This window comes from Sprattus sprattus, assembly GCF_963457725.1.
Source record: "Sprattus sprattus genome assembly, chromosome: 1".
NCBI classification, from domain to species: Eukaryota; Metazoa; Chordata; class Actinopteri; order Clupeiformes; family Clupeidae; genus Sprattus; species Sprattus sprattus.
This window is the reverse complement of record NC_137920.1, coordinates 12,269,127-12,341,215: the sequence shown is the minus strand read 5'-3', so window position 1 is coordinate 12,341,215 and position 72,089 is coordinate 12,269,127. Positions and strand designations below refer to the sequence as shown.

The following is a 72,089-nucleotide window of genomic DNA, read 5'->3' as shown; positions in this document are numbered from 1 at the left end:
CAGGCATAGACGCATGCACGCACACACAGAGGTACACACGCAGGCAGGCATGCACAGACACAGGCAAGCACACACAGATGCACGCATGCATACACAGATGCACTCATGCACACACAGACGTACGCACGCAGGCACGCACAGACGTAGGCAGGCACACACAGACGCACGCACGCACACACACGCAGAGAGGTACACAGGCAGGCAGGCACACACAGAAGCACGCACGCAGGCAGGCAAGCAGGCAGGCACGCGCGGGCAGACGTAGGCGGGCCGGCACGTACAGACATACGCACTCACAGATGCACGCACGCACACACACACTCACAGACGTACGCACCAGGCAGGCAGGGACACACAGACGCATGCACACACGCACAGACGTACGCACGCAGGCACGCACACACAGTGCTTTAAGTAGATACTCGTACTTCTACTCAGAAGAAGTGCTGTGCGTGCAGGCATTAGTGTGTGTGTCCTAGCGTGTGTGTCCACATGTGTTTTCTGCGCGACATGTTGTGCAACCCACACATGATGACTGGAGAGAGCTGAGGGGAGATAGGAGGGAGAATAGGCCTCACACACACACACCACAGGGAGATACTCCTATCTAAACACACACACACCATCTCACAGCATACACACACATTCACACAGACACAGAGGTTGTACTCACACTCTGTTCCCTCAGCTTGTCATACAGCAGCTCCTGGCGTTTATTGGCGACATCCAGCTTTCTCTTGGTTTGCTGAAACAGAGGGAGGAGATGAGAGCAGGAAGGAGGTCAGATACTCAACTGAACAGCCACCAAACACTCTCTTCTGTGTGTGCGTGTGTCCTGGCGTGTTTGTGAGTGTAAGTGTATGTGTGCGTGCGTGCGTGCGTCTGTGTGTTCTTTCACATTCTGTGAGCCTGGGCAGAAGAAGTGGTGTGTGTGTGTGTGTGTGTGTGTGTGTGTGTGTGTGTGTGTGTGTGTGTGTGTGTGTGTGTGTGTGTGTGTGTGTGTGTGTGTGTGTGTGTGAGAGAGAGAGCAAGATGGGAGAAGGAAGAGAGGGGGGCAGGAGAGGTGTTGCATAGATCAAAGACTGAGGGGAAATTACATAACATTTGATTAACACTGTAGACAGACTTCAGTTGATTGTTTGAAAGTCTACTGTGGTTCTAGTATAGTATTTACAACGTTATTTGTACATTATATGTAGCCTATGTTATATTGTATATTGTAAAAGAGAGCTCGTATCAATCCCTTAGTAGTCCAGCTGTTAGTTGGTGCAATGCATTAAGCCAATAGCTCTTACCAAGCCAGTGATTCTGACGAGTTATCAACACATTACAAGTCAAATCCATGGTGTAAGGATGAGTTAACATCACAACATGAAAACCGTGCACATAAATATAAAATACAATCATGTTCATTCATTATTACGTTATTTAAACACAAGCCTGTAGCGTCAATCTCTTAGCAAGCTAGCAATGCTGAGGTATAGGTAGCTAACTCATCAACACAACATTACAACCCTGTCAGAAACGAACTGACAAGACTATTTAACGTCACGACATGAAAGCTGGACACATGACTATATAAAACGATCATGTCCATTCATTATTTGACGTGTCATTTCACCACAAGTCTACATCATTACCTAGCTAGCGATGCTAGCCAATTGGTGACACTAAATGAGTGTCAGTACCGTCCTTACAATATAAGATCATGTAACAACAGGAATACCATACACAATACCAATGATTGTTGTTATGTTCATTCATTATTTAACACATGATTACTCCAAACTTGTCTAATGTGAGAGAGAAAATCCTGTCATCAACCAAACGAATTAGCAGCGAACACTAATGTTACCACAAAGCAGGACATATATGGCGTTATAACTAAAATGAATCCTGTATTTTTACATTCCCCCCAAACAACGTAGCTTACCTTAAATGCATGCACATTAGCGTGAATAAAAGTAGCGAATCTCTGGTGACTTGTCCCGTCTCCTGTCAGAAGTTTGCCTGAAGTAAAATTTCAAAGACGGCGCGTCTTTAAAAAACCTCGGAACAGCGCCAAAAAGTCGTTGTGGCCAAAATAATATTACAGCCACACTTTTTAGCAGTAACATTGGAAATGCATGGGACAGCATTTAGGTCCTTTTAGCTAAATTATCCACGGCGGCCCCGCGGGGGCTTCCTCCATGAGATAACTTTAACCCTTCCAACACTAAGGTGCCCCGTGGGGCACTTGGTGGTATTTTTATTAATAGGATTAAAAATCTCCGCAAGTTTTTGTTCTACAAACATAAAACTAACACCCACAGCAACCTTGAACCCTTTACCTTTTAAATATATCCAGTTTGAAACTAAAGTGTAAATAATCACTTTGTAAGGAGAGTATAACTTATCCTTTGCACATTTCAGCCTCTGAGTGAGGTTTTGACCCTCCCATTAGCAAATGACAACTATTCATATGATAAGGGCATGGTAATTCAGCGTAATCACCATTGGTTCATGATGTGTCAAGAAAACCTGTAGGGGGTAGAGGGCCACAAAGACATTCCAGGGCCATTACGTCATTGCCATTGTCTTTGACCAAGGCGTCCCAGTATGTTCACACCTTTCTCATCAATATGCATAGTGGTCTAAGTGAAGAAAAGTGTCACTTTCTATATAACTTATAATTACTTTTGAAACCACACACACTTTCTGAATGCTGAACTGACCTGTGTGGAGCAAACACCTATGTTAACAAGGTTCAGAGTAAAAAAGAAAACTTCCAAAATATTAACAATCTGTTTTTGTACAAAGTCTGAGCACCTCTAAAACTAGATTTAATTGTAGTGTCTATAGATTTCATTTTAATAAAAAACTTGTTTTACTACATTCCTTTTACCCTCTTTTTTTTTTGCTGAGGTGTTCTAGAATATAATCATAAATGCCACTTTGGCCTCATGGTTTTTAGTTAGGTGAAATATACAAAAATATCAGGCATGGCAGAATACTTAACAGAGTCAAAAAAGGCCTTAGTGTTGGAAGTGGAGGGAGGTTTTGCAAGACATTTTTGCCAAGAGAGGGGTGGGGGGCTTTTTCACATCCACCAAGTGATATAGTACACAGTTGTTATCATAAACCGGTGTGATTCTAATCTGTCAATAAACACGTGTTCATTTTTTCACCTAACCACCAATAATAATGCAGTACCTAGCAAATATAAGGAAAGCTTAAAACTGTACTTATTGTATTGCCTATAATAAACACTACTGCATATGCCTTTGACGTAACCAGCTAATTATTTCAAAATCATAAACATATTATAGGCTACATTCTGAGCTGTTTTGTGGCTGGAAATACACAGGAAAACGGTTCCAGAATATACAAACTGTTGGCGAATGGTTCGCAGATATGGCTTGACTCATTGTACCAGAGACAAATCAGAACTGAGACGGTTCACGTGAGCACACATTATTATTGATTTGTTTGGCCCATAGTCACTGCAGAGAATACTGGACCCATTTTTCACAAGCCACATATCTTCCTAACATTCTAACACTAAAATGGATTTTACAGACATAACAGGAGAAAACACAGTCTCACGACACAGATACTGCATCTCTACACTCTTTTGCTGACCATTGATGCTGAGCTGAAACAGACGGTTCAAATATAAAGGTGCTCGCCCCTAAAAAAATGAGCTTTAAAATAAGGCTTGAATTTAAAAATTGCACCGTAGCTGTCATCTTTAGATTAAAAAAAAAAAATATCTTTGTTCAGCAATAGGCTGCAATAACAGGAACCTATCTGTCTATTTTTACCCAGAGGTTACAGCCTGTTAAGAAATAAATGAGCTGTTGGTATTAGCTACACATCCACAACCTGTACCAATAACAATATGCAACGCACAACCAATCTGCTTGCATCTTTCCAGAAGAGAGGTGACCACGCCCTCTTAGAACCTCTACTTTCTGATATTGACTGGCAGACATAACACCGGTAATATGTAAAAGTGTGAAACTTTTCAAAATAGTTAGATATATTTTTATATACTTTCCTTGTACTCACTTAATTTACAAGGTCAAAAGTTTTTGACTCTTTACATTAGTGGAAACATGCCAGATTTCATATTTCAAAGGAAGTTAACTTTATTCCCTTCAAATACACCAAGGCATCTCTACTTCTAGGCTGTTTAGGCTGTCTTCTTCATAACCACTGTTGGGAGGCTATCTATCCATCCAGCTGCAGCCCTCGAAAACTCCAGCCAGAGGCCCAGGCTATCTAGATAATCAATTAATGATACTCCTTAAGGCTGCTTTTCCTCTCACAAATATAACTAACTTCGAAACAGTAGTTCATTGAACCCATGACAACACATATTACAGTTACCCAAAGTTAACAAAAGAATGGCTAAACAAAGGGGCTTCTCTTCTCTTGCATTGAAGTGAACAGAATTGCATGACCTTTGTAATGTTCCTGTTCCTGGCCAATAAGACACTGCCACCTACTGGATGATTGTGTGAGAACAGCCACAGCTTACAGTTTCTTGAAAGCAAGTGTAGTTGCAGATCACGAGACACACTTTTTCATTTTTGAAAGCTGCCAAAAATCACGTGATAAGATTACACTCATGAGCTTTCACAGCAAAAGTTACAAATGAAAATCCTGTGGTTTTGCATGTATGAAGTGACTATTGCAATTCGGTCTTAACAGTTAAAAACTCCAAAATCAAGGTGGGAATAACAAATGTATTACGTCTTTGTTTTTAAGATAATTCTACCTTCATAAGCATGGATTGCGTACTATCACCTCTTATTTAAGAGGTAAACAGACATAAACACACACACACAAACACGCACAGAGACACTCACACACACAAATAGAGAGAGGGAAAGTAGAATTTCATTGTAAAAATGTAATGATTTTAACAGTTGCTCATGAAAAAAAATACATCTCCCCAGAATTCTGACAGCTGGCCCAGCCTGACCCCAAGCATCCAGTTTGTATCCAGTTTGACTAATAATATGGATCCCACAATGATCGCATCCCTGAAGGAAGTGCTAAGGAACACTGTGGACAACCTCACGGAGGAGGATTTCAAGAGGTTCAAGCACCTCCTTCGGGACCAGGGCCAAATCCCATGGGGAAAGCTGGAGAAGGCCGACAGAGTCGACACTGTGGAATTGATGGTGCAGGTGTACAACACGGGAGCTGGGGACATCATGTTGTCTATCTTGATGAAGATGAATCACAACCAGTTGGCCATGGACTTGGAGAGAGATCTGAATAAGGGTGATTGTGCAAAAGGCAATTGTTTGCGTATGTGGGAAGAATTGTATACATTCATACTTTCTGTTTCTCCTAACACTATCTCTCTCTCATTCTCTCTTTCACTTTCTCTCTGCTTACTAATTTTCATTTTATCTCTTTTATCTCCATCTTCTCTTTCTCTCTTCATCATTCCTTCTTTTTGTCTCTTCCCTCTGTGTCCTTTTTTCAATCAATTTATTTTCTATTCCCTCTCTCTTTCTTTAATCTCTCTTCCTCTCTCTCTCTGACCACCCTGTCTCTATATATCTCACTCACTTTCTATCTCTTTTTTTCTGCTCTTTCTCTCTCCCTATCTCTCTCCAATTTTGTCTTTGTTCTCAGTTGGCGTCACTTCTCACTCTGGAGGGAAGGCTGATGCCCCTGCTTTGAGTGAAGGAAGGCCCATGTCACAGCAAGGAGGGGGTAATGACCAACTGTCATACATTTCAAATTTGGATCCAATGACATATTAACTGCAAAACACACATGAATATTAAATAAACCTTAGTGAATTTATGGTATTGAGTATTTCACCGTCATTTCCTGACTGTTAAGTTTATACCTGTTTATGTAAATTGCTGCTGTCCTGCGGTCAATATCCGTGTGCACCCTATACATGGATGTTTCTTTCCCCACATGTTAGTTAGTAATGTACACATGGTAACTCTTCCAGGTAAAGCGTGAATAGGTCTCTCCCTCTCTCCCTCTTTCACATACGAATCCCATTAATGTATCAGATAAAAGGACATGGGAAAGATAATACATTTTTATTCATACTCAGTCAGAAAGGTAGGGAGCATCAGAACCATGGCAGATTCATTCATACATGTATCAAGACAAGCACGCTAGCATACATGTGGCAAATATACATGATCCATATAAACATAAAGATGGTTTATACATGATGCATACAAAATTAAAAGTGGATCAAATGGGGAGAGAGTGTTCAAGTATTGTGGAACAGATTATTGGGTATACAGCGTGCTCATGAGGTTACTTTTACAAAGGTCAGTAGTAATACGACAGAAAGCTATGGCGATGGTGACAATTATTAAAATTACAGGTAAATAGGCTAGCAAAGAGTATGATGTATCATGAGTTTGGTCAAATAAGTGCATGACATTGTGGTGGGGGTGGGTAGGTGTAGACCGAGGGATTCTGAAGTAGATCAGGTGGAGATACTACAGCAGCATGAGTGGACAGAGCTCAGTTGCCTATTATGCGTGTATGTACTTAATGGTTATGGTGGAACAATATTCTCATAGCCATTTTAATTTGTTTTGTTGAGTCATGTTTAGTTATGGTTGGCTGACATAGTGCATGTTAGTTATAGAAGGACAGCAAAGGTGGCAGGATACAACAATAGGGCACTGGCTGGCGACAGCTACAACTGCACCACACATTCTCTGATGAGGCACTTATTTGTGTATGTAGGAAGAATCATATGAATGAATCGTTTATGTTTCTCCCTAACATCATTTCTCTCTCTTGCTCTCTCTTTCTCTCTGCTTACTTTCTCCCTCCAGGTCGGGACTTCTTCTCCAAACACAAAGCAGCGCTGGAGACGCGTCTTGGACTCCTGGCACCCATCCTCTCTGATCTTGAAAAATGTGGAGTTCTCAGCTCTCAGGAGAGACAGGATGTGGAGAGCGAGGGATCAAAAGCCAAGCAGAAGCGTGCTCTGCTGCTCATGCTGGAGGAGAAAGGAGATGATGCCCAGGAGGATTTCTACAAGGTTCTCTTAAAATGTGATCCGTACCTGGTGAAAAACCTTGAGAAATCTCACAGCTAAAGTACATCTGCTTGAGTGTTTTTTCTTGACGCTGGCTTCCTTAGCTAAACAGTAGTAGGCCTACGCAGAGACACTGCTACTGTATATCAAAACGATAATGTTGGCTTGACCTAAACCCCAAAACAGGGCTCTCAATGCAATCTATTGCTCCCGGTAGGGCTCGCCCCACCGTGCTTTCGTCATACATATCTGCGTGGTGGGACGTCATACGACTTTGATCAAGTCACATTCTGTCAAGATGGCTAAGGTTCAGTGCAACACATCTTTGAAAGAAACTTCTTTTTATTCGGCGTACTAATGAAGATAAATTGACCACAAAACAATTACAATCTAATAAGAAGAGGTACGAAAGAAAATCGTGGCTAGCAGGCGATGATATGTATTTCTATACCACTGTCTCTCAGGTTTCACATTGTGAATGTTCCCTTCTTGCACTAATACTAAGTTATTTTCTATGTGATTTCTTATTTTGCTTTTGTAAGCCAATACTTTCAAGATCAGCCAATAAATATTGTTATGACTTATTTGTTACACCCTTCTTTATGTTGTTTGTTACTGGACATATCATGTGTATGTATCAAGCTATTTTACATCATACATCATTTGATTAATGTGAAGAATGTAATGTGTTTTGCCTGCCAAAGACACACCTGTATGATTTCCTGTTACACATGATCAAAAACACGGTGCCAGCTTTGGAAAGGACAGATACAGCTTCCATTGGGTAGAATGCTGACTATGACAGGATTGTTTCATTTATGTTCTGGTTTTGAGAGATCCGTTCCAGTTTGACATCTAACATTATAGTTGTCTTCTAAGGCATTCATTCACCAGGTATCTGTCTTACCAGTAGTTTCATATAAAAACTATAATTTTAAGCAGATTAATAAACCCTTGTTTGTAGGTTTATGGAACCTAAGTCAATATTCATTCAATATTCTCTTTTCTGCAGTTGTTCAGATTTTGTGTTTTTGCCTCGTCTTATACAGCATCTCAGGTATGGGAACAACATGGACTTTGCAACACTTTGGGTTTTCTCATAATCAAATGAAGCTAGTCTAAGTAAAGACACTTTCACTCCTGCAGTCACCCACACTGTTCCTGCTTTGGCATCTGTTGTCCCTCACCAGTTTAACAATGGAACTGCATCAGGCAGGTTATGACAAACAGTGGAACTGCATCAGGCAGGTTATGACAAACAGTGTAACTGCATCAGGCAAGCTATGACGAACAGCAACATCCATATTATGGAATCATCACCCTCCTACCTATCCAGCCTATCTAGGTTTCTAAAATGTTTTAAAATATTTTTTAAATGATATGAAAGGTATTTTAAACGTTCCAATGCAGTTTTAGTGATACGATTTGTGATTAGGCCCTCCGACTTTGAATAGTTTTGACTAGTCTGAGTCCATTTTCACATAATAGGCCTGATATTTAAACACTGCTTTCTCAAGCCGTATATCCGGTGATGAGAGAGAGACAGATGAAAAAGTCAAGCTGGTGGAGGCCTGCAGATCCACATGTGGGGGATGTCAAAAGGATGCTAAAGATGATCAAAGCTTTTACAAAGGGACTATGAGAAAATATAAAGCAATGAGAATAAGAACAATAACATATTTTGTCATGTAAATGTTATAGTAATAAACAGTTGCATAAGGAATTTCACTTCACACAGCAGGACTAATTGTCTCAATATATAAATTGCGATGAGGTAAGTCTGAATGGCAGAAGGTACAAACGACAATAATTAAAGTAACTGTGTTTGAAGGAGTAGATAGAGGCTATACTCGTCTGATATGTCTTATAGCTCATATGGAGATTGATTATACCAGTTATCAGTCCCTATATACGGAGAAGTTTTGTCTTTCTATGCTAAATCCGTTTTTTAAAAGGAGTTTCTAATTCTGATTAGCTGAATGAGGGTGTCACATCCAGGAAAACAGGAGGAGTCAAATCTCTATGAAAGAGGTTTTAAACTCCTCATAGGTGTGCTTTTCCAGATTTAAATGAGATGCTCTGATAGGATTACTCTGAAATAAAGTATGAGCTCCACCTCCTGAAATTATTTGGGAATATGGTTTTCTTCTCCACAAAAATCTAATAAAATGTTTTGGAGGCATGATAAAGGCATGTATTGTGCATATTATACATTGGACACTGCAATTTATCACAAGGTAGCTGAGGACATCTAGTGGCGGTTATCAGAATTTGCCAGTTCATGCAACTGCAGTCAGGCCTATGTTTTCACCTGCCATTTCAAGTAGCACTATGCAACACTTTGACACTTTTTGCGGTATGGTTTTATAGGCATTTAGTTTTGGGACCGTCCTCAAATTCATTTTGATAGGCTATAGTCATGTGAATGACAGAACAAACAACGTTTGTCTTTCCCACTATAGCCATCCAGGATATGTAGTTCAGTGTTCTGGGCTGGAACACCCTTGCAGCTCAGCCTGTTTCATTCGCGTTAAGTGTCGCCTGACTTTGACCTTACTTTTGCTTACCAGTAAGATGAGCCTACACTTTAAAGCTTTGATCTAAAGCTGATTTTGTTATTTAGTGTTGTCCCAGTGTGCAGCTGATGGGGTCTTCTGGTAGCAGGTTTGGTGATTTTTCAGCGGATGTATCTCTCTCCATAACTTTTATCTTCTGCAGAGACAGATTAATATCGTCATTACTCTCCTGATGTTGGATGTACTATCAATAATCAAACAACGCCCAGGCAGCACAACAATCTCGGTGCATGCGCAATGGGCACGGTTGCTCGCAAGTGAAAGTAAAACGGTCGCGGTTTCCGAGAAGTCAGGTCGCTTAATGTAATATTTTGAGGTCTGGACTACATCCAAAGGCGTCCTGCCTATTATATCCTAAACGGGGGTGGAGGTTTCGCACTGACTGAGTGTTCTGCTGGGTTGTCCGTGTCGTTTGTTGCTCAGGCTGTATCAAAGAGGTAAGTTAAGGCAACTAAATTGTGTAGTTAACCTACAGCTTTAGGTCTATATGGCCATGGGGTAGACGTTCTATTATGAAAAAGGAGAGAATGGTTCCTTATATATTAAGATCGTTCGTGATTGTGTATCGCCACTTTCTATGTTAGAAATGTGTGCGTTGACAGTAACGATGCGTTTTCTTTAAGGGTTTGCACTGATCTGAACATACTTCGACGACTTCACAGCAGTAGTCTGAATCTTCTGTCAGCAAGTTCTTCATCATAAGTAGGTTGCAATTGTATTAACACATAGGTCAAAATGTTTTCAACCTGTTCATTTTTTGCCGTCGTGGTTGCATGCTTGGGCTTGTGTAAACAGTTCTCAAGGATTCAACAAAGTGAGTAACCTACACAACTATTCTGGTTAATTTGTTTAATGTTTCCATTATGTAACAATTACAATAATCGGCCCCTAAATTAGAGAATGCTCAAACTTGGAGAAAAAATAAGCCATGACACCTAGCATAAGCTGTAGACTGGTGATGTGATTCAGATTTAAAACAAGATAGTAGATCACCAGAACATAAATATTACTGGCATAATATCCTGGTGAAAAAAACCCTGTTCAGTTGAGACTGCGTCTTCTGCTTACATAAGTTACGTAAACATACAGTTAGGTAGCAGGCTAGTTTAGCTGGTGACTAGCAGTAAAACATTAACCAGAAACTTTTAGAACTCGTCCAGTTTAATCCACACGTGAATACAGTCGATCCAGTTTAATGTCATGCCATAAAGCCTTGGCTGTGTCACACTCTATTTTGCACTTTACCTCCTCTTAAAGCTGCTTCCAGCGGTAAATCCACAAATTAGTACTAATGAAATAGTTAACTGACACTGACACATCCCACTGCGTTCGTCGGTGCATTGTACTTTCCAGCGGTGTAGATGGTAGTTTACTCAGCAGCGACACCCATCGTTTAGGAGCTCACATGCACACCAAGCACGGGTAGGTTTTGTGCATGAGACCTTACAATCAGACATGTGGTGTACTCTGAACACATTTATTACAGGAAGAAATGTTCACAGATGTAGTCCTCTGTGTTATTTCCCCCCTAAAGAAACCCTGCCTAACCCCTAAACTCTGTCGGTGAAAAAAACAATAAATAAAATGATGGAAAAATTTAATTGAATTAAGATTTGTTTGTGGTGCTAGTTTTGTAGGTTGTCCTGCCAACTTCCAAGCAGCCATGTCTGGAGGTCCACCCCGCATGCCAGCACCTGTGTGCCTGATTGAGAATGCAGAGGGGGAACTGCGGACGGTGGAATCAGCCCTGGACATCCTCAGGGGGATCCAGCAGCCTGTGGTGGTGGTGGCTGTGGTGGGGTTGTATCGCACTGGCAAGTCTTACCTCATGAATCGACTAGCTGGGCAACAGTCAGGTAAAACACGCACGTACACTTATAGTCCAGGCAAAATAGCGTTTTATAATTGTAAATGTGTTTTTCAGCATATGTCATAAGGTGTCCAGAGTCCTAAGAAATCCTAGTTGAGGAAATATGTTAAATTCTCATCAATCTGACATGTGTGCTGATAATGCATGGTAAAAATACACCTCAAAAATGTATTTATTTTCATTATGTAAAGTGTTTTATTTTTTTATTTTTTGATAGGAGTAAAGGACAAAAAAAAAAAAATTGAGGTGTATTTTTGCCATGCTAGGCACATAGGCTACAAGCTTACACACACACACACACACACACACACACACACACACACACACACACACACAGACACACACACACACACACACACACTTATATGCATGCAAACATTTCCTCCGTGATCTGTACATAGTGCCTCCACATTCCAGTAATTATTTCAAAATAATCCATCGGTTTTGTGGGCCCTTCTTCTTCTTCCTCTTCTTCTTCTTCTTCTTCTTCTTCTTCTTCTTCTTCTTCTTCTTCTTCTTCTTCTTCTTCTTCTTCTTCTTCTTCTCACTCCATAGTGGAGCATAGGCCATCAATGTGGGTGCAATGATCCATAAATAAAATCAAACACACTATCACAGTAGGGCCAAGCACCTTTGTTGCTATGACAACATTGTTAATATTTGGTAATGTTTTTCAATATAAGTTGTTTATTTCAGGCTTTGCTCTGGGCAGCACCATTGAGTCCAAGACCAAAGGCATCTGGATGTGGTGTGTGCCTCACCCCTCTAAACCAGGTGAGAAAATCTATTTATAAATACATTTGTTTGTTTGTATGGTGTGCATTGGTAATTCATTTTTTGGACTTTTCTCAAATGTAAATTGCACTAAAAACTCTGTGACGGTCCTGATACATGCCAGCGAATGCTCACCTCGCTTTGAGCGGGCATGTCGTGGCGTCTGGAAACAGTGTAACAGACTGGGCAATTAAGCTAGATAGCGAGCTAATCAGTTAGAAGGCTAACCAGTCACTTGTCATTCTGTTGAAGTAAGCACAGGGTTCAATATCTAACGTACCAGGAACAGAAACAGCAAGAGCAACAAGGCCCTCCAAGGTTTTCTTTTTTTGCAAATCAAACTACCTAGCGACGCCAGAGTCTTGCAATATTCAAACAGTCAGAGACAACACCCATCAATCTGATTGGCCGCTGTTAGCGAATTCGCTCCACATTTCCGTAGGAATTACAACCTTTTTTTCACTTGCTTCGCCCAATTCACTCACTATAGGTCAAAATCGCCTGTCTTCAACAGAAATTAATAGAATACAGAACTTCGCTTCGCTGGCTTGTGTCAATACTGTGACTGTTCTTGTGCGTCTCAAGGAGGAGTGTCGTAACCATGGTTAATAGAGCACTCTAGAATATTTAGTGGTTAGCCACTGTGTGTAACAGTATAGTTACTGTTGTTACTATGGTGACGGTGTGTAACACAGGAAGTGAAGGCTGTGTCGGTGACAATGGGATGACCTCTGTTTCAGGACATACGCTGTTGCTGCTAGACACTGAAGGACTGGGTGATGTCGACAAGGTGAGGACACCAACCTTGCACTATTTACACGCTGTTATACTCATACGCTGTTTACTGCAGTAGTAGGAAGAAGTTCAACTGAATCCTGACTGGTTTAAAATATAAGTCCAGAGAATATTTGGTTCACACTCCAGTGTATGTTTCAATCATATATATTATGGCAATGACCTTATGGCTCATTGTCATGTATGGAAGCAGAGAGAAAGACATTTCAGAATGTCCTCGGCAACATTATGTGCGCAAATACTGTAAAAAGCAGACATCAATGTGGATTTTCTCCCTGTATAACTAAATGAATGTACAACCAGCTGAATGCTCCTCATTAAAATTACATAAAATCTCATCGTAGGGCGACTCGACGAACGATGCCTGGATCTTCTGTCTGGGCGTGCTGCTCAGTAGCACCCTGGTGTACAACAGCAGAGGCACCATCGACAACCAGGCTCTAGAGAAACTCCAGTATCCTCTCTCTCTCTCTCACAAACACACACACACACACACACACACACACACACACACACACACACAAACACACACACACACTTTCCCTTTCCCTCGTAGCACATAAACAGTGACATCATCAACGGAAAGAATCTTATTACTGAACTATTGACTAACTTCCAATAATTCAAAATAATAATATGTTTGCGAAAGCCGGACATTAATTCTTCAACTAAATTACTCATAAGATTGACAGCAGTTTTGCCGAGCTTTTCATGTTTCTTAGGCTATGAGTCTCAGCTGACCGTTGTACAGACGGGTACGGGTACGTTTGGGTCTGATCTGTGTCTTCATGTTAGGTAGGGTGATCATTTTCACGTGAAATGCATTTCTTAAATAATAATAAATACCTCCCAGCATTTCTCCTTTAGCCTGAATAAACCAGACTTGTAAATAAATCTGACAACGTTCATGCTTGGTTTTGCTCCAGTAACCTAAGAGCTAGTAACTGTTGTGTCCGAAATACCACTCTCACTATGAAGTCACTCTTGACTTATAAACAAGAGTCTGGAGGCTGGATGTGTAGATCTGAAGTTTATTGCTGTTGTCCTTTCCAGCAATGGAGGTGGCTCATGAAGCATCTTGGTGTGTGTGTGTGCTGTGGTTGTTTACAGTACCTTGCATATTCACCCCCTTGGATGTTTTACCCTTTTATTGCTTTTATAAATCATTTATGGTCAATATATTATTGGCTTTTTGGACAAAAAAAAATCACAAAAACGAATTAATGTCACAGTTTGTCAGTGGATGAGCATGAATGAGTGCTGAGCTTAGGGAAGAAAAGCTACGCCCCTATCGGTGTCGTTCCTGTAGGATAGAAAATTACATGTAAAATCCCACTGATTAAAAAACAAATGTATTGGCTTCTAAATGAAAACCTTTGTTTAGGCTAAATCATTATTTAAACAACATTATGTCGCTATGCTAATTGTTTTAAAAAACTGTTATACTTTTCTGATTAAAATGAGGAGATGAGAGTTATCATTATCAGATTTTTAAATCATCAAATATTAAAATCGGTAAAAGTCTTAAAATCCTATATTAGTAAGGCTCTAATGACTATATGGCAAACACACACACATTTTATTTTATAGGAATAAGATTTTAAACTTTAAACGTAAAGAGCAGTACTGTAGTCTCTTTTCCTTATCCAATCTCAGCTATGTGACTGAGCTGACTGAACACATTAGAATAAAGTCAGCAGAGCCCTGTGATGATGATGGGGAGGATGACGATGAGGAGGACAGTAAGTTCTGTCGCTTCTTCCCCGGCTTCATCTGGGCCGTTCGGGACTTCACTCTGGAGAGGAAGATCGATGGTCGTGATGTGAGCGAGGACGAGTACCTGGACTTTGCCCTGCAGCTGAAAAAGGGTTAGTCTCAATGTTTTGGTATATGTTTTTTTTACAAAAGGGAAATAGCATATTCCATTGTTATTGTTGTTTTTATTATTATTATTATTATTATTAATATTATTATTACTATTATTATCATCAGTATTATTAATAAGTCAGTAGTTGTGGTAGTTATAATAAATAAAATAATACATTTAAGAACACACTATTGAAATGTAAAGTTAAGACAAGGTTGAGGCTAATTAGCTTCAGTTTAAGAGATTATTTGTATTTGCATTCACAGGTCTGTCTAAAAAATTGGTGACCTACAACCTCCCGAGACAGTGCATCCGGAACTTCTTCCCGACCCGGAAGTGCTTCACTTTCCCGTTCCCAACGTCGGCGAAAAACATGACGAACCTGGACTCCATGGCTGAGGCTGACCTTTGCCCAGACTTCCTGAGTGTCGCTGACCGCTTCTGCAGTCACGTCTTTGGAGAGAGCCGTGTGAAGACTGTACAGGGTGGCCACAAGGTCACCGGCAGCCGTGAGTCACAGAGCTCTTTTTGTATCGTTGTTGTGTTCAAAAAGGAAGGAAGAACTGAATAGATAGAATAGAACTGGATACACTTAAGAGAGAAAAAAAGGGAATTGATCGTATGGATGGATGGGTGGATGGATGGATGGATGTATGATAGGATGGATGGTGGCCCTGACCTGATCTCAGTAACTGGTATCTTTGCATAGTCACACAGCCCAGAAATATATTTTGGTTACATTTCATTTTAAGTAGCTTCTGCTGCAATGTATGTACAAATGTTGAGTTATTAAAGTTTTTAATACAAAACAATTGAATACACACACTACATAATTTTAACATAGAATATTATTAACCCTACTCATTCTATTCATTAAGAACATCTAATAAACTGCATTTGTACTGGAACTGATCATATACAGTACTGTGCAAAAGTTTTAGGCAGATGTGAAAAAATGCTGTAAACTAAGAATGCTTTCAAAAATGGAAGTGTTAACAGTTTATATTTTCATCAATTCTTCATAAATTAACAAAATGCAGTGAAGGAACAGAAGAAAATTCTAAATTAAATCAATATTTGGTGTAACCACCCTTTGCCTTCAAAATAGCATAAATTCTTCCAGATACACTTGCGCAGTTTTTGAAGGAACACGGCTGGTAAATTGTTCCAAACATCTTAGAGAACTAACCACAGATCTTCTGTGGATGTAGGCTTCCTAAAATTCTTCTGTCTCTTCATGTAAACCCAGACAGACTCGATGATGTAGAGATTAGGGCTCTGTGGGGGTCATACCATCACTTGCAGGACTTTCTGTTCTTCTTTAAGCTGAAGATAGTTGTTAATGACATTGGCTGTATGTTTGGGGTTATGTTCCTGCTGCAGAATACATTTGGTGCCAATCATACGCCTCCCTGATGGTATTGCATGATGGATTAGTATCTGCCTGTATTTCTCAGCATTGAGGACACCATTCATCCTTACCAAATCTCCAACTCCGCTTGCAGAAATGCAGCCCCAAACTGGAAAGGAACCTCTACCATGCTTCACTGTTGCCTGCAGACTCTCATTATTGTACCTCTCTCCAGCCTCCAGCGAACAAACTGCCTTCTTCTACAGCCAAATATTTCTAATTTTGACTCATCAGTCCAGAGCACCTTCTGCCATGTTTCTGCACCCTAGTTTCTATGTTTACGTGCTTAGTTCAGTCACTTGGCCTTGTTTCCTTGTCGGGGTAGAGCTTTTTGGCTGCAACTCTTCCATGAAGACCACTTCTGGCCAGACTTCCCCGGACAGTAAATGTCTGCACCTGGGTACCACTGGTTTCTGCCAGTTCTGAGCTGATGCCACTGCTTGAAATCTTCCGATTTCGAAGGTAAATAAGCTTGATGTGTTTTTCATCAGCTGCATTAAGTTTCCTTGGCTGAACACTGCGTCTACGATCCTCAACGTCTTCTTCAAAAGAGCTGGAACTGCACATTTTGAAACCCCTGTCTGCTTTGAAATCTTTGTCTGGGAGAGACCCTGCTGATGCAGTATAACTACGTTGTGTCTTGTTGCTGTGCTCAGTCTTACAATGTAAATGGATAAAAAAATAAACATTTATTGTTTACATTTTTCAAAGCATTCTTAGTTCATAGCATTTTTTCACACCTGCCTAAAACTTTTGCACAGTACTGTACATTTTAAGTGTAAATACCTTAAAAACATTCCACATAAAGCTTGAAATGTTAATACTGTACTAGTGCGTTTTGGAATTTCAAATAATGAAAAAGCAATTTTTTGTTTTGTTTTACTAGTACTCTGATTTCATACCCATGATTTGAGATCTAGATTGAGTGACCACAAACATATTACCCCTTGTCTTTCACTCATTGTCTCTAGGGTTCAGCCATCTTGTGAAGATCTATGTGGACACCATCAACAGCGGCAGCGTTCCCTGTCTGGAGAATGCTGTGGTTGCCATGGCAGAGATTGAAAACCAGTCGGCAGTGACTGAGTGCTTCCGGCTTTATGAGCAGGGCATGGGGGATTTTAGTAAGATCTTTCCCACAGATCTTGGAACTGTCTCGGCAGAACATCAACGCCTCGATGGCCTGGCAATGCAGGAATTCCAGAAACGTTCCTTCAAGGATGAGGGGGGGAAATACATGACACAGCTGGCGGTGAGTTTGGAAGAGTTTTCAGACCTACAGTGATGATGAATGGTTGACATTAAAGTTCCTCCATTAACCTGTATTCATATATTAATTCATAGATACATTGTATCCAAAGAATTCTATGATACCTGAGTTGCCGAGTTGTGATGATGGAAGGGCTGTAGTGTTCAACACGATTAGTACCTGAACTTGATTCTCCAGTTTCTTGTAAATTCCGAGCATGACGTACCTACTCTTTCTTGTCCATTTGGAACTCTTCTCCAGGAACTCATAGTTGTATTTGTAGTTCATGTTGCTTTGGCTAAAATGTGTGCTGTGGTGTCCCCTCCGACAGGAGAAGGTGTCTCAGCTCTATGAGCAGCTGATCACTCAGAACATGGAGGCCTCGGAGAAGCTGTGCCGCGAGCTTCTCTCGAAACTGTATGGACCGATGGCCGCCAACATTCAGCAGGGCAGCTATGCCAAGCCAGGCGGATATGAGATCTACTGCCGTGACCGAGACACTATGGTGGCTGAGTACCGACAACATGACAAGAAGGGCACGAAGGTGAATGCCAGGGCAGTGTGTGTGTGTGTGTGTGTGTGTGTGTGTGTGTGTGTGTGTGTGTGTGTGTGTGTGTGTGTGTGTGTGTGTGTGTGTGTGTGTGTGTGTGTGTGCTTGTGTCTGTCTGTATTTATGTCTGTGAGTGTGTGTGTGTGTGTGTCCTCCTTATGTCTTAATCCCTGTGTTTTCTTTCTTGTACTCAGGGGGAAGACGTGTTGGAGAAGTTTCTCCAGGAGAAGAACGCTGAGGCCAACTCCATCCTGAAGGCTGACGAGAAACTCACAGAGGCCGACAAGAAGATGGCCGGTAAGACACTACCACCATGTGGTTTCAGCGAATCAGAGCAAAGCAGGGATTTTCAGCCAATCAGAATGAACCTACTAACTTGTTCCTTTCTTTAGTTGCATACCAGTGTAAGTGCATCCCCAGCTCTGAGCCTAACCCTTATCACGGCATCATTTTGGGGGAAGGGTGGGTAAAGAGTTTACTGGACTGAGAGTCTTTGAATATCATGATATAGAGAAGTCCCAAACGCTTTACTCATCATCGTCATCATCAGTCATATCACGTACTGTAGTTCACAACTCAAAATAACATATTTTAGGGAGCACCTACACAGTCAGGTGATGTTAGATGGTACTAACACATGGTCGGATCCTACAGGCCTTCGTGTGGCCTATGGCCTATTCTGCCCAGGCGAGTAGTCTTTTACTCTATGATAAATGTAATATTCCGCAATGGTGTAGATTTTGGACATATTCTTCTTTGACAGGGAAATCTGCATGTGCAAAACAAAAAGTATTACTGCCCAATTCTGATCTATTTATCAAGCAAGTACAACATAAATATCACATTTCTTTCATTAGAAGAGTAGCCCAATAGGCCAACTTGTATATTAGCCAGGAAGCAGGAGCACATGTTAAGGGTTAAGGCAATTCATCCATCTTAGATATCTTCGATATCTTCGAAGTAAACAGATGTCCTGTCTGGCTTTATAAACAGAATAAAACATTTGTTTTAAAAGGTTAAAGACTTGTAGCCTGAGTGCCATCCGTTTTGTATGCGCTCCATTGATTGCTGCCTTCTCGCTGAAAAAAACGGTCTGGGATTGCTCCACCCGGTTTGGTCTGGTTATGACGATATTCGGTCAGAATATGGCCAAGCGTGCTGATTGGTCTCTTCCATATCCCTTTCGCCCTGCTACCAACTGGTTTGGGAAAGGGTTTAATTCATCAACTTGTGCCTCTCGTATGCAAGAAACTTGCCGGCAGTTCTGTGTTGGTTCAGCTCATTACGTGACGTCATAACCAGACCAAACCGGGTGGAGCGATCCCAGACCGTTTGTTCAGCGAGAAGGCAGCAATCAGTGGAGCGCGTACAATACGGATGGCACCCAGGCTAAAATACTTGAGCATCTGTAAAAAGGTAGTCTACCTAGCAGCAGTAAACACTTAAGACCATATATTTGGCATCTGCACACTGTATGTATCCTTGGGAGAGGTGTGATTTTCATCTCTTCAAACTTTGTACTTCCATAGAAAATAGCTTTGACCTCTCCTGCTCCCACCACTAGCACCGCAACAAGTGCCAGAATGGCTGCATAAACATTTAACGTTTAGACAAAGATAGGAGCTCCTTATCAACCTCCACAGTTGCGTTCTCTTAGATTAGATTATTATATTGAATGTGTGTCACACAAGATAAAAATTCCAAAATGGACATGTTTAGGACCTTTATGGGCTCTATCAGTCTAGACAAAAAGAGCTCGTCATGGAATCCAGGTGAGCTACAAGCCCGCCTTGGACATTTGCAGTTATCAACAAATTGAAATGCTTTGAACAACAGGAGAAGCACTTTGGCTTATTCCTTGAAAGGCTCTCTTGGCAAGCACTGTCCAGAACCTGCAGCAATATTGCCTTCTTACATTGTATTCTGCTCTGACACATTCATCTGGAAGGGATTATTCAGCAATGCTATTGGTTGGCTTTAACCAAACCTTTGTTTAATTAATTTCAGCCTAGCTCTGCCTAGTAAGTGCATTTCACCACACCTTTCTGCGCCATTTACCTTTATGCCATACATATATGCACAGACACATATCTCACATACATACATACATACATACATACATACATACATACATACATACATACATACATACATACATATGTAGATGCAAACTGTACATGCATATGTTTATACATACATAGATACATACATAGAAACAGTCATAGATAGATACATGCACAAACCATTGCATATTTAAATACTCATCCATATCACTTATGATCACAATTGACCAAAAGGGCTTTAATTGACCCCTCTCATGCGACCCTTTCCTTTCTCCTACCCTCTCCCTCTTCCTACCCTCCCTCTACCTACCCTCCCTCTTAATTTTCTGGACCTGATCGATGCGACTCCACACATATCACCTCCCGTGATGGGGATGTGCACTGACCCCCAAACCAAACTCGTCTGACTCGAAACCAAACTGGCAACCCCCCCCCCAGAGGCCCATGAGCAGGCGAGGGTGCAGGAGCAGAAGGCCAAGGCCGAGGAGCAGCGGTCTCAGGACCTGCAGCGTGCCATGGAGGACGAGCGTCACAGCCAGGAGGAGCGTGTGAGGCGACTGGAGGAGAAGATGGAGGAGGAGAAGAGGCTCCAGCAGGAGGAGTTGGAGCGAGCCCTGGAGAGCAAACTGAAGGAGCAGAGGGAGATGCTGGAACAGGGCTTCAAGAACAAAGCTGAGGTCATAGCACAAGAGATCGAGCAACTCAAGAAGGAGAAGCAGCAGAATCAAGAGGATAAGCCAGGGTTATTGGAGAAAGTATTAATTCCTTTAGCTGGGATCGGCACTAATGTCCTCTCCTCTGTCCTGCAGTACAAAGGCATGCGTAAAATGTATAAGAAATAGGTGGTCTAGTGCCAATGGATGGTAATTGAAGATAAAGATTTCCATAAATACCATAAACTGTAAGGCTGTTATTTTAAAAGGTATTCCTTTCTTCCGTTATACATATATATAAATATTTAAAGTTAGTTGTTCGTTGTCTATACAAAGGTCAAATGTAATGGGTGCCAATGCTTCCCAGTTCTGTTATGATAGGGATTAACAATGACTGTAGAATGTTCCCTTGAATTTTTTTTCTGAATCCGTCAGAAAAAAAACTCACCCACTGCGGTAGGTTGGTTAAACAAAAAAACCTACGTTCTGAAAGGTTAAGGAAGTCATCATGCCTTTAGCCAAGATCGGCCTGTAGCACAAATGTATGCATCTTATGTCTAGGTAATGGGTGGCCTAGTGCCAATGCTGCCCAGTCCTGCTATGATAGGGTGGCAGAAGGGCAGGCTTATCTGCAGAGGATCACTATGCCAGTAGAATGGGTAGAATGCCAGTAGAATGGGTAGAATGCCAGTAGAATGGGCAGAATGCCACTAGAATGGGTAGAATGCCAGTAGAATGGGTAGAATGCCAGGTATGTTCTCATTAGGAAGTGATGCCATTGGATGTAGTGTAGCTTCTGATTAACATATTGTTTTTCTAGTGTGCCTTGTTATAAAACAGTGAAAGTAAAGTAAAGTATTTGATTTGCCATTACTATGTATGTTTTTGTTGTTCCAAATAAAGCAGTTTAATTTGATTTGATTTGATTGTTTTATTGATATTACATTTTGTTATTGAAATGTTCCGTTCCATCTCTCTGTTTGTGGTGTCATGGGAACCAAAGCAATTAGACGAAAGGATTCATATCTGAATTTACCTCCTGGCATTTATTCAGACACTTTTCTCACAAGTGACTCTCAACTGAGGTACAACAATGAAATGCAGTAAGTTAGGGAGATCAGTTGAGAGTACAAACGCAACTCATTTAGAAGAGAGGGTGATCAGAGCAAAGATCATTTGTTGTTCTCAATACAAATAATATTACTGTAGGGCCCTGATCATTTACAACAGTTTGTGTAAATAGTGGTATGATTATGTGTGCTGGAGCTGATATTATCTGACTCTACAAAATATGTCTGACTTTATACATAAATAACTATAGATACACACACACACACACACACACACACACATATATGTATATTATGCACACATACATACATACCTGATTCTATAACTGGTCAGTGTCAGGACCTGGCTTGCTCTTGTGCTATCTGGTACATTCAGATAAAACTCTCACTCTAGGAAGCTCTAGGGGACGCCGAAATCACAACCTCAATATTTGATTGGATAAGATGACACATCCTTTCCTACAGCAATACTTGATTGGCTTATATGACATCCTTTCCTACAGCAATATTTTATTGGCTTATATGACATACTTACCTACAGCAATATTTGATTGGCTTATATGACATACTTACCTACAGCAATATTTGATTGGCTTATATGACATACTTACCTACAGCAATATTTAATTGGCTTATATGACATATCCTTTCTTACAGCAATATTTGATTAGCATATGAGATACTTTCCTAAAACAATATTTGATTTGCTTATATGACACATCCTTTCTTACAGCAATACTTGATTGGCTTATATGACACATCCTTTCCTACAGCAGTATTTGATTGGCTTGTATGACACATCATGTCCTACAGCAATAGTTGTGTTTCTGTGGTTAACTGGACCAATAGGATTGGATGCTAACTGATCCATACTGGGCTGGAAGCAGGTATTTCAGTATGGGAGATGCATATGCACAATCTTGTATGTGTGCACATTTGTAACTGTACGTGTCTAAACGTTATATGTTTGTATGGTGCGCTTCAAGTCATGTATCAATAAACACGTTGAACCTCAATTTGGATTTCATTTCAACAAGAAAACAAAGGCTTTTGAAAAGACACTAATTTAATTTCTTATTGGTGCAGAGCAGATGTAGTTCATTTAACGCGGCTGTCATTGGACTTCCCTGCCAGAGAAGATGCAAAGCAATATAACTGAATTAGAAGGCTGTGATAGGCCCAGAGGAGAGGCAAAGAGCTTTAAAACGGGGAGAAATAGAGGTTTGTGATTGGCTCTGACTAAAAGTTAAGTCATTCTGATTGGCTCTGAGAAGTTAGGAGCTGGGATGCGTTACATCTGTCTCTAACTCTCCCCATAGTTGTAATTTGATCAAAAAGGGGAGGACCATAATACAGGAATATATCACAATAAATATGACTTAATAATATACGTATAATATAGTAACATGGAAGGCTGTGATTGGGTCAGGGTGAAAAGGAAGTGGCTCTGATTGGCTATAAGGTTGTGTTGTTTGTCACCTCCCCAGAGGAGGCGCAGAAGATGGAGCTGCTGGAGCAGGCTACCAGGGCGGAGGAGGAGAAGTACCGACAGCTGGAGAGCCTCCAACAGGAGGAGAGGAGGAACCATGAGGAGAACATCCGTCGTCTGGAGGTGTGTGTGTGTGTGTGCGTGTGTGTGTGTGTGCGTGTGTTTGTGTGTGTGTGTGCGTGTGTGCGTGCGTGCGCGTGCGCCTGTGTGTGTGTGTGTGTGTGTATGTGTATGTGTGAGAGTATTTGTGTTTGTGTCACAAGGTGAACACCTGCCATCTGAAAGGTAGTTTGTCTCTTAATATTAATCTTCGCACCTTTTGTAATGTTTTTGTTTGAAATGTTCTTGAAGAACCTAGGTTATGGAGAAAATATATACATTCACTTTTATTTCCCCCTTTTCACAAGTAATGTCACTCCCCTCTCATCCTCAGGAGAAGCAGAAGCAGGAGTGTGCACTGCTGACAGACGAGCTGAAGAGGGCGCTGGAGAGCAAGATGGCCGAGCAGCGGCTCCTGCTCACACAGGGCTTCCACCAGCAGGAGAAGGAGCTGCAGCAGCAGATAAAGCAGCTGAGAGAGGAGCAGGCCCTGAGGGAGGAACAGGAGGCGCGCCTACGCAAGGAGACGCAGGAGCGCAGCGCCAGGGAGGCCATGCAGGTAGGAGGAGCAACACCAGGGAGGTGATACTGATAGGTGGAGCAATACCAGGGAGGTGATGCTGATAGGAGGGGCAACACCAGGGAGGTGATACTGATAGGAGGGGCAACACCAGGGAGGTGAAACTGGTAGGAGGAGCAATACAAGGGAGATGATGCTGATAGGAGGAGCAATACAAGGGAGATGATGCTGATAGGAGGAGCCACACCAGGGAGGTGATGCTGATAGGAGGGGCAACACCAGGGAGGTGATACTGATAGGTGGAGCCACACCAGGGAGGTGATACTGATAGGAGGGGCAACACCAGGGAGGTGATGCTGATAGGAGGGGCAACACCAGGGAGGTGATGCTGGTAGGAGGGGCAACACCAGGGAGGTGCTGCTGATAGGAGGAGCAATACAAGGGAGATGATGCTGATAGGAGGAGCAATACAAGGGAGATGATGCTGATAGGAGGAGCCACACCAGGGAGGTGATACTGATAGGAGGGGCAACACCAGGGAGGTGATACTGATAGGAGGAGCCACACCAGGGAGGTGGTGCTGATAGGAGGAGCCACACCAGGGAGGTGCTGCTGGTAGGAGGAGCCACACTAGGGAGGTGAGGCTGGTAGGAGGAGCCACACCAGGGAGGTGCTGCTGGTAGGAGGAGCCACACCAGGGAGGTGCTGCTGGTAGGAGGAGCCACACTAGGGAGGTGAGGCTGGTAGGAGGAGCCACACCAGGAAAGTGAAGCTGGTAGGAGGAGCCACACAAGGGAGGTGAGGCTGATAGGAGGGGCAACACCAGGGAGGTGCTGCTGGTAGGAGGAGCCACACCAGGGAGGTGCTGCTGATAGGAGGGGCAACACCAGGGAGGTGATACTGGTAGGAGGGTGATACCAGGGAGGTGATGCTAGTAGGAGGAGAAATACCAGGGAGATAACAGGTGGAAGTTGAAAGAGGAGAGGAGGCTGGCCAAGACCACTTTCAGTCAGAAAAGTGAGCATGTGAATCTGTCAGGAAGTTGTGGAGGGTATAAGTGATCGTGACCAGGCTTAGGGTGTGACAGAGCTGAGGGTATAAGTGACAGGGCTGAGTGAAAAGGTGTGTTATGTGTACCCACTCAAGATGTTCGACTCCTGTGTTATGTCTGTTGCCACTCCAGATGTTTTACTAATGTGTTCCCACTCCAGATGTTTGAATGTGTTCCCACTGCAGATGTTTGACTAATGTGTTGTATGTGTTCCCACTCCAGATGTTTGAATGTGTTCCCACTGCAGATGTTTGACTAATGTGTTGTATGTGTTCCCACTCCAGATGGTTGGCAACACCCTGGATCTGTACTACAACTACAAGCAGAAGAAAGAGGATCGACGCATGACACAGCTTACAGCACAGAAGGAAAAATACGCCTACCGGAACAACAAGATGAAGGCTCTCAAAGCAGCACAAGGGGTCATGGTGGGGCCAAAGGTCGGGAACGTGCCAAAGGTCGGGGAGGTGCCAAAGGTCGGGGAGGTGCCAAAGGTCGGGCAAACCCCAAAGGTAGGGGAGGCGCCAAAGGTTGCAGGAGGTCTTCCAGCTGGACAGAAAACACTAGAAGATTTTGGTTTGAAAAAGAAGCCTAATTTGTGATACAAATTTGTAGTAGTAGTAGTAGTAGTAATTATTTATCCATAGCAGATCGCCCTAAAGATGGGCTTTTGGGTTTGGATGCAAACAATGAAACACAGGAAATTGAAAACATGTAGAATATCCAGTTGTAGTTGAATGTAGTTTTTTATGAAAACTGACATATACTATACTGTTAACTTGTTAACTGTTAATTTTGTATTTGTAATCGCTACTTTGGGCGTTGGTTACTGTTGTGTGTGGCAGATGGCTATTTGAGCTAAATTAAAGTTTGTCTTGTTTTTATTTGTTAATCCTTGGTTATGTTAGGGTTCATCTCTGTCACAATAAATATAAAAAAAGTCATATTTTTGTGACATCTTGATATACTTCTCTACCTTATCAGTCATGCTTCATTCGATTTTGCCGTTGCCTTTGCCGGTTCCACATCCTTCAGCTTGTCAACAAATACATGTACACCTGTGCACTGTCCACTAGGGGGTCTTGAAGCGCGATTTGTATTTACGACAGTGGTGTAAAAGTGATATGTATTTACAACAGTGGTGTAAAAGTGATGTATTTACGACAGTGGTATAAAAGTGATATGTATTTACGACAGTGGTATAAAAGTGATGTGTTTACGACAGTGGTGTAACAGTAAGCTACACGCCACAACTTCAGGAGGAGCTCAGTAACAACAAATACCTATTCTCTCTTAATAGTGCTTTAATACTCACAAAAACATTTCCCCATCGGTGGGAAAGGGTCCCCACCAGGCGCCATGGGAAACACAACCACTGAGTTCATAAAAGGAGTTATATTAGATAGATCATTCTGATTGGCCTTGGAGAACAGTCAACCACAAGAGAGTGAGAGGAACTAGGAACTAGTCTGACCAGACGTTAATACAATGAGATCGAACTATGGACCCATGGACCATCTCCTTTTTGTGGCTTAATGTCTACAATAAACCTCAGATCAACACGTGGCCTTTTGACTATTGATTCTGGAATTGCAAGAGAGGGGCTGGTTTTCGCCGCACATATGCATTGAGTAGGGTCACTTGTTTTGGAGAGGAACAGGTCACTCTGAAATTATAAATACGTAGTGAAGGAACCGGAATTAAGATATTTAGTTTAATAAGTATGTGCCATAGTCATTAATAAAATCTTTCTTATACTTTTTTGGGATTTAACTAGTACAGTACAGTGCCTTGCATAAGTATTCACCCCCTTGGATGTTTTTTCCCTTTTATTGCTTTTATAAATTAATAATTTATGACACAAAAATCTTCAATGTCAAAGTGAAAACCGATTTCTACACAGTTATGTCAATTAAATAAAAATATGTAATGAAAAATAAGAAATTGCACAAGTGTTCACCCCCTTTTAAGTGACCAGTGGTGTATAAAGTACCCAAAAGCCATACTTGAGTAAAAGTACAGATACCTAACTGGAAAATTACTCAAGTAAAAGTAAAAGTCACCTTTTAAAATACTACTTGAGTAAAAGTATTAAAGTATCTGGGGCCGTATTCACAAAGCCTTTTATCTTACCACTAGGAGTGCTCCTAACTCGCGCTAAAACCTTTTACGTAGGAGTAATTTCTTAAAAGTGATTCACAACGGCTCTGAGACCTACTCATACTAAGGATAATACCAACTCCTAAGCTTAAGATAAAAACTCTGTTGCTATGGATGACGACGATTCTCATGCACGAGTTTAGAAGGGGTGAGGACGGTGATTGGTTGTTGACAGGCTCTCTCATTAAAAACTCATTCGTGACGTCCCTCTAACAATCCCACTATATCAACTGAAAATAAGAGAATAACCTAGGCTTCAAATTAAGTCATATTAAATAGTTATGGACAGTGCAGTTAGCAGAATGCACACGCATGATGACAAGTTTGTGCATCCAACGGGAATGACAATTTGCACGATAAGGTAAATAGAAAGCGATCAATATATAATATGGCAATTGCATGTAATCAAGGCAGTAATAATTAAAGCACCCAGCAAACTGTTAGGCTATTATATTTCCAGCCCTTGACCACTTCAAATATCAGCACATACGGCCCTTCAAGCCCTCCAATCTTAATTGATCAAAGCGAAACGAACGTGAACCGTAGCCTAGGCGAAAGCCTACTGGTCCCAATAGCCACTGTCACCCCAGCGGCATCCAGCTGGTAAGTTCTCAAAAACCTGCGACCGCTCTCCGTTGAAATGCACCAGTCATCGGTACATCCAGGCCACGGTGGACGAATTATTGTAATGTGTGTCCCGTCACTGGACATTCCTGCGATCGCCATGGAATTTACTTTGATATTGTGTAATAGGCGATTGTCTGGATAAACTGTTGGATGATGTGGGGTCTACAGTGCGTTGATAGTTTGATGAATTAAACGGCTGACTGATGATTCCCAGTGTCGTCAGTTGCGTTTTCCGCGAAGCCAAACAAAAATCTTTATGTTTCCAAACATTTCACTTCAGGACACATCGTTGTTTAAAGGCGTCATTGCATCCCGCGCTAATTCTACGACAATATTAATACCTTCACGGTTTAAGCAATGTCTTTTATCAATTCCAAGTCGGCTGCAGCCATCTTACGATTTTTTGTGAATAGGTCTTAGTGATTTAGGAGTCCTCATGAGGAGTTTTAAGCTGTCCTAGACTTAGGTGCTACTTTTAGGGATAAAATATTTTGTGAATTGCTCTTAGTAAAAAAAATTAGGAGTCCTACATTTAAGACTGACACGCCCATTATTTTTAGGAGTTTCTCCTAAATTCGCCACTTATGACCTACTTTTAGCCCTAAGATTCTTTGTGAATACGGCCCCTGATCTTTACTGTACTTAAGTATCAAAAGTATTTTTCTGAAATTAAATGTACTTAAGTATTGAAAGTAAAAGTACAAGTAAATCATTTTGAGAATTATGACGTTTATTCAGACAAAAATGAGCAAACTTATGATATTGTTGATATATGATGAGAAACTCACAGAGGCCGACAAGAAGATGGCCGGTAAGACACTACGACGAACACATGCGGTTTCAGCCAATCAGTGCATCCTTGAAGGAACGTTTCAGTGCTGTTTGCCGGTGCTAGCCTGGTGGTATGGCTCCATACCAGTTGCCAGTGCTAGCCTGGTGGTAGGAGATTCTGTTAAATCCATCATCAAGAAATGGAAGGAATATGGCACAAGTGTGAATCTGGCTAGAGCAGGCCGTCCCCACAAAGTGAGTGACCGTGCAAGAAGGAGACTAGTGAGAGAGGCCACCAAGACACCTATGACTACTCTGAAGGAGTTACAAGCTTCAGCAGCTAAGTTGGGAGAGACTATGGATACAACAACTTTTGCCAGGGGGTTCTTCACCAATCAAAGCTTTAGACTCCCCGAAGCCATATAGATTGCATTGAGAGCCCTGATTTGTGAAAACATGAGTCACACAGCTGCTGCCGGCAAATATATATATATAAACATAGCACAAAAAGTAAGGACATTTGTGTTTGGTAGATTATTTCTTTGTTGTAACAAAGCTTCTTGGCAATACATCTACCGTTGGAAAGCCTCAAGTGACTGTGAACATGGTGCAGTTGATTGAGGCTAGAGTATGGGACAGGTGTATGCGTTTGTGTGATTGCCGGCTGGTGAACGTGCAGTTTGGGGAGAGCCCGTGAGCTGAAGGGGGCGTGGCCGGAGCAGAGCACACGGCTGCTGTTAGATCTGCTGCAAAATGTGTTTTTTCTTAAAACAGGTTTTTCTTGCTGAATTTCTGACTTCATCAAATTATCCAGGAGCACTGAATTAATTAAGGAATGCCTTAAATGGTTTGGCATTCAAGGGCCATTGGAATCTGGTTTTCTTGCCACATCATTACCCAATATGGCAAGAAATGATCACCGAATTACTAGTGATGGGCAGATGAAGCTTTGGCGAAGCATTGAACCATTAGGCACATTGCTTCAAAATTCGGTTCATTACTTGAAGCTTCAGTAACAGCGACCTCTCCTGGTGAAGTGCCAAGGTTGCAACTAAATTAACCCAGCTAGACAGTGGCAGGAGGTATTAAGACAATGACAATCTAGTGTACAGTGCACAAACCAAATCTCTCCCCCCCCCCCCACTATGTTTGTGTGTGTGTTTGTACACACATGCACCCGTAAACAAAGATTGTGATGTATAAATATATTTTTGCAAATAAAGATTTATTATTTTTTGTATATTGTGTTATTGGGGAAAGGATGTGCTTGGGGATTCGGATGTGCTGGGAAAATATGGCACAGGTTGGGTGTGCTTGTGTAACAACAAGTTATGGTTGATAGGGAACAGTCAGGGACGTTTTTATGCTTTGAAGGCGCCTCTATTCAGACTCTTGCTACTTGGTGGCGGCACCTGACTGGTCCGTGCGATGCGCTATGAACCACTCAGCTGGTTCATTTAGAGAATGAAGCAGTTGCTGGTTCGCACGTCATATGTCACGTGATTTTTCCGTACCAAAGCAACCTTCGAAGCAGTGGTTTGATGGTTGGTGTAGTTTATGGTTTGAATCACGTTCCGGCGCTTCAGTGTCAGACTGCCATCACTACGAATTACCATTACCTTTTCATATGAATAGCTGTTATTTGCTAATGGGCGGGTTTTTAGGAGCTGAAACCTCACTCAGAGGCTGAAATGTGCAAGGGATTAGTTATATTCTCCTTACAAAGTGATGATTTATATATTAGTTTTGAACTGTATGTATTTAAAAGTAAAGGGTTCAAGGTTTCTGTGGGTGTTCTTTTTATGTCTCTAGGACAGTGGTTCTCAAAGTAGGGGACGCAAACTCACAGACAGAAAAAAAAAACACTGCCAACCTCACTGTTTAGTGCACATGTGTCAAACTCAAGGCCCGCGGGCCTGATCACCCCCGACAAGCCATTTAATCTGGCCCGCCAGCTCCTCAGAATGTTGCAAAAAGTTCCATTGATTTGAATGAGCAACGGTGAAATTTTATTTGGTTTGCCTAATTTTCTCTCATGATTAATAAAGTATCCATCTTTTTATCTATCAGAGCTTGACTGCCGCGACCGCTGGTATGTCGAACGCACCACAAATACTGCAAGACCCACAATGCACTGTCCCCGCGTTGGTAGCATACGTGAACTTAGGGAGTGCTTGCCCCACTGTCCGGCCCTCGAATTACACCATTTTTTTTTATTTTGGCCCTCTGTGTATTTGAGTTTGACACCCCTGGGTTAATGAAAGCTCCCTCAGTGGCGAAATGCAAGGGGCTGGACTGACACAAACAAATCAAATACTGTTTTCTCCATGATCCACCAATCAAAACGGAGTCTTAACATTTGAACGCGAGGTGCACCTACGCTTCCGAGTATAAAAGTAGCCAAAGGCATGATCCACAGTCCACTGCGATAGGGAACTTAGTGCTCACCCTCTGAGACGACACTCTGTTTTTTTTTCAATTTCTCTAATTTCCTCTATCATTCAGTATCCCAGAGAGCTAGCCTTCTAGCTAGCTAACTTATTAGTGTGCTTGCCCAAAGGGAAGCACAGTATTGTTGTTGTCAAGTTTTCTTTATTTATTCTCCCCGTTTTTCTTGCAGCTAACTACTCCTCGCCCGATTGAGAAAGAGACGCCGTTCAAACACCGAAACATCCGGCCCGATCCGGTGCAACCTGCTATGACTTTTCGTGGCGGTACTCCTTGCCACTCCTTTTTTATTCCTCTTTTTCCATCACCTTTTTTCTCCATAGACTTGCATGGCAGAACTCTGTGCCATTATGACATCATAATAGGGTCATTAAACTGGCTTGCACCTGTGATTCACTGACACCTCTCACTGACACCTGCGCCAAGGCTCCTCTTCTCTCTCCATTCAACTGTATAACTAGGAATATTAAGAGACACCTTCCATACCAGGGCTCTACTCACTCATGCATACTCACTCATGTTTACTCACTCGTGCATACTCACTCATGCATACTAACTCATGCATACTCACTCATGTTTACTCACTCATACATACTCACTCATGTTTACTCACTCATGCATACTTACTCATGTTTACTCACTCATGCATACTCACTCATGTTTACTCATTCATGCATACTCACTCATGTTTACTCACTCATGCACACTCACTCATGTTAACTCACTCATGCATACTCACTCATGTTTACTCACTCATGCATACTCACTCATGCATACTCACTCATGTTTACTCACTCATGCACACTCACTCATGTTTACTCACTCATGCATACTCACTCATGCATACTCACTCATGTTTACTCACTCATGCACACTCACTCATGTTAACTTACTCATGCATACTCACTCATGTTTACTCACTCATGCATACTCACTCATGCATACTCACTCATGTTTACTCACTCATGCATACTCACTCATGCATACTCACTCATGCATACTTACTCATGTTTACTCACTCATGCATACTCACTCATGTTTACTCACTCATGCATACTTACTCGTGCATACTCACTCGTGCATACTCACTCATGCATACTCACTCAAGCATAATCACTCATGCATACTCACTCATGTTTACTCACTTATGCATACTCACTCATGCATACTCATTTGTGCATGCTCATCCAGCAGGTTGAGCTGGAGAGCTGACACCTGCCCCAATTCCAAGGCACTTGTTCTCTCGGTCATGGCCGCAACAGAGCAAGCACACTCTCGCAGTTCGTTCACGAAACGCATTCTAGTTCCAACTGCAGCTAGCCCTTTTTTCCTTACATTTTTTGATCATCCACCGAGTTGCAATAATAAAAAACCAGCACCTGAATATTATCTTGTGCTGTCCCTGTCAACATTGTGTTCAGTTCGTTTTGGAACCATTGCCCACGACGACAACGTTGCAATTAGAACTTTTATAACTTCACACACACTATCAGCACACAAACAAAACTATGGACAAGTTTCGGATTCATAAAAGTCAGGTAACTGATACGCCAGTTGCGAAGAAGCCAAAGCTTCGCAAATATGACAAGACCTATTTGCATTTGGTTTCACCGTCACTGGCACGACTGAGCAACGTGTGTTTTGTGTGCCGAGGTGCTGGCAAATGACAGCATAAAGCCATGCAAATTAAAAGGGCCCTGGACGCCAAACACCCTTACCTGGGTACTGTTCGGCGTAGCTCGCTAAGCGGTTTAGCGAGCTAGATTCCAGGCTAAAAAAAGAAAATGCCCCTTTTTTTGGTTCGGCAAAGTAACTTCTGAAAAATTACCATAATAACATATTACTTAGCACTGACCTGCTCCAGGGCAGGCTAACCTAAGTTAAGCTGGCTAAGCTTGCCACACCCCTGGCAAAAGGAGCGATCCCATTGAACAAAGTGTCATATTAGATAGTTTGATTAGCGTAGGGAGAGTTCTTTGCGATCGCCAAGATCCATTTTTCCATCATGATGAGTTCTTGTATGAGCGCTACCGATTCACCCGACAAGGAATAATTCATTTAAAAGACCTTCTCGAGTAATTTATTGCAAGCACCACAGTCGAACATTGAATGTCTTCACTCTTTTGCGAGTGGTAGCCTTCATTTTTGTAATGTCGGCGATGCGGAGGACAAAACACACAATTATATGACAGTGGTATTAGTACAGTTGGGTATAGTTGATACACCCGAAATAACTTGCATGCACAGCAATCCTGAGACGTGATTTTTAGTTTGCACATGAATACTAACGTCTTCTTTGATCCCAGGAAATTTGAGCACATAACCCATCTTACAGAGATATTGCCGAAAGTTGTTTTACCTGCTTTAACTTACATCATTACAAACGTCTAGTTTTGCAAACGTGTCTATTTTTTGTGCAGTACTGAATAAAGTCTCAGTCTACTACACCATACATAGCATATCATTTTTGTTGAAAATCATTAAGGTGGATGCATGATAAGAAGAGAGAAATACACACAATTTATTTTCATTGCTTCAATTTATTGAATTTCTTATTATTACATTTACATTTAGTCATAGTAATTTTATTCAAAGCGATATACAAGGATATGTAAAACTATAATTGATACGGAGGTGAGGGGGATCGAACTAGCACCCCACTGAGTTCAAACCGTGAGTTCTATTCATTGCACTAAAGTCATATATTACAATTATTGAAAGATATCACCCAATACAGAGCCCATAGACAGTTTCTTGTATTACTCTTGCAGAGGCGGCAGTATTGGATTTTGCCATGATTATTGTCTTGAATTCTTCATAACGTGTTCATGGTCATCTCCTGCCTAGCGGAGAAAAAAAGGAAAAAAGTCCAAATGCCGATACCGATATATACACCTCAGCTTTTTAATTATTGAAAAGTCTCTCCTGTACTAGAATTAATCTGTTATTATGCTAGGGTATTGCTGTAAACACAGGACATTACAGACATGATTTGTATCATTTTAGACATTCACTCATGAAACTGAAATGGTTTCAAATATGGCAGATTCATTTATATTTTCACGTCACAATTTTCATACTTGAACAGTACCTCCTTGAACTTGAACAACTACACTCTGGAAATGCAGCTTGGCTTACTTGGCAAGCTAACGTTGGTTAACTGACTTACAGTTTAATAACATCCCTAGTAGGAATTCTAGACTTATCTATGTAACGTTATTGCCAAGTTAGCTATATAAATTCCATATATGGAAAAGTAAGCCATGTACAGATAGTGTGGGCTCGTGACATAACGTTTCACGTCGCGTCAAATGAGGCATCATCAACTTCTCTGGTGTCACGTAGCATGCTTGGCTAACTTGGCAAGCTAACCTTGGTTAACTGACTTACAGTTTAATAACGTCCCTTCTAGGATTTCTAGACTAATCTATGTAACGTTATTGCCAAGTTATCTGTATAAATTCCATATATGCAAAAGTAAGCCATGTACAGATAGCGTGGGCTTGTGACACCTCATTTCACGGGATGTGAAATGTTATATCATCAACTTCTCTAGTGTCACGTAGCATGCAAGCTAACAAGCTAGTGTTGTTTAGCTAACTTATTAACGGCTATAAGCGCGACAGGTAATGTTGTAAAGCGTGGCATGCGGGTGGTCTGCATCTATGCATGCAACCTACGTTATGGCCAAGCTGCATCTCCTCCTCCTTCTCCTGAAAAGTTTTCTGACAAATAGGCATTTTGTCATCATCCTCTGATACTTTGAAGTACTGCCACACAGCCGACGCTCATAAACATTTGCTTTGCGTGCGCATAATTTACACGTCAACTTATCAGCCAGGAATATCGGCAGAAATGTTTCATATCTGCAGATACCGATAATTAAGCTTTGAAGCCGATATCTGCCGATACCGATGTCGTGCCGATACCGATGTCGTGCCGATATTATCGTGCATCCCTATTTATTACCCGTCGGCAGACCGGTATAGCCTGTTCTCATTTAGCAAGCTAGATTTTCTCATTTAGCAAGCTAGACTGAGTAACTTAGCTTCAGTTCTACGCCGAACAGGGCCCTGAAAGAGAAGCCTGTGGACTTCTTTAAACGTAAGCGCGATTGTCTCCAGCAACAACAAACCACCATCTGCAAGCATAGCACTGTCTCCAAGCAGTGTCTGGAGGCATCATAATATGTAGTTGCTCATAGAGTTGCTAAGCTTGGCAAACCCCATACAATTGCCGAAACACTGATTTTGCTGGCCGCACAAGACGTGTAATAATGATAGGAGAGAGTGCAGCTGTATACTTAAGCATCTGTTTACCTGTTTTGTTTATCTTTCGTCATTCTGGGTAGCAATGATGCTGGAATACCCTCAGCTTTGTGACATAGCCTTAAAAATGTTCCTCTTTTTCGTGTCGAAATATTTGTGCGAGGCAGGCTTTTCAAGACTGAATGTGGTCAAAACTAAATATCGCAACCATGCACATATCAAGGATGACCTGAGGATATGTTTATAAAACATTGCTCCAAGATTTGAGGACCTTTGCGAGGCCCATAATAATAACAGTATCACTATGATAGCAATAATAAAAACGTATTATTATAATAATAATAATAATAATAATAATAATAATAATAATAATAATAATATAATAATAATTGGTTGATTATCATTAATTATATTAATAATAATAATTATAATGATGGTGATACTAATGATGATTATTATAATAAGAAAGCATGCAGGCTCACATAGCTGCTAATATTAATAGCCTAGTAAAAGGCCTTCTACTACTGATAATACTAACAATAGTAATAATAGTGATAAAAAGCAATAATAATTTTCTGTATTGGCCTAACAATAACAATAGCCTAACCTTGACATCTCAGGCCTATCAATAACAATATGCTATCTATCTATCTATATACTGTGGCGTAGTTGAGGCCACTGGCAACGGGCCCAAATACCCCTAACCAGCTTTGCAAACGCTTGAGAACCCCTGCTCTAGGACAAACTCGCAGAGCTTTAAAGGCAAATTGACAAACATTGTTTCTTGCACAAGTTTGGGCACCAAGCTCACATCACATGCAAATATTGTTTGCCAAAGCCCAGAGATTCAAGGTTTCTGGAGGTGTTATTTTGGTGTTATTAGGTGGTCTGAATAATGTTATAATAATAACAATGTATATAGTAATGCTGAGTTATTCATTTGTTGTTAATAATCATATCTATCTATAAATCCAGAAATCTGTGTGTCTGTCCGTCTAGGGCGTATCTCCCTGACGGTAGTTACGTTAGTTATGAGATTTCGCATGTAGCTTGCGCATGTCATGAACCTGTGCATCCTTGATTTTGAAGATTTTTGAAATCATAGTTCGCGAGATATTTGTATTTTACCGTTTCCCGTAGGCACTATGGGTTATCGTTTCCCGTAGCAAGTCCCGCTACCGATTGTGCACCGAAATGACGTCACAATCAAACAATATACGCTTAGCGGTATTAAACTATCCTGCCTTCACTCAAAGTTCAGATGAGCGTTGGATACGATAAGGAGGTCCGCATTCAAATTCTTCTTGGTGAACAGATACAGACGTAAACTATACTGCCTTCACTCAAAGTTCAGATGAGCGTTGGATACGATAAGGAGGTCCGCATTCAAATTCTTCTTGGTGAACAGATACAGACTTTTGCTCAGGCAATCTTAAGACAGTGATTGATTTTATCTATTCGTTTATTTTTAAGCTTCTTTTCTGCACTTATTCGACTTACAACTTGGCAAACTCATTTCATAAGAATGGTTGAAATGTAACTGTGATTACAGCACTTATTCATGGCATATGCAAAACGCATGAATTTTACTCTATACAACTCTCTCTCTGAATTCATAGTTTGCGAGATATTTCTATTTAATCGTTTGAGTTAGAGTATACAACGTTTGAGTATACACCGCTACAAATGGTAGCTTATTGATAAGCCTCGGAGGCTTTCAGATTGTCCATTGCTTTCCCATCTGTTGCTATGGAGTCCATGAAATACGCGCAAATCTCGCTGTAAGTTATGTTGGGCCCACGTCGTCATGTTATCCTCCCAGTCCTGCACTGAATTCGGGTGGGGGATAGTAACGCCATCTCCAGTCAGAGTATTTAAACTGTGTTCCCATTGTAAGGACATAATTAGATAACGATCTGTCTGAGAATGGGCTGTCAAAGCTAGCATCATCAAAGTCATACAGTAGCCTACAGTACAGTAGGCTACATACATTCAATAAAATGAACCTACATTTGAGTCCAACTGCATGACCATTCTTACCCTACACTTACCCTTACAATAAAGAAGTGATCCTATTTCAACCATAACTTCATTTTAAATAATTTCTTTAGTTTAGACAGCAACTTTGACATCTATATTCAACTGCATCCACTACATAATCTCAAACTTTATTTGTTGGTATATCTCCAAAAAGGCTATACAACATAAAAACATTTCTTAATGAAAAGGAAACATGCATCACAATAATACTTCAGTGTAACCTGTACCTATGCGGAGTGCAAATATGTCTTGCTATTACACTACCCAACAGCTACACCTACGTCTGCTAACACTACAGAATGCATAATTCCTACGGGCACTGCACTAGTTGTAATAATGAGTAATCCTGAGTTATTAATTGACTCAATAAATACAGTTTATTAATTATAAATAATAATAATGTATATATAGTAATAATGAGTTCTTCATTGTTGAAGTTCCCTTCAGTGTCTTGAATAGCTTACTAACAATTTGAAATACTACAAAGAAGCCAGTTTGTTAAAACATTACATGCAAATACATACACACAGGCTACTGCTGTAAGAGCTCTCCCATAAAAGTCGGACCTGTTGTTCAGGTTAGTTTGCATATCCTTGTTCAATGTGTTCCATCACATGCAAACATCATTTGCCAAAGGCGTAAGCTATTGGTTTGCCGATGTTATCAGCAAGTATTTCACATAAAGCTGACTGACAAACTGTTTTTGCTCATAAAGGGCTACACAGTGGCATATACTGTATATCTGATACCTTGTTGGTAAGTCCAGCTTTCTTTAAATTTAGCTTAATGTTGTTGATCATGAATGTTCACTCTGTCGTCATTTGATATCATGTGATTTTCACAATGTAGTATTTATGACTGTATTGGTTGTTGGTTTTATCTTTCAATGCTGCAGTCTCAACAAGTCATATTAGTGAATACTACTATTGCAGATTTACCATCACCTTATTATATGAATAGCCCTCGTGGGCGGGTCATTACGAGCTGAAACCTCAATCAGAGACTGAAATGTGCAAGATTTTAGTTATATTCTCCTGACAAAGTGCTAACTTATTTAAATGTTTAGTTTAAAGTAGCAGATTTAAGGTTTTTGGGGACGTTATCTCACATCACATGCAAAACATTGTTTTGCACAAGTTTGGGCAGCCAACTCACATCACATGCAAACATTGCATCACATGCAAACAAGGCGAGAGCTAGTGTGCTGATATTATCAGCAAACATTTTTCATAAGGCTGACTGTTCTCATTAATAAAGGGCTACACAGCGGTATATATCTTTTAGGGAAAGTATCATAATACCATTTATTGAATCGACACAAACAACACAGTGGCACATATTTATCATACACTGTTGGGAATTCCTGCTTTCTTTAAATTAAGCTCGTCATTTGATCTCATGTGATTTTCACAATGTGGTATGTATTGCTTGTTTTTTTTTTTAAGTCTTTTTAGTGAATACTATTTTATTTTAAGTATTTCCTGCAACATAATTGCCGAATTACCTTCACCTTATCATATGAATAGCCCTCATGGCCGGGTCATGAGGAGCTGAAACCCAACTCAGATACTGAAATGTGCAAGATTTTAGTTATTTTCTCCTGACAGAGTGCTAATTTCTTTTAGTATTTAGTTTAAAGTAGAAGATTCAAGCTTTCTGGGGCTGTTTTTTTCCTCCAGAAGAATATGGTATCCCAAGGGTTAAATATACTTAAGAAGATCTTTTATGATGAATTCTATAATTAAATATACTCTTTTTCACTTTAGAGCATATTCATTTCTCTCTTGTCTCAATAACATGTCTACTTTTCTAAAACTCTTCACACAGTGCACTTTACAGACACACAACTCATCACACTCATCTCTTCCGACTCTCTATCTCTCTCTCTCTCTCTCTCTCGCTCTCTCTCTCTCTCTCCATCTCACTCTCTCACACACACATGTATATGTAATTAGGCTACACTGTTGTAGGCTACACTCAAAGAGAGAAGGAGCCCGGGTGTGCTGATATTATCAGCAAATATTTTACATAAGGATGTCTGACAGACTTTTCTTGTTTATAAAGGGCTACTGTTAGGTAAAAATTCACTCAAGTTACCTCAAGACTCTGGAGTTTCATATAAGTATATTTATTGAGCAACGACAACAAGCTTTCCGGGCTCACCCACTTCCTGGCAGGTCAGAGAGAAGCACGGGCCCTCTCTAAGAGAGAGAGAGAGAGAGAGAGAGAGAGAGCCCGGGCTCACTCCCAGACTGTAGCACACGAGAGATAATTAATATTAAACACATTTCACAAGGTTTATATAGAAGTTTAGCATTCTCTGACGGCAAAACAATTTGTCAGCAGGGATAACCACGTGGTGGGTCTCTGACGTCCGAGGATATCTTACTATGCTTTCTGCCAGACATAATTAAGTTACATGCAACGTGTAAGACGTCATATGGTAAATGTCATATGGTAACAAAATATGGTTTTGATGAATTATTTTATAGTTTTAACAAGAGTGTTTCATTTTGCAAAGGATCTGAGGTGTTTTGCTAATTTTGTTTGTGGGTGTGCTAATTGTGTGTACTGTTTTGAAAAACAAAACAAAACCATCGAAATCGAAAAAACTGTAATACCATATATGGAAGTTTGAAAGTATGGGTATGTACGTGTAGATGCAGATATTAGAGAGTGTATCTGCAATGGGAGACTGGTGACCTTGTTAGTGTCCGTTGCCAACATGTGTCTAGTCCATAGTTTGAACAAGTTGGCTCCAGAGTGGGAAGTCTCATCATGTTTAGCACTAAAGTCTCTTCTGGTCTTGCAAGTGTACCTGCATACATACATACACACACAGATATATGTGGCATACATTCATACATATATAAATACATGGTTACTGATATACATACATACATGCATACACACACACATACATACAAACATACAGACACACACACATTTATAGTTGCATACATAGATACTTCCAAGGATTATTTGACGTGAGATTGGCGAAGTGGCACAGACACCATTTGTTTTATTATCAGTGGAGTCAGTATACCACCAAAATGATTTAGAAACTGTTATTTTAAGGCAAAATTGTTACATGATGTTGCAAGAAAAGGTCAAATTTAGCGTGTCACACAGGACCTCTAGTGGGGGGTATCAGAAATTGCAGGTTCATGCAACTGCAATCGGGCCTGTTCTTTCACTTGCCATTTAAACTGGAGTATGTTATGTTCAAGGAACTACTTGTTATAGGACATATTTATGTGTAGTAATGCAGCACTATGTTTTACCAGAGCTGTGTATAGATACCGTTTACAGCAGTGTTTCTCAAACTTTTTCAGACCAAGGACCACTTAGACAATAAAAAAATAAATCGCGGACCATCTAACTAAATAGTATATCCCCGGAACAACATGCCTCCTACCCAGACCTGGCGCCAGACATTTGTTAGCGGCACATGATTTTCTCGGGTGGGATCTCCTTTTTTACATACCGGTAGGCTAGTTAAAGATATGACAATGCTCATGGCAAAGCATCTGGAACCCTGCTCCATGCGTGACTTGGTTATGTTTCAAACTATAGTTCGCTCACAGCTTCATACTCCCATCACACACTCATACAGGCCAATGTATCACAAAACACAACGATGCATATACCGACCGCAGTAATTCACTACCAACAGTAGGCTAGCCAACTGGCATAACAGTTTTTTCTCCATTGCTTTGGGTCATTTCACGAAACAGAAATGACATTCTCAAAACAACACGTGCAAACCTCCAAACCACTGGGCACTTGTTCACAACAGATTGGAATTTCTCATTCCTTTGGTCACATTGCAATTGTATTAGCACATCCTTGTAAATGACAAGTACAATTGCCTACAGTTTGCACACATTTCAAATGATGTAGTTCAATGATATGGGGCGCCGTTTATAAAATGCTGCACGTTCTAAAATCCTGCTCAGTTTTGACACATTTAGCATTATAATATGGGAAAAAAAGCAGGACAATATTCACATATTCACTTTTTCAAACATTTAGACAGAAATTCATGTAAATTCATGCAATAACTTTTCCAAGGATAATTTTTGGTAGTAACACAAAGTTGTTAAGTAAAATAAATCTTTTCATCTTAATGTTACTGTTAAATGTTAAATGTAAATGTTATATACATATAAATATATAAATGTAAATGTTAAATATAAACGTAAATGTTTAATGTTAAATATAAATACTAAATGTAAATGTTAAATGTATATCTAAATGTTTAATGTATATCTAAATGTTAAATGTAAATCTAAATGTTAAATGTTCAGTTTAAATGTCAGACTTGAAAACTGAACCTTACAATATTTACGGTAAGTGGCTTTCATAGTTTTCACGTCATGTCAGAGTTTCCTAGCCTGACGATGTCATACTCATAATTCTAGTCAGAATATGAGTCTGAGACCGGACTATTGGGCTGTGATTATGGGGCGTGTTTCAACGAACCAGGAAAGAAAATTCCTCTTCGCTGAATTGGATACCTAGAACCAATCAGAGCAACGTAGTATTTCCATCTGATAGATTAAACTTTTACCTGATCCCGTAGGAAGGACGGCAAAAACATCTTTTCAATCGACAAATGCCTTGATCGCGTTTCTCTGTTCCTCTTTCAAAATGAATGCGCTGTCATATCTGTTGAGACGTTACTTAATTAGCACTCAAGGCTAGAAGCTACCATTCGTTTGAATGTTTTTTTTTTCTACGCGTTAGCATAACCTATCAATAATGCTCTAGAGTGCTTCAGTTAAGACCTATAATCCTGGGCAACACTCGTTTTGCGTATACACAACTAACCGAGTCAATGTAGACATATAAAAGTCGTGTAGATAGCTTAAATCATATAAAATATGTCCCACTAAGCTTCCGAGACGGCGCCATCTTTGTTCGATGTATACCGGTATTCTATCTATATCTGTCCATCAACGTATAAAGCCCGCCCTTACAATTTGAATGGTCAGATCACTTTTCGGGGCCGTTTAAACCCTCCCAACTAACTCGACTCCAGACTGAATCTCCCAGCCCAAAAATTTTGTGGGCGGAGTTCAGGCTGGTATCCAAGAGTTTCCAGCTTGCGGGCAAGAAATACCACTGGAACTTATAAAGTAACTGACTTATAAAGGATTCTAAAGGAATCTTTCATTCAATATTATTTAATATCTCCGCTTTAAAATTGTCTGAATTAGGTAGTAAAAGGCCAGACAGTTGTTGCTCGGTTGGCTGTTCAAATCGGCGAGGGGAAAGCCCAGATTGTGTTCCCAGCTGATTCTGGGTCAACTTTTCTTAGACAAGCAGTAAAGTAGCCTTATCTTTTGGAACTTGCAATGAAAGCAGTAACCCTGTTTTGGTCGCCTCATTTACCAGAATAACTACCTAAAAGGGGAATAGATCAAGAAACAAAGCTTCAACACAATTACAATTGGATTAGCAGACTTCTGCTGTGAGGTTGGGACAAGTTAGCCTACCTAAGCTATTAGGCTAGGCTACTGTATTTCGTCATCCAACTGGTAATACTACAATGCCAGTAGAAAATATATGGGAACACAATTTCAGTTGGCATTCGCAAGACCCGGTGGTTGTAGCCTACTTGTGTTAACCAGGAAATTGTGTCAAATGATAGCGTTGGGTAGGATAAGGCTGCCCGCTAACATCATACTCGCTAGCTGGTTGATAACTATTCAATAGCAATCATCTTTGCTCTGATAATGAAAACGTTTTTTTTTTTTTTCACCTTCCAGACGACATCGTAATGTACAACGCCGTATTAGGGCAACGTTTGAAAAAAAATAAATAAATATGTATATCACAATTCTGAGATACTAACTCGCAATTCTGACTTACTATCTCACAAATCTGAGATACTATCTCACAAATCTGAGATACTATCACACAATTGTGAGTTAATATCTCACAATTCTGAGATAGGCACATTTGGCCAGTTGCTATTACGTGCATGGATGAAATGGCTGGTACGGACGAACTCATCAAGTTATACTTTTCAGTTGGATTTTCAAATAACGAGATACTCATTGCCTTATGGCCGGTTCACACTACACGATTTCAGTCCGATTTCTTCGTCGCCGACAAATTTGCAGGATCGGGCCCGATTTTGAAAAGTCTGCGACGGGGTGAAGTCTTGTAATGTGACATGCTTGCGACCTGCGATGTTTTCGTCTGCGACGTTCGAAAACCCCACGACTAAAAGTTTGGCATGTCAGAATTTTGGGGGGAATCGCAATGAAGTATCCATTGTGGACATAGCGTAAACCTAGCATAAAACTCACTCTGGCCTGTATATTGAATGTCCAGCCTGATAAACTGTTATTATTGTAAACTAGTGCAGTGCCCGTAGGAATTCTGTAATGTTAGCAGATGTAGGTGTAGCTGTTGGGTAGTGTAATAGCAAGACATATTTGCACTCCACATAGGTACAGGTTACACTGAAGTATTATTGTGATGCATGTTTCCTTTTCATGTTTATTTGCGCGTATTTCGTGGACTCCATAGCAACAGATGGGAAAGCAATGAACAATCTGAAAGCCTCCGAGGCTTATCAATATTATCTACCATTTGTAGCGTTGTAGTACTCCACTCTTGCGTTGTGATTTGATTGGCACCCAGCCGTTTATTCATACACTCTGACAGGTTTAATGAACACAGAGCAAAGGCGATCACACACAGTATCTTCGGAATGACAGCCTCTCCCAACCAGGGTAAATGCAGACTGAGGTTTAGTATTGCAATAATGAGAAAACAAAGTACACACGAATTATAACAGATACATCGGGTCACTAATACATCGGAAAACCTCTCTCATTGCGTCAATAGATGCATGCCATGAACCAGGGACGTGCAGTGAGGTTCGGAGCTGGTGAGGCACAGAAAACGGAAGTGATTACGTCATTTTGAGCTCTAGTTTAAACTATATATATAATGTATATATACATGTATATATGTCTATGGTTTTAAAATTGTCATCTGATCAGAACTGAAAAAACTTTGTTTTATTGTCTAATACCATTATTTTCAAACGATTGTTTTTTTATTGTATTATGATGAGTTATTAATAAGATATTAATAGTTGCAAGCTAGTGTATGTAGCCCTCCCACCACTGATATGGCTCATTTCATTTTGTCTGGAGAAAATATAACTACGGTGGTGGGATGCTAATTTAAATGACCATTTAACCAACTCGGACAGCTTCGAAAAAACAATTCCATATTTATTTACACAACATATTAACATGTAAACAGTTAAACACCGCATACATAGCACACAATACCAAAATGTTCTACTGGCCAGTATAATTTAAAGTTGGTGCACTTTCGTTGGAGCTCATAACCGTCAGTTTGAGGTGAAACTAAATTAATCCACTCGCTAGTTTAGCTCAGGATTAGCACCTACCTAGTCTGCTCACAACTTCAAGGCAACTTTCCTGCATCAACATCCTTTAGCTTCTTTAGGTTCGTGTTGCGCATGAATATGTAGTCCCGTTGGGAAACGTGAAATACTCCAATGCAAATGTGTAATAGCCTACTACTGTTTGTTTGGACTGAAAGTTCAGTTTTGAGAACTGCTTCAGGTTAGCAATGCAATCTTCCATTTTCGCTGTCAAACTCAAGTAGAGAAGTGAAGAAGAAAATCCAACGTCAGATTATATACCCAACAAGTGCCCTCTCGCTCGCCACCCTTCTTGAATCCGTGGTAGTGCGTGCCTCCCTTGCAATATTTTTCAATGCGTTTTCAGCTCAACTCAAAAGGTTCTACGCTTGCGCACGCATGCGTAAAACCCAGTTTGGAGTGATTTCGCAATCCTACCCTGCCCATAGACTGCAATGCATCTGCCTCCCTTGACCGCACGTCCAATGTTCATTGGCTGATCACTGGGAACCGGAAATGCTCAAATTCAGCGATTTTGATAATAAAAATGCTCGAAATGATCTGAATCATGCAGAAATGACACTCGTAACACAGATAACTAGAGAAATATGAATATTTATTTTATAATACATAAATATATATGATTATTATACAAAAAAAAAAAAAATTTTTTTAATATTTTTTTTTTTACTTTTCAAAATGACAGGTGAGGCTCTGCCTCCCCTGCCTCCTATGACTGCACGTCCCTGCCATGAACACATGGTCACTGGTCTAGGCTAACCGGCAACGTTGAATAGAAAGCTAACTCTTATACAAATACATCAAACTACAATATACTACTTAACATGGTAATGAGAGTTGGTTAAATGCCAGGCCCATACGCATCAGCTGGGGTAACATCTATGACGACGACTGTTCTATGACTATGACATCATTCACGTCGCTAAAATGCATGCGTTTTGCATATATGCCATGAATAAGTGCTGTAATCACAGTTACATTTCAACCATGCTTATGAAATGAGTTTGCCAAGTTGTAAGTCAAATAAGTGCAGAAATGTACTGTAAAAATACGCTATACTAATAAACAATATGAATATTTTGATGGATTACTATTCCCTGTCTGTTAGATGACTGTACAACTCTAGACATTACTTTGAAACTTAATATAAAGAAGCTTGTATAAACGAATAGATAAAATCAATCACTGTCTCAAGATTACCTGAGCAAAAGTCTGTATCTGTTCACCAAGAAGAATTTGACTGCGGACCTCATAACGTATCCAACGCTATTCTGAACTTTGAGTGAAGGCAGGATAGTTTTAATACCGCTAATACTGTTTCGGTGCTACGGGAAACGATAACCCATTAGTCCCTACGGGAAACGGTAAAATACAAATATCTCGAAAACTATAAATTCAAAAATCTTCAAAATCAAGGATGCACAGGTTCATGACATGCGTAAGCTACATGCGAAATCTCATAACTAACGGAACTACCGTCAGGGAGATACGCCCTAGACAGACACACAGAGATTCCTGGATTTATAGATAGATGTAGGTTACAAAATGTTGGTTTTAAAGTAGTCTATTTCCTGTCTTACCCGGAAATGTACGTTTGATAGCCTACCTCATAGTTTACGTAGCCTATCAAAAGTACCTAGCTGTTACCTAGGCAATTAGATACAAAGATTCATGATCTTGTAGTGTGGCCAGTCTTCCGACCAAGACGAAGCCTGAAGTCGTGGCTCTGTGATCGCATAGTGTGACATGTTAAATCGTGAAGGAATGTTCGACAATCGTGTAGTGTGAACCGGCCCACGGCTGTCAGCATGCCAGCATCACCGAGGATTAGTTTGATTCATAAATTAAAGAATACTGTGACTAAAATAGCCCAATACATGCATTGGCCGGAGCATTTCCTTTTTTTACACACAGTAGCCTACTCGTGCAGCAGGGGACTAGCGAGGGTCTTGAGGGGCAACTAGTGTTAAAACATAATGAGTTAGTAAATATCACATTTCTGACAATTCTCACTACTCTTACTGCGTGAATACTTGAGTTGTGAATGGCAAAATGTCAAATTCTTCAAGGAACCCTGTCTGCTTATCAGATATCTCAGTCTGGCTATTGTGGTATGATCTGTGTTTGATGGCGATCGTAATTGAGTAGGCTGCGCTGCTCGAAGATGTCCACTGTTCAACTGTACTCCCGTGACTGAAAGCTATGAATTACCGTAAATATTGTAATGTTCTGTCGTCAAATCTGACATGCAGAATGAACATATACATTTATATTTAACATATACATTTACATTTAACATATACATGTAGCACTTGATATTTGTATTTACATTTAATATTTACATTAAACACTTATATTTAACATTTATATATAACATTAAACATTACGTTTATATTTAATATTTACGTTTACATTTAACATTTACATATAACATTTAACATTAACATTTAGATGAAAGATTCATATTATTTAACAACTTTATGTTACTGCCAAAAAATATCCTTGGAAAAGTTATTGCATGAATTTACATGAATTTCTTTCTAAATGTTTAAAAAAGTGACATTTGAATATTGTCGTGCATTTCCCCCCCATATGATAATGCTAAATGTAACAAAACTGAGCAGGATTTTAGAACGTGCAACATTTTACAAACGGCGCCCCATACAATGAAGGTTCAATTGCCTTCCGTTAGCCCAATTACCAATTGAATATATCTTGCTGGTCTAAACTGACTGTTTCTCAGTCAAGTCACTATTCTCTGCAAAACATGTTGGCATAATTTCCTTGTGTACATAATCACCTGCAAAATAGTTCACTCCACTGTCAAAATCTTTCAGGCACATAATACCATGAAAAACATCAAGCTATATACTGTAATATGGATCTATTGGATCATCAGCTTACAGTAATTTTCAGGTGCAACTAGAACTTTGCTAATCAATTCAGATTCACACATCCGATCACCGTAAGTAATTAAGTTTAGTTAGCTGACAGGTCCTATCCAGGAGTATAAATGCTTCCATCAAATATCTAGAGCTTGACCAAGTTCAGTACAATTTATGAACATGGAAGCACCTGGCCAGGGAAACAACCAAGGGCAACTGCCTGTTCGAGGAAGAGGAGGAAGAAGAAGAGGTGCAACGGTGGATGTCCCAGGCCAGCGCGTGGGCAACATCACCATGTGTGATGCCATTTCAGAGAATGGTGTAGTCACCCACATTCCCAGTCTTGGCCCATACAATACCCAGAAGCTCCAGGTTGTTTTGTTAGTGTAGGCTATACATAATTTTAGTTTAGACAGTTTATTGTGCTGTACACATTTTCTGTTACTGTAACCACAATATATGGCAATAACTGAAACAATTCATGGCAGTATGAGTGCTACCTTGTAGGCTACTCTTGAATTATTCTTGTTATCTGTTTGTTACACAACTTATTCTGGAAAGGAAACATCTACTGCAGTAAACATTCAGTGTCAAAGGACTGAGCCAAGATTGAAATGTGCACATTAGGGATATTTCTATGGTCCACTGCCATACTGACAAAACATCTAAACGTTTTGACCTGCAGAGTTTAAACAATGCCAAAGGGACTTTTCATTTTGGGGGCACTGACTATTTGTACGAGAAAAGGAATTCTCATACAAAGGTTGTGCGTTATCATTGGAGTGTTATTCTACAAGAGGACATGCTTTTCTGTGGAGAGCTACCAACTCCAACTACTGCCCAGGAATGCTTGGTGCTATTTATGTTAAAAATAGATTGCAGCCACATATTTAAATCATTATTTAATTTATTTGAATCATTATATTTACCTATTTGAACATTATTTGAACCTATTTGTTTGCATGTCTGAAGCATCACCTATTTTAATCAGGCATAGCTGAGTGGTCTTGTTTGCATGTTTCATCCCTTGTTTTGCACAATACAATTTTGATGCAATGTCTACAGTTATATTTTCTTTTATTCATTTCTAGACTTCCACCTGTAACATGTGCTGATGTCGCTTTGTGTGACACATAACAATCGCTTATTAGTTAGAATGAATGGATTATAGATTCAATTAGCCTAATGGAATATAGATTAGCTCAAGTAAGCGGTGTGTCTGTTGGCCCGAGCTGTTACAAATACGAAAAGTGAAATTGAGGGCTGGTTGGTTATGGAAGTGGGCCGGTATTTTGGACCACCCCAACGTCATCGGCACACCAGGGATTCCCCCGGTATCCACGATGGCCAGTCCGCACCTGGCCTAGGCTATTTCACTGAGCTCTATTTGGCACATTACCTCCTCTCCTCTTTGCTGTTTGCAGCGGGCCATCCATGAAGGAATACTGGTGATACTATCCCAAAACCCGAAAAATGTTTACGCTGTACTGAGAATAAGGCTGGGCCGTCGATTGTACTTGGAAGGGGGGGGGCCCGTCGAGCATGTATATCTTTGAGCCCCGACACCCCACGGGCCCAGGTGCAGCCGCACCTGCTACCCCCTATAGTTAAGCCCCAGAGCCATACTGAAAGTCCTCTCTGTGAAAGTGACTCTATGGCAGAGGTGGTGTTGACACACACACACTCCGAATTCTACCACTGCATTTGACCCATCCAGGGAAGTGACACACACACAGTGAAGTGAAGTTACACCCGGAGCAGTGAGCTGCCTTTGGCGGCGCCCGGGGAGCAGTGATTGGGGTTAGGTGCCTTGCTCAAGGGCACTTCAGCCATGGATGTGGGCATGGGAGAGCAGTGGTCTACCACTTCCCCCGCCCACATTTGTCCTACTGGTTGGGGATCAAACCGGCCTCCCTACGGTTTCCTGCCTGAAACCCTAACCAGTAGGCCACGGCTGCCACCCAGTAGGCCACTGCTGCCACATATTGCACATTCTTCGGTGGTACTGTCATGGCAAAAAGTGACCAGGTGCCAAAAAGAGCCCGGCTGATGTAATATTGGCTTTCAAACGACTCTTGAGTGACATTTGCTATACCATCGATGGCATTATGGCAACGATGACATGGTATAGTGTATTTATTGTGTAAGATATGATTGCGTTTCATACATGATCTGGCAACTTAAGAACATTGGACAAACATTTTGATTTGATTATTAATGAAATACACTTGGACCTCGTAAAATACAGGAGATTACCGGGAGAAGTGACAAAACGGGAGGGGGGCGGGAGATGGGTCAGAAAACAGGAGAAAACCAGGAAAACGGGAGAGTTGGCAGGTATGCCACTGCCTAACCCCTAACCCCTGTCTGACACTGTAAACAAATCAAGGAATTAAATGATAGAAGAACAAAAAACATATAATTGAAACAAGATTTGTGTGTGGTGTTAATTTTAAAGGTTGTCCTGCCATCTAACAAACAGCCATGTCTGGAGGTCCACCCCAAATGCCAGCGCCTGTGTGCTTGATTGAGAATGCAGATGAGGGACTACGGACGGTGGAATCAGCCCTGGACATCCTCAGGGGGATCCAGCAGCCTGTGGTGGTGGTGGCCGTGGTAGGATTGTACCGCACTGGCAAGTCTTACCTCATGAATCGGCTAGCTGGGCAACAGTCAGGTAAACCATACACTCACACACAGACACACACAGACACATATAAACACACACAGAAGAACAAAAAATAAAAGTCAAATGCAAACAAGTCTTTTGAAAGTCTGTGTTAACGCAGTATTCCAAACTCTAAATGTGATGTGTATAGTACCTTCTGAGGCCACTCATTTCGGTAATAACTTCAAAATTATTAAAATCCATCGGTTTCCATCGATGTGGGCCCAATGATCCTTGCATAAAATTTAACAAACAATCACAGTAGGGCCTGGCGCCTTTGTTGCTATTACTACATTGCTTATGTTTTAAAATATAAGTTCTTTATTTCAGGCTTTGCTCTGGGCAGCACCATTGAGTCTAAGACCAAAGGCATCTGGATGTGGTGTGTGCCTCACCCCTCTGAGCCAGGTGAGCAAATCTATTTATTAAGTAATTAATTTGTTTGTATGTCGTACATTTGTAATTTAATTTCTTGGACTTTTCTAAAAAAAGTAAATTTGGCTTTATCAATAATAAGAATGTGAATAAAGATCCTTGTGTACACAATCGTTTCTCTGCATGTGAGGCAAGAAAAAGCACTCACGGATCAGATGGAGTGTCAGTTCAACACCCAAGTGTTGGGTACACAAGGATCTTTATTCACATTCTTATTATTATTGTATTAAAGCATGTTATTTGTCAGTGTTATTTTATTATGGATCTCCATGAATTGTTCTTGTATGTCTGGAAGAGGAGGAGTGTCGTAACCATGGGTTACCATGTGCTCCAGAATCTTTGGTGGAGAGCCACTGTGTAACTACAGTTACTATTGTTTCTGTTGTTACATTGGTTACCATGTGTAACACAGGAAGTGGAAGGCAGTGTCAGTGACAATAGAATTACCTCCGTTTCAGGACATACACTGTTGCTGCTAGACACTGAAGGACTGGGTGATGTCGACAAGGTGAGGGCACCAACTTTTCACTATTTACATACTGTTATTCTCATGCGCTGTTAACTGCAGTGGTAGGAAGAAGTTCAACTCATGGGTTTAAAATGTAATGCTTAACCCAGAGAATACTTCGTTGATCAACCAGCTCAATATTGTGTAATCAATTTGATGTATATTCCAATCGTATATGTATTTTGGCTCAGCAAAACATCAGATTTTGCATTCAGAAATAACAGGGGAAAGAGAAACAAAAACAAGCAAACAACAAAAAAAAACCTTATGGCCTATTGTCATGTATGAGAGAGAAATACATTTCAGAATGCTGTCCTCAGCAACATTATTCAAGCGTATTATGCACAAATACTGTAAAAAGCAGCCAATGATGCCTGGATCTTCTGCCTGTATAAATAAATGATTTTACAACCAGCTAAATGCTCCTCATTAAAATAACATAAAATCTCATCGTAGGGCGACTCGAAGAACGATACCTGGGTTTTTTGTCTGGGCGTGCTACTCAGTAGCACCCTGGTGTACAACAGCAGAGGCACCATCGACAACCAGGCTCTAGAAAAACTCCAGTATCCTTTCCATCTCTTTCTCAGACACACATACAGACACACAAACAGATAGGCTACTCACACACACAGACACACATACTTTCCCTTTCCCTCATAGCCTCAGCACATAAACAGTGCTGACTACTAGAGCCCGACCGATGAATTGCTACACTATCGATTTTAGCATTTTTCACTTCCACCGTAGCTTACATTCTACAGCTAAATAACGTTAGCATTAGTTGAAGGATAGAGTACATGAAACAGTAAGGCAGTTGCACTGAGTAACTGATCAATGGCCTTATCCTTTTCTTCCTCGTCTTATCCCACAGATGGTCTGGCAAGATTGCCGTTAGTTGGTAAGTTAGTTAGCCACACATCTAGTAGAGGACAAAGTTAGTCAGTGGATGAGCGTGAACGGTAAGCATAGTATGGGTTCCATCAAGATATGAAAGGTGAGAAGGTCTGCAGACACATAAGGTCTGTTAATGAACATGGTGAGAATGTGGTACATTCTTGTGGTGGAAGAATTCACACGAGTTGCAACGAATTAGATAGTAGCCTATATGTACAGCACCAATATTCTACAGCGAACACACAGACACACACACATTTTCATAGTCTTTTAGAGATTTAAAACTTTAAACGTAAAAATCTGTCATTTTTCCTAAGCCAATCACAGGTATGTGGCTGAGCTGACCGATCACATCCAGATAAAGTCATCGGGTGCCCGTGATGATGATGGCGAAGAGGATGACTGTAAGTTTGTCCGCTTCTTCCCCGGTTTCGTCTGGGCTGTTCGAGACTTCACCCTGGAGAGGAAGATTGATGGCCGTGATGTGACTGAGGACGGGTACCTGGAATTTGCCCTGCAGCTGAAGAATGGTTAGTCTCAATGAATAGTAAAAAAATATGATACAGATATGGTTTTGATTTCCTGACAAAATGGAAATAGCTTGTACTATTTATTGTTCACTGAGTTTGCAAACCTAACATCACAGTCACAATCTCTGAAATGACATATGATTAAGACTTGCTAGCTTTTCAGGTATCAGCATAATATACCCTTGTGTTAAATACACTTCTGATATTAGTTTAAAGTTATACATTTATACAACACACGATTGAAATATAAAGTTAAGACAAGACTGAGAGTAATTACCTTCAGTTTCAGAGAGTATTTGTATTGTATTCACAGGTCTGTCTAATAAAGTGGTGACCTACAACCGCCCAAGACAGTGCATCCGGAACTTCTTCCCATCCCGGAAGTGCTTCACATTCCCGTTCCCAACGTCGGCGAACAACATGACGAACCTGGACTCCATGGCTGAGGCCGATCTTTGCCCAGACTTCCTGAGTGTCGCTGACCGCTTCTGCAGTTACGTCTTTGCAGAGAGCCGTGTGAAGACTGTACAGGGTGGCCACAAGGTCACTGGCATCCGTGAGTCACAGAGATTCTTTTGTATCGCTGTTGTGTTTAAAGAAGAAGGAAGATATGAATGACCCTGGCCAGATCTATGACCCTGTTCAAGTCCAAATCCCTACCATACCATACAATACCATACACTGTATCATAAGTGTAAATGTGAATGTATTGAGACTGATTATATACATCTTACGTACAAAGACCTAAAAGACTGTACACTTCAAGCGTTAAATGTTAATGCCATACTAGTTGTTAGGTGAAAAATCACTCAAGTTACCTCAGGACTCCGGAGTTGCATATTAGTATATATATGAAACAACAACAACAACAAGCTTGTTGGGCTCACCCACGTCCCAGCAGGTCGGAGAGAAGTAGAGCCCCTCTCTCAGGGGAGCCCGGGCTTACTTCCAGACTGCAGCAGACGAGAGAGAAGCAATATTAAACATATCCCACAAGGTTTATAAAGAAAAAAGTTTAGCGCTCTCTGGCGCGAAAACAACTTGACAGCAGGGATAACCACGCGTTGGGTCTCTGACATCGAGGCTCCCTGTCTTGCAAAGATGTCAGTTTTGCACAAGGTCGAAAAAAGTACAGTTCGACCTTTATTATCACCTCTGGTCCAAACATGCTCTTGCACATATGCAGACTAAGTGGCACCTTATAATCTAAGTTACACACACACAGAAACACAGCAAAGCCATGCTCCTGCTTTCATAAGCACTTGAGTCATACAAGGTATACTGTATATTAATACAATCACTTAATTAATATATTCAGAAGTCATTAACAGTGTTTCGAAATGAACACCCATCACTAGTGACTTTTGGAATTTAAAATAATGTGATAGTGATGTTTTTGTTTTATTTATACTCTGAATCCATACCCATGATTTGAGAATGAGATTGAGTGACCACAAACATACACCCCCTTGCCTTTCACTCATTGTCTCCAGGGTTCAGCCATCTTGTGAAGATCTACGTGGACACCATCAGCAGTGGCGCTGTTCCCTGTCTGGAGAATGCTGTGGTTGCCATGGCAGAGATTGAAAACCAGTCGGCCATGAATAAGGGCTTCCGGCTCTATGAGCAGGGCATGGGGGATTTTAGTAAGATCTTTCCCAAGGATGTTGGAACTGTCTCTGCAGAACACCAACGCCTCTACGCTATGGCAACGCAGGAATTCCTCAAACATTCCTTCAAGGATGAGGGGGGGAAATACATGGAACAGCTGGCGGTAAGTTGGAACAGTTTTCAGACCTACAGCGATGATGAATGGTTGATATTGACGTTCTTACATTTACCTGTATATAGACAGAGGTACATTTATTTGTATTGTATTTATCCATTAAAATTGGTATAATAATGCTTCACAGGTGTGCACAGTACCTTACTCTTCTGGTTGAGATGATTTACTTTAGGGTGTTCAAGTGGACATTTCCAAGCAAAAACAAAAAAGACCTTTTTTTTTGTTGTGAATTCCTAGCGTTACATGCCTACTCCATCTTGTCAAATTGGAACTCTGCACCTGGTACTCATCCTGTCGCATTTTTGCATGCTTGCTTGGCTTCCCCTCCTACAGGAGAAGGTGTCTAAGCTCTATGAGCAGCTGATCACTCTGAACATGGAGGCTTCTGAGAAGCTGTGTCAGGAGTTACTCCTTGATCTGTACACACCGATGGCTGCCAACATTCAGCAGGGCAACTATGCCAAGGCAGGCGGATATGAGATCTACTGCAGTGACAGAGACGCCATGGTGGCCATATACCGGCAACATGACAAGAAGGGCATGAAAGTGAGGGCCAGGGCAGTGTGTTTGTGTGTGTGTGTGTGTGTGTGTGTGTGTGTGTGTGTGTGTGTGTGTGTGTGTATATGTTGTGCGTGTGTGTGTGTGGGTGATTGTGTGTGAGTGTGTGTGTGTGTAAGTGAGTATTTGTGTAAGTGAGTGCATGCCAGGGCAGTGTGTTTGTGTGTGTGTGTGTGTGTGTGAGTGTGTTTGTAAGTGTGTGTGTGTATGTGTGTGTAAGTTTGTGTGTAAGTGTGTGTGTGTGTGTAAGTAAGTGTGTGTGTGTGTGGGTGTCCACCATACCTTCTCCTCTCTAACTGTATTTTCTCTCTTGTCTTCAGGGGGAAGAGGTGTTGGAGAAGTTCCTCCAGGAGAAGAACGCTGAGGCCAACTCCATCCTGAAGGCTGACAAGGCACTCACAGAGGTCCAGAAGCAGATGGCTAGTAAGACGACTGTTGGCGACTACTTGTACTTTAAAGGTTTAGTTGCCGAGAGACTAAATAGGGGAAACTAGTCTGTCAGACGCGCTAGCTGTTTTGGAAGGGTCAGAGATCAAATAACTTTCCGTCAGATCATTTTTATGTTAATTTATTTTATCTTCAAGGCTTCAAATATCTTCACAGAAAGTGATTAAAATCCATGGGTTCACAGCATACTTCCAGTTATAAACAGCGATGTGAAGGGTCTCAAAGTAAGGCTTACCCAATCACCCCCTTTCCATTCGTTAACAAGCACTAGTGAGTGAGCAGGTGACACCGCCACGAACACCATGTGGCCCAATTACCTTAGACAACCACATAGGTTTACAACACAGGTACAAAGCGTAATTTGACCTCAACAACGACAACACATGTGGTGTCAGCCAATCGGAGCAAAGCAGTTCTTTTTAGCCAATCATCTAAGTATTCCAACTTTCTTTATATAATTGATATACAAACCACCAGTTGTCCTTGTGTCAAATGTATACGTCCACACTGGCGGCGACCCAGTGACTGGTTTTACTAACCTATTCGGTTCTAAACATATTGTCCCTCTTTGTACCATAAGTAGAAGTTTGAACGTTTAGACGCCTTAAGGCAGGTGTGTCAAGGCAGGGGTGTTAGCCGGAAATTGTGAATGACTGTTTCAGAACGCGATGTGTTTTGTATCTATTCTAATTAGCCTTCACATTGACCAACATTCTGAAACATCCATTAACATCCACATTTGCCACAAACAATGTTAGGCTAACAGCCCGTGTTAATAGTTCTGAAATAATGTTCTCTTACTTGTTGCCTTTGTAACTTGTTGTTTAATATTGTGGAAAGGATGTTAGTGAATGATTCAGAGCATTTTAAATGGCATCACTTTTGGTCTTGTGTCTTAATTTTTCTTAAAACAATTGCAGCTGAAAATAAATAAGTCAAATAATAACCAAAAGCTTTAGTATTTAAGGGGGAAAATAGGCCAAATGGTAGGCCCAACATTTAGAATGTAGTTTTTCAAATCAAGAGTAGGCCTGATTTGACTAATTGGCTTTGCATCCTTTCCTTCTTGCCTTGTCTAGTCCAAAGACATGCTGCCCACCAGCTTTTTAAGTACAATGGTGCCACACTGGTGGCTTTGTATCAATTGTATTCCTGCCTGCTATTTTGTAGTAGCCTGACGATGTCATACTCATAATTCTAGTCAGAATATGAGTCTGATGCTGAGCCATTGGGCTGTGATTGTGGGGTGTGTTTCAACGAACCAAGAAAAAGCAACATAGTATGACCATCTGATACATTAAAACTTTTACCGGATCCCGTAAGAAGGACGGCAAAAACATATTTTCGATCAACAAATGCCTTGATTGCGTTTCTCTGTTCCTCTTTCAAAATGAATGTGCTATCAATATCTGTGAGATATGCCTGCTCATGTACTTATTATCAGCAAAGCTATAGCTAGCTACCATTTGTTTCAATGTTTTTTTTGTCTACGCGTTAGCATAACCTATCAATAATGGTCTAGAGTGCTTCAGTTAAGACCTACAATCCTCGGCAACATTCGTGTTGCACATACACAACTAACCGAGTCAATGTAGACATAAAAAAAGTCGTGTAGATAGCTTAAATCATATAAAATATGTCCCACTAAGCTCCCGAGACGGCGCCATCTTTGTTCGATGTATATTCTATCTATCTAATCAACTCAAGCGTTGGTTGGTCATCTGTCCATAAACGTATAAAGCCCGCCCTTACAATTTTATTGGTCAGATCACTTTTCCGAGACGTTGAATCTCTCCCAACTAGCTCAAGTCCAGACTGAATCTCCCAGACCAAAAATGTTGTGGGAGGAGTTCAGGCTGGTATCCAGGCTAAGTTTGTAGTACTGTAGTCCACAAAAACACCCTGAAACAACTTGTTTCTCACATACTTATGCCACCAACGGAATAAGCAGGCCAATGGCAACCAGGCGCACAGTCCTTCCACCCTCACTTTAAAAGCCACCAGCCGCCACTGCTGTATATATATATATATTAATACATGCATATGTACGTAAATACTCCTCCGTATGATGATCACCATACAACAGTTTCTCCCCTTTCTTACCCTCCCTCTTAATTCCCTCCAGAGGCCCATGAGCAGGCGAGGGTGCAGGAGCAGAAGGCCAAAGCCGAGAAGCAGCGGTCTCAGGACCTGCAGCGCGCCCTGGAGGACGAGCGTCACAGCCAGGAGGAGCGCATAAGGCGCCTGCAGGAGAAGGTGAAGGAGGAGAAGAAGCTCCAGCAAGAGGAGTTGGATCGAGCCCTGGAGAGCAAACTGAAGGAGCAGAAAGAGATGATGGAGAAGGGCTTCAAGGACCAGGCTGAGATGTTGGGCCAGGACATCAAGGAACTCAAGAAGGAGAAGCAGCAGAATCAAGAGGCTAAGCCAGGGTTCTTCAAGGAATACATCATGCCAGTGGCCAAGATTGGCGGTAACATCCTCTCGGCTGTCCTGCAGTACAAAGCTATGGGTAAAATGTTGAAGTAATGGGTGGCCTAGTGCCAATGCTGCCCAGTCCTGCTGTGATAGGGTGAGAGCAGGGCAGGCATACCTGCAGAGGATCAGTAAAGAGAGGAAAAGTAGTTTAGTTGCCAAGTACAAAATTATTTGTCCTTTTATCTGCTTTCTCTGCTGGGAGACAAAAGTGCTGCGGCTTAGAGTCTTATTACTTTATATCGTTTGCTATTCAATTTTTTCTTCGCAGTGCTGTCTGTAAAAAGAGGAAATAAAGCAGTTGATTTGATTTAATTGTTTGGATTTTATTGATGTTAAATTTAGTTATTTTTAAGTTCAGTTCCATCTCTGTGTTTTTGGTGTCATGGGAGCCAAAGCAATTAGAATAATGGATTTGTATCTGAATTGACCTCCATGCATTTATTCAGACACTTTTATCACAAGTGACTCTGAATTGAGGTAGAACAAAGAAGCTGCAGTAAAGGGATATACATATAATTTCAAATACTTATTTGCCGCAATCAAATGCAAATCATTTCATAACTGTTTTGAAATACGAATTTCTGGATGTTTATGTTGATATTCTGTCTCTCACTGTTAAAATTGACCTACCATTACAATTATAGATCACGCATTTCTTTGCAAGTGGGCAAACTTGCAAAATCGGCAGGGGGTTAAATACTTATTTTCCCCACTGTACATATAAATTCTTCTTCATTGTTTTTTGTCGGACCTGATAGTTTCTTTTTAGAAACCAACAAGAGACAATCATTCTACATTTGTTTTTGTAATATTGACACTTCAAAAATGAATCTTCTGATGCAGAGAGAAGCGTCATCTATCTTCAACTGGGCTTTGTGCTCTTCCAGCATGTTCTCCTCCTCTGCCACTCTTGACATTCAATTATGATTATGAGTGTCATTTTTGCAAACAGCAGTTCAAAGAACATTCTACACAGTATTTTGAGGCTAAAACCTTATGGTAATTGTCTTTTGGACAACATTGTGTCCACATTGTCCACCTTTCTTTTGTTCCATGCCATGGCTGTTCTTGCTATTAAGTTGAAGCACAACACAATTCATTTAAACAACAACTCCACAAGTAATCATGAATAAATGTGTATAACTACACTGGATTTGTCTTTTGTGTTAAATCCCGAATCTACGTAAATAGTCAGCCTCTCTCTGAATCAAACTGTAACTTACCCTACAGACACTAATCAAGTTTAGCACAAGCAGCTAAAAGAAGGCCTGCTAGCTAACTCTGCGATGGGTGCAAGCAAGCAAAGCACGAAAACGCAAAGACGACCTACAAACGGAATGAATGGAGTGACAGTCCTCCAATCTCCACGGCATGGCACAATTACAGCTAGGGCATCCTTTATCTACGGACACCCATCTCTCTGCATCATCAACATCGGACCCGCCAGCACGACCCCTTTCCCCCAAGGAATCGTAACCTCCAATGTACACGTATGTGCGTGCCTGTCTGCCTGCGTGTGTGCGTACGTGCATACATACATACATACATACATACATACATACATACATACATACATACATACATACATACATACATACTGTGGTGGGAATCTGATACTAGTAGCCACACTAATACGAGACCAGTCTTTTAATGAGGTTATCAGTCTTCTGCAGAAGGATAAGAAACTCACAGAGAGACAAACAAGCAGTCTGTGAGAATCGGATGAATTATCTCACAGGCAGTGTCTTTTTAACAGAGTTAAAGAGTTACAGAGATAAGAAGAACAGGGAGTATCACTCTGTACCAGCAGACTATATTCTCAAGGACAAAAATAATCACCCCATGATTTCTAATACATTTCCCCCCTTTTTAATCACTTGTTGATACATTTTTATATTGAAACAGACAGTTTTTATCCAATACAGTAATCCCCCTTGGTTTAAATCTGGGTTCACACATACATGCATACATAGCCTACATACATAATCACACATACACACACACACACACACACACACACACACACACACACACACACACACACACACACACACACACACACACACACACACACACATACACACACTCACATACCTCCAAGGCTTATTTGGCATGAGATTGAAGACGAGGCACAGGCGCCATATTCTCTGTACTACCAAGTTAGTGTATCTACAAACATTATTTAGAAGCTGTTATTTTAATATTATATGAAGGCAAAATTGTTGACAATAGGTTGCTTCAAAAGTTGAAATTTGGAGAGTTCCAAAGGACATCTAGAGGCGGTTATCAGAAATTGCCACAACTGCATCTGCAATCAGGCCTATTCTTCCACTTGCCATTTAAACTGGGGTATGTGTATTGCAGCTCGGACCTTTGTCAAAGGTAGGCTACTTGTTTTATTAGCTTAATTAAGTGTAGCCTAACGGTGTCCTTACTTTAAGTAACCAAACGATAGCCAAAACGTCGTGTTCTGTGTGTAACTTGTGTTTATGCGAGCTTCAGGGAAGCATACAAGGTTTGGTGATTTTCCAGCGGATGTACGTGCGGACATGTACGTCGCAAGTGAAAGCAAAAGGGTCGGGGTTTCCGAGAACTCAGGTGTCTTCATGTAGGCTATTATTGTGAGGTCTAGAGTCCCGTCCACACCCCATAAGATAACCGTATCTTATAGCCTATGTTATCTTATATAACGGGGGTGGAGGTTACGCACTGACTGAGTGTCCTGCTGGGTTCTTCGTGTCGTTTGTTACTCAGGCTGTATCAAAGGCGTAAGTTAACGCGAGCAAACTGTAGTTTACCCACGGGCTTTAGATCGATATTGGCATGGGGTAGCTATACGTTATATCGTGAAAAACAAGAGAAAGGTTTACAAATATATATTTACGTCGTTCGTGATTCTGTATCATGACTTTGTAGCCTATGTCAGAGGCATAGATTGAGCCATGTAAATGTGGTCGTTAACAGTAACAATGCGTTTTATATCCAGCACTGTTTAATTTTCATTCGCTTTCTTAGGGTTTGCACTGATCTCAACGACGTGTCCAGTAGCAGAGTGTGAGTCTTCCGTCAGCAAACTCTTTACTAAAGGTAGGTTGCAATTTAATAAACACACAGGCTAACGTTTTTTCAAACTATTCATTTTTGCCAGGTATTTACTTGCTTGGGTTTGTGTAAACAGTCCTCAAGGATTAAAGTGAGTAACCTACACAACTATGGTTCATTTGTTATTATAAAAAACCCTTATGGATTAAAGTGAGTAGTCTAATAACCTACACAACTATACTGTAGTAGTAGGCCTACTTAACTTGCAGTTTCATTCCTGCACTTATTTTTCTATTTCTTAAAGTAATATGTATTGTTTCACTAGGTCTCTATGGCTTGACTGTTCTCTCCCTTGTACGTCACTTTGGACAAAAGCGTCTGCTAAATGCCTAAATATGCCTAATAATTTCTTATTTTGGGCCTGATTATTGGAATTACTATTGGAAATATTAAATAAACCAGTACAGGTTTATTTAATATTTCCAATAGTAATTCCAATAATCAGTCCCAAAATAAGAAATTATTTGCTAGCTGTTTGGACCAAAAAGATGACCACATTTAGCCGATGTTGTAATCTGGTGATGTGATTCAGATTTGAAACCAGATAGTAGATCACCAGAGCACAGGCGCCATTCTCTGTACTACCAACTTAGTGTAGCCTATCTACAAACATTATTTAGAAGCTGTTATTTTAATATTATATGAAGGCAAAATTGTTACAATAGGTTGCATCAAAAGTTGAAATTTGGAGAGTTCCAAAGGACATCTAGAGGCGGTTATCAGAAATTGCCACAACTGCATCTGCAATCAGGCCTATTCGTTCACTTGCCATTTGTAGCGTTAGACATTTCTGCAGCAGTCTATCGTTTTAACAGTCAGTCACCAATGTGGTTAGCTTATACCTTCTAGTAGTTCATATTCACGGGAGAAAAAGTACAGACAACCATCTTCTCTTTTGTCTGGGGAACTCACACACTGACCGTTTATTTCGCGCATGCTCACAATATCATCCCAGTGCACGCAGGCATGCATGTTCTAATATGACATCATTACATGTATGCTATTATCATGGCTTTGCTATATTACAAATATGCTCAACACCATTTAAACTGGGGTATGTGTATTGCAGCTCGGACTTTTGTCAAAGGTACTTGTTTTATTAGGTTTGGTGATTTTCCAGCAGATGTACTGTAGGCTACGTGCGGACATGTGTAGGCCTATGTCGCAAGTGAAAGAGAATGGGTCGGGGTTTCCAAAAAGTCAGGTGTCTTCATGTATTATTGTGAGGTCTAGAGTCCCTTCCACACCCCGTAAGATAACCGTATATCTTATATCTTATCTTATACAACAGGGGGAGGTTTCGCACAGACTGCGTGTTCTGCTGTGTTCTTCGTGTTGTTTGTTGCTCAGGCTGTATCAAAGACGTAAGTTAACGCAACCAAACTATGTAGGCAAGAAGGGTTCCAAGCATATCAACGTCGGTCGTGATTGTGTATCATCACTTTCGTATGTCACAGGCATAGATTGAGGCTTGTAAATGTGGTCGTTGACTGTAACAATGCGTTTTATAACCAGCACTGTTTAATTTTATTTCGCTTTCTGATGTAGAGAATTGGTAATACTTTGTACTAGATCTGAGTTCGATGATAATCAGAAGAGCCAAGAGCCATCAAGATTGAGGATAACTGGCGCTGGTTTAATAACATACACACGCCGACAGACGCACAGGAGTTTGGAGTCCGGAATCCAAGATCTAACTAGCCACAGATTTCATGCACATTTTATAGTCAACAAGTACCCTGAAATATACGTGACTGTCTCCTCTCAGATGACATTTTAGAAAGTTACTTCCAAATAAGAGAGAGTCTGTTTAAAATAGGTGGAGACAGTCAGTCTAAAGGAAAGCGGCAGGTGGCGTCCAGCTGAGTGTCATCTTAAGTAAAACCCTCTTTGTCTAGCAGTTAGGCCTAAAATACAGTGAACTCTGACCTCTGCTCTACCATTTAAGGTACACTGGAGCACCCAAGAGCCACACTTATTAATAAAGAAGGAGGAGATGCTTAGATTAACTTAGAACTTGATAATTTCAGGCCTACATTCGCCCCTTTGTGGATTAATCCACACCTTATCCTAGCACATGTTATAACCCAAACATTTATCACTATACTATACAGCAAACAAGCACAGTTTTACTTATACAGTAAAGCCTACAACTAACCTTATGCTAAACATCACCTTACTCCAAACATCCAATACAGCTATGTCACCAACTTCCAGTAGTTTACATCACAGAACAATAATGCCTCCCTAGGGTACGCCTAGGAGAGTTTTACACACACACAGACCATGGAACATTCCCATATGGCCTGTCATATGAAAAATAAAAAATACACAAGTATGGAAATATAGCTTCGTCTAAAAAGCTACAAGCACATTTGTCTATTTTACTAAGGCACTCTCTGTTTATATAAACTATTACACACACAATTTTACTATAGACGTTAACTTCACTATGGATACTCAATTTCTTTTTACCCATTACACTTTACCATTACGCTTACATTCATCTCTAGGAAGTATAGTTCCTTGAGAGGCCTTTCTGTATATGAGGGAAAATCCTCTAACAAATAATAATACGCCCCTTTGTTCACATCATATATTATTACATTTTCCCTGAGTTATTACATTATACTCATAAGTAAATCAACTACTGCATTATACTTTTAATACATAACACATGACTGCTGGTGTGGTGATTCTTCAACTTCCTTTGAGTCTGCCGTAGAATCAGAGGTTGCGATAGTGGTAAACCACTTATCGCTCTGCCTGGCGAGGGCAGACTAGCACTTGATTTTGGCCTGCTTCTTTGTTTGTTTCTTTTTTCCCAGGGCTAATATGGTCTAGTCACCTAGTTCCCATATGCCACCGTTGGAGTCAGGACTGCCTCCCTGACCCATAATGTCTTAGTTGCTCATAACCTGTAACATTTCAAGCGCTTCATCGTTACCATAAGACATTGTTAACCCCACTCGGCTTTCACTCTTGTAACAATTTGCCTATTCTTATGTAAGACAAACGTTACTAAAAACCGCACAAGAGGTTCTTTAAGAGATGGATGAATTGCCGAAAATAAATAAAGCTCCGCCTTATTCGGAGTCACGCTAAATAACAAAGGGAACACCAAACTTAGATCATTGCGCGCGCATAAGGCCCTGTATTAGTCAACACAAATTATCACAATCATAATTACACACAAACCCCATACATTTCCCCAGCCCTTAGTCCACAAAATAAACTCAAAAAAGTCTAGCTCAACAGAGCAATGTCCATGCGCAACTCAGGCGCAGATCCGAGGAAGGAGGCCTGTACCTCGTAATTCCCACGGTGTGGTACAACGTGAGCCAAAAAAAACAAATAATCCAGCACACCGTCAAAAAAGGCAACAAGAGGAGCAATTGCACCCGGCCGGGTATATCCAACACAAAAAAGGAACGAAAAAAGTTCGGTCTCACCAGATGAACGCTTCTTCTTCTTGACTCCCGCAAATGCCGTTCAGTGCTGTGTATATTAATGATATCCACACTCAGACGCGATCATATTGGTTTTTCTGCCGTCTGGAATGTTTTTCATTTCAATGGCTGCAACATTCAAAAGCTGGCGCCACTCTCACGCACACACTTCCTACTCCTAACTTCGGAAGAGGGGCCGCCCCTAGTCAGACGCGCACCTCATATACACCGTCAGGTGCGCAACTATAGGTGCCATAGCAACAGAAAATAAAAGGAGCATTTTAAACGGACAGACCCCCCCACCTTATTATACATATACAGGTATTTGACAGACACCAAAGGCAATTTAGTACATACATTCAGTACTTTACATATACATCATATGTAATTTTAAAACCTTTGGGATCTTTTATATTTCTCATGTTGTAATATGATTCATTAATGTGACGGTGTCACAGATCCCCCCCCCCCCTGCCGGAGGCACCTGAGGTTGAACCCCAAAGTAGGGTTTCAGATTGACCACATTAACTACATCTGTCTTCTTGTTTTGGTCACTTCCCTGTATAAGGTAGTTAATGGGGCCCAATTTTCTCAACACTGTAGCTGGTCCTGACCATTTAGGCGCGAGCTTGGCTGAGAAGTATTCGGACGCTTTAGAGAGTGGGTGAGTGCGGACCCAGACCAGGTCTCCCACCAGGAGTTGTACACCTCTCCTGTGGGCATTATAATACCTGGCTTGTCTGGCCTGGCGTTTCCCAACTCTCTGTTTGACTTCCACAATGAGTTGCTTCTGTCTTTCTAATAGGGTATATGGAGCTTGATTTGGTGTTGGTGACATACTGATCAACCTCTCCAGCGGACCTTTCAGGCATCTTCCAAGTGCCAGCTCGGAAGGGGTATGGCCTGTGGTCTCGTGATAGGCTGCATTTATGGCGAATTGGAATTCCCTAATCCACTTGTCCCAGTTCCTATGGTGACCTCCCACATAAGAAGCGATCATCGTTTTGATGGTACGATTTGATCGTTCTGTGAGGTTGGCCTGCGGATGATAACTGGTGGTAAACTTCTGTGTCACTCCCCAGGTCTTACAGAGGTTAGCCATCTCATGACCCGTGAACTGAGGTCCCCGATCTGAGACCATCTCACAAGGAACTCCAAAACGGGTGAAGATGTCATCTTTCAGGATGGTCACCAGCCGGTGAGCTTTACTGTCTTTTAGCGGGAACATTTCCACCCACTTGGTAAAATAATCCACAACTACGAAAAGGAAAGTATTGCCCTTCTTGCTGCGGGGCAATGGGCCCATTAGGTCCATTCCCAGCTTCTCCCAGGGGTCCTCAGCTGGGGTGGGCTGCATGAGCCCCGCTGGCTTTTGATTCGCAGCCTTATATGCCTGGCAGATGGTACAAGCCTTGACATGGTTCCAGACATCAGAGCGGACAGCTGGCCACCAAGCCACCTCAAGGATCTTGAGGAGGGTCTTCAGTCTACCCAGATGCCCACTCAGTGGATGGTCATGGAAATAATTAAGGAATGCTGGTACAAGAGACTTGGGAACCACCAATTGATATTTGTCACCCCCCTCTTTCACAGGCGATCGACGGTACAGGAGCCCCTGCAGTACCTCATATCCCACCCTGTCTGGCCTACTACTTTTAGTAGCCTCTTTAGCCATATCACTGACTTCAGTGTCCTTTTCTTGTTCCTGCTTGATTTCAGGGAGCGCTGAAGGCAGATCAGCAGAACAGCGGGAGGAGTTTATGGCAACGTATGTAGCTGCTGAAGAGGGTATGGGTACCGCTCTGGATAGGGCATCAGGCACAATATTGTGGAGGCCCTTTCTGTACTGCACCTTAAACTGGAACTGTTGGAGACGCAGGATCCAGCGGGTAAGTCGTGAGGAGGTTTTTGGACAATTGAAAGCCCAGGTCAAAGCAGCATGGTCTGTGTATACGGTGAACTCGCCACCCTCGAGGTAATGTCGCCATTTCTCAACAGCCCACACCACTGCTAGACACTCCTTTTCAGATGTTGAGTAGTTACACTCAGCCTTGTTTAAACCCCTGGAGGCATAGGAGATTACTCCCTCCCCATCATCTGTCTTCTGGACCAGCACTGCACCCAACCCCACATCACTAGCATCCGTGTGGACCTCAAAAGAAAGTGAGTGGTCTGGCTGTCTCAGGATAGGGGCATTCACCAACGCATTCTTCAACTGGTCAAAACTTTCCTGGCATTCCTCTGACCAGTTCCATTTCACATCTTTCCTCTTCAAGTAATTTAGTGGGGCTGCCAGGTCTGCAAAATGGTCCACAAACTTGTGGTACCATCCCACTAAACCTAAGAAGCGCTGCAGGCTTTTGAGGTTTGTGGGGGTCGGATAGGCTGTGACTGCCACGGTCTTCTCGGGGTTTACCTGCACACCCTTCCCTGACACTACGTGACCAAGGAACTTAAGCTCTTGCTGGAAAAAGACGCACTTTTTTAGGTTTAGGGTCAAATTGGCCGCATGGAGTTTGCACATTACAGTGTCCAGGTCTTTAAGATGTTGTTGGGGCGTGGCTGAATACACGATGACATCATCTATGTAAACACAGCATATCGCTCCCCTAAGCTCACCCAGGACCTTCTCCATCAACCTCTGAAATGTCGCCCCAGCATTCTTAAGACCAAACGGCATGGACTTGAATTGGTATAGGCCCATTGGAGTTATAACAGCAGTCTTGGCCTTGCTTTCTTGGGACATGACGACCTGCCAATAGCCGGACTTTAAATCCAGGGTGCTGAACACTGCTGCTCCATGCATGGATTCCAAGAGATCATGTATGAGAGGCATGGGGTAGGCATCTGCATGAGTCTTGGTGTTGAGTCGACGAAAGTCAACGCAGAATCTTAAGGAGCCATCAGGTTTGTTCACTAGCACCACAGGAGCACCCCAAGGAGATTGAGAAGGCTCAATAATGCCGTCTTTGAGCATTTGCTCCACATGATCAGCAATGATCTGACGCTTGAAAGGGGAAACGCGATATGCCCTGCACCGGACAGGCACCTCATCTGTTGTCAAGATCTTGTGCACTTCAACAGTGGTCTTCCCCAGTTGTCCTGAGCACACACGCGGCCAAGCTTGCAGCAATTCTCTGACCTCTGGGGGAAAATCCGAGAATGAGGGTGCTGCCACGGTTATCGAAGGAGGTAGGGTTGCAGGCATCACAGATGGAACGGCCACATACAGTGTAGCCCTAGAAGTTGTCTCCGTGGTCGGCTTCAACCCACGCACAAGTGGGTGGGAGATGAACGGATGGAAGGTATACCCCCTAGGCCCTTTCACCCCATAGGTTTGTTCACCCAGATGCATAACAGTAGAGGTCTTACTCAGGAAATCTAATCCCAGAATGATGGGGAATGCCAGATGAACATCAGCCATGATATACGTTTCAAGTGACCACATCATCTCATGCCAGTCATACAGGATCTGAGCTTTTCCTATGGCTACATATGTCTTCCCATCTGCGAGGGCAAAGCTTTGGTTGTCACATGGCTTCAATTCTTCTTCCTTCCGAGCCACCTCCAGCCACATGCTTTGTCTCATCAATGAGTAAGTGCATCCAGTATCAAATACAGCATAGCACTGCTTCCCTCTCACGCCAACTGGAACATGCAGGAGAGACAATGGATCCTTATTTACCTGTCTAACCACAGTTATCACATCAGCGGGCTTCTTGACCTTTTCCAGGGTCTTCTTTTGACTCCTGTCTTTTTCTTTGGTTTTTTGTTGATCCACCTTCCCCCAGTATTCCTTGAATGAGGTGCAGTCCTTCTCCCCCATGCTACCAATCCGGACGAGTTGTTCCACGTCAGATACAGTGCCTCTTAGACATCCAGCGATCTTAGGATTACAGTTATTGAGGATCTTACGCACCAACTCTTTCTCTGTGATGTCCGGCTTCCACCGGAGACAAAGAGCACGGTAATCATACGCAAAATCCCTCAAACACTGTTCAGGCAACTGAACCATGACCCTAAGCTTCTCTTCTACCTCTAAAATGTAGTCAGGAGGTAGGAATGCAGCCTGAAAAGCTTCCTTAAACTCTGGCCAATTATGCACTTTATTCTTCTCCACACTCCACCAGCTATGGGCTGGTCCTTTAAGAACACCAGACAGGGCACCAATAATTTCAGTATCCGCCAATGGTCGGACCTCAAGAAAGGTTTCACAGCGGTCAATGTAATTAAGAATGTCAGACACCTCCCCCGATCCATTGAAAGTGGGGAAATCCATCCGGATTAGAGGCTTGGAGAAGACGACATTAGGCCTGGCAGTAACCTGGCTGTAGGCACCGCCCCCAGGTGTGGAGAGGCTTGTACTAGTGGTCAATGAATGCATTAGCGGCTGAGTTCCGGTCCCAGTGAATGGTGTCTGCGACTGGGTCACCGGTACTGAGAGAGAAGGTTGGCTTTGAACGTTGGGTGTGGTAAGCGGAGCAGGAAACTGGGAATCCCTAGCACCGGAAGGGGCTGCTTCAGGAGAAAGCATAGAGGAGACAAGATATGTTGAATCTCCAGTAGCTGTTGGTTGAATGGAAGAAAGAGGAGCAGGGCTGTGCGATCTACCCCCAGAAAAATCTTGGATGGTATGGATACCATGAGACATATGAGGAGGAAGGAGTGAATGGTGGGCTGGAATATCACCATAAGTAGCATGAGTGCCATAAGAAGCCAGGGAATGACCTTTAAATGAATGTTGTGGATGGAGAGGTCGGGAGACAGAAGCAAGACTGGCGCGCTTCAGGCCTTGTAGTTCTGCCTTCCATTTTTCATCTCTCCGTTGCAAGCACGCAACCAATTTCTCCTCAAATTGCTTCAGAGTTGAAATTGTACTTTGTTCTATGACATCTAGGCTTCTATCGATGTACTTCCTTATATTTGCTTCTCGGTTTAAAGCACTGTTAGCAGAATCAGTGAAATCTATTTCCAGGCTATTTAACCTATCGGTAATGTTAACTAATTCAGTGCTGATGGACGTTATAGCAGGTAGTGTGAGGTAAGAGGTGTTATTTTCCTCTGCGGTGCTTACGTCATTCTCCTCTGGGTCAGAGAGGTAAAGAGAACTAATTAATGAGGTCACTTCCCCAACAGGATTTCTTCTGGTGACCCATTCATCTCCCCTCGGCCGACTATTTGGTTCTTCAGCATGCTCTCCAGGATTCGGGGTTGAGGCCCTGGTACTACCATTTGCATCTTCTATCTCCTCTTGTGACTCTCCTAAATCCAAAAGGGGCGACGCACCCATTTCAGCCAGCTCCATTTTGTCTTATAGTTTGTAAATTTGACTACCCTGTTTAATGTTTTCCCAATACCAATTACATTTTTAAAATGTTAAGGATGAATTATTCTGACAAAATAAAAAGCCTACTTAATGCAATTTGTTTTTCAATTCTAAAGCAAAGCAACTGCAATGGCAGATAATGAGGCCTAAATTCAAGACTCAGTACAACAGTTAAATGATAATGCAATGCACATACAGTGACATACTGTCTCAATATAGGGCTATTCAATAAAATAGTTCAACAGATAAATGCCTCATAGATACAAGAGACACAAAGACATCTCAATATATTCCGTGCAATTGTTCAACTCAAAATGAATGCAGGACGTCTAGAATAATGTTGACAGCAATGTTAGAAAAATAAACGAAATCAAAACAGCAATTCATCCCCGTACTGGCCACCATCTGTAACAATTTGCCTATTCTTATGTAAGACAAACGTTACTAAAAACCGCACAAGAGGTTCTTTAAGAGATGGATGAATTGCCGAAAATAAATAAAGCTCCGCCTTATTCGGAGTCACGCTAAATAACAAAGGGAACACCAAACTTAGATCATTGCGCGCGCATAAGGCCCTGTATTAGTCAACACAAATTATCACAATCATAATTACACACAAACCCCATACATTTCCCCAGCCCTTAGTCCACAAAATAAACTCAAAAAAGTCTAGCTCAACAGAGCAATGTCCATGCGCAACTCAGGCGCAGATCCGAGGAAGGAGGCCTGTACCTCGTAATTCCCACGGTGTGGTACAACGTGAGCCAAAAAAAACAAATAATCCAGCACACCGTCAAAAAAGGCAACAAGAGGAGCAATTGCACCCGGCCGGGTATATCCAACACAAAAAAGGAACGAAAAAAGTTCGGTCTCACCAGATGAACGCTTCTTCTTCTTGACTCCCGCAAATGCCGTTCAGTGCTGTGTATATTAATGATATCCACACTCAGACGCGATCATATTGGTTTTTCTGCCGTCTGGAATGTTTTTCATTTCAATGGCTGCAACATTCAAAAGCTGGCGCCACTCTCACGCACACACTTCCTACTCCTAACTTCGGAAGAGGGGCCGCCCCTAGTCAGACGCGCACCTCATATACACCGTCAGGTGCGCAACTATAGGTGCCATAGCAACAGAAAATAAAAGGAGCATTTTAAACGGACAGACCCCCCCACCTTATTATACATATACAGGTATTTGACAGACACCAAAGGCAATTTAGTACATACATTCAGTACTTTACATATACATCATATGTAATTTTAAAACCTTTGGGATCTTTTATATTTCTCATGTTGTAATATGATTCATTAATGTGACGGTGTCACACTCTTATCAACCAACACTGTCATCTGGGTAAATTGAGAAGCTATTGCTCTGACTGCAAGTGACCTGCAACAAGGAATAACACAACATACAATTAGACTGAACACCAATACGCTTAGTGCAATGATACCAAGTACTGAAGCAAACCAGGTCCCCCATCCCCTGAAGATGCTCTTGAACCAGTCTGCTAATACAGAACCCATCTCAGGGGGGCCTGCATTCTGCTTCAGCTCTGTCCGTAAATTAAACAGTTTATTCATTGCTATTGTGAAATTCCCACCAGGTGCTGTGTTGTTGGGGATAAAAGTACAACAGTAACTTCCTATTTTAGCACACACTCCACCTTCTTTTGCTAGCATCCAATCCAAAACCATGCAATTCTGCATAGCCATTCTAGAGGTAGCATCAAGCTGCTGACCCAATGCACCTAGTGCATCTGAGGTGTAGTTGATAAATCTTTGCTGATTGTAATAGATGTAATTAATCCATTCTGTGTTTTTGTTTATACTTATCCAAGGGAGAATTGACTCAAAGCCAGCACCAACTTCATCCCTAGCTTTAAACTCAGGTGGGATACCCCTGGGTTGCCCAATAGCATTTAAGTATCCCCCGTATGCGAATGGTCTGGTGGCCCCTTCCTCATCCCCAACATCACTCTCCTCTACTTCCCTTTTGTTTCTAAGATGATTCTCCTCAAATCTGCCCCCGTCTATGCTACTGTCCACATCGATAACTTTTGTGCGTTGCATTATGGCTACTCTAGCACATTTCCCTGCCCAATCATGAGGTAGAGTGTTTCTTAATCCATATTCTTTTCCACAAGCCCACCATATATCAGCTAATGGAGCATCCTGCGGAATCTGGGGGAAATGATATGCATACAT

At 41.4% G+C, this 72,089-nt stretch overlaps 3 protein-coding genes across 3 annotated transcripts; all 3 read left to right on the top strand.

Annotated features, from left to right (window-relative positions):
* Positions 1-5,018: 5,018 nt before the first annotated feature.
* LOC308367366 (apoptosis-associated speck-like protein containing a CARD) lies at positions 5,019-7,084 on the top strand (the record flags this gene model as incomplete). Its single annotated transcript, XM_080841263.1, has 3 exons — positions 5,019-5,274; positions 5,635-5,715; positions 6,819-7,084. The coding sequence occupies 3 exons, from the start codon at positions 5,019-5,021 to the stop codon at positions 7,082-7,084; spliced, it is 603 nt and encodes a 200-aa protein (XP_080697389.1).
* Positions 7,085-9,966: 2,882 nt separating this feature from the next.
* On the top strand, positions 9,967-25,663 carry LOC308364837 (guanylate-binding protein 1-like; the record flags this gene model as incomplete). Its single annotated transcript, XM_080838102.1, has 14 exons — positions 9,967-10,037; positions 10,224-10,302; positions 11,230-11,456; positions 12,167-12,244; positions 12,985-13,034; positions 13,384-13,493; positions 14,696-14,907; positions 15,173-15,415; positions 17,289-17,569; positions 17,898-18,110; positions 18,311-18,413; positions 23,390-23,514; positions 23,825-24,049; positions 25,346-25,663. Exons 3-14 carry the CDS (start codon positions 11,264-11,266, stop codon positions 25,661-25,663), a joined length of 2,151 nt encoding a protein of 716 aa, XP_080694228.1. The 5' UTR covers positions 9,967-10,037; positions 10,224-10,302; positions 11,230-11,263.
* Positions 25,664-50,182: 24,519 nt separating this feature from the next.
* On the top strand, positions 50,183-58,053 carry LOC308364868 (guanylate-binding protein 3-like; the record flags this gene model as incomplete). Its single annotated transcript, XM_080838145.1, has 10 exons — positions 50,183-50,375; positions 50,697-50,774; positions 51,260-51,309; positions 51,766-51,875; positions 52,534-52,736; positions 53,050-53,292; positions 54,230-54,510; positions 54,856-55,068; positions 55,401-55,503; positions 57,653-58,053. 10 exons carry the CDS (start codon positions 50,183-50,185, stop codon positions 58,051-58,053), a joined length of 1,875 nt encoding a protein of 624 aa, XP_080694271.1.
* Positions 58,054-72,089: the final 14,036 nt, after the last annotated feature.